Source organism: Carettochelys insculpta, chromosome 4 (genome assembly GCF_033958435.1).
Source record: "Carettochelys insculpta isolate YL-2023 chromosome 4, ASM3395843v1, whole genome shotgun sequence".
Lineage (NCBI taxonomy): Eukaryota > Metazoa > Chordata > Testudines > Carettochelyidae > Carettochelys > Carettochelys insculpta.
The window spans coordinates 4,996,830-5,067,381 of NC_134140.1; the positions used below are offsets into that span (position 1 = coordinate 4,996,830).

Below are 70,552 nucleotides of genomic sequence, written 5' to 3' on the forward strand. Positions count from 1 at the left end.
CACTATAGTGAATTAGCTATGCTCAACTGGCCAGACAGCCACATGCAGCTAGCATGTTGGACACCATGGGGCTAATGTGTTCTTCCCTTCAATTACAGCCAGGATAATGAGAGGAATGGCTTCTTTCTCTCTTCTCTGTTATCTGCAGTAGTGGGGGAAAGCTGCTCTGGACTGGTCTCTGAGCCTAAGGCAATTCACCACCATGGGCTCTCCCTGACTCTCCACTGGGGATCTGTAGGCCCCTTGGGACTCCATCATGCCATACAATTTAGCCTGAGATCATTTTGGAGTATCTAACTAAATGAATATCCTGTCTGAGGCAATGGAGCAGAACTTATATCCTGCCCATGGCCTTCTCTCCTCTCTCTTCTGATCACTGGTAGGCTGGACTGGAGAAGACACACCATGGAGCACTGGGCCCTTGACGTTCCTGATTAGAGCCATCTTCTCACTTTGTATGGCAATTTTGAATTCCCTTCTCAAAGGCATGGGCTTCTAAGAGGCCTGTCTGGAAGAGGGAAGGGAGACAGCTCACCACCGGTGTTGAAATGGTGCCTGAAGTTTGAGTGAAGTGAAGCCAGAAGAATTCCCCTTGGACCACAATCATCCAAGCCTTTATCTCTCTACATTTTCCCCTCCCTCTCTCTGGGCAGCTGCTCTGCAGCATCATTTTTTTTCTAGTGCAGGGGGAAGGTTTAAGTGGGGAGGACAGGTGGGGCTTGTTTACTTACAGTGTATTATTCAGCCTGTAGGTGTTGCTCTGTACCATATAGCAGTCCAGTGAGGGTGTTAGACTGGAGAACAGTAGAGACAAAATTGGAACTCAAACTGTGTGTATCTGAACCTTGTTTGTCTCTAATTTGTGATTGTTTACCTGTTTAAGGTCAGTTGATTCCCTGTAGCATGAAAGCACTGACCAGCCCTTTCACACAAACAGAGGTATTGCCAAACTAGTCCATTTAGAGCGTGTTTCGTAAACTTTCTGAGACCATGGAACACCAAACAATATCTTTTTATGTGGAGCCCCTATGAAAATTTTCTTAAGAGTTAAAAAAAAACAAAACAATCAGACCAAAAAATCCCAGAGACATATGCAGCAAAAACACAATGAAGTAATTTAATCAGGTGTCCTAGTAATGAAGAAGTAACATTGTATGTGGTTTAATAACAGAAAACATAGACCATCAGTGTATTTTTCTAGATGCTGTCCCCTTCCCTTGTTGCTCTCCACGTTCTCTTTGCTGTTGTTCCTGGGTGCATCTCACTGGAGTGCAAGGGAGAAGGTCCATCACAACTAGAGAGAGGGACATGAGTTTGAAATGTGAGTCCGTCCATCTCTGATCACAAGAAGGTACTGTCCTCATGAACCTTAATCCCTGGCCACCTCCCACAAGAGCCCCAGGTATTTCTCACGCTCTCTCTTGGGGCCCAGGATGTGGTGTCTGCCTCAGACTTTTCCAGCTCACCTCTCTTTGACTTCAGCTTGAGGACTCTGGTCAATTGCCTGTCACGACAATTGAAATTGACTGCAGCACTGCTCCTGATGGTGGGCAGAGTTCAGGATCAGACCATGAGATGGAACCCTTCCCAAAAGACACTGCAGAGGAATACAGGGTGGGGGGCAGGGAATATATTTTAATCACCATTGCTGAGGCAAACGTGATCCTGTTTATGTTCCCTGTGAGCTATGTGTTTGGGCGGCCACCAGGGTTCCCTCTAACTCTTTCCATCCGTGGGTGGAATAAATTTTGTCATGTGCACTAAGTTATGTGGATGTGCACCACCAAGGGAAACACATTCTGCCCAATGTGGGTGGCTGCACACTCAGCTCATCAGCACCTGAATTGCTCCGGGCTGGCCACCCCAAGCACTTAGCTTACAGGGAACACTGGCAGCCAGGAAAGATTCAAATATGGCCCAGCAGATTAGCAGAGTGCCCTCAGCTGGCAGCATGTTTCTACTGGTGGTTCACATCTGCGTGTGCCTTAGTTCATTTAACAAATCTTTTTCTGCTCACGGATGGGAAGTTGAGAGGGAACAGTGATCCTGTCTTCCTTAGTCCTCAAAGAAATCCCATGGAAGTCAGAAGGGAGCTCAGCGCTCCTGAAAACGTTTGCCTGCACACCCTGCCCAGAGTCACCCATAGCACCCAGGTTCCCGTGACCTCCTGTAGAATACACTGCCCTTCTTTTATGCTAACTATCCGGTCATGTGTCCTGCATGCTGGCAAGTGGAGCCCGGTAGCCTGAGGTGCACAGAGAAGGGTTGTTTTTAAAGGCATCAGAAGTCACTTTCTGAACCTGAACCCCAGCTAGCGGCTGGGCTGGTGTCTCTGTCAAAAATCCCCACTAAATCCCTCTGCCCACAAAGCAAACCCCTCCAAATGAAAAAGGGAGCATGTGATGTGACCTTGCAAAGCTCGGCGGCTGACCCCATGCTGCCCTGGGGTCAGTCCCTCACCGGGCTCTAAACCGCTCAGCGTGTTAGATGATTCCTAGCAAAGCACAAAGAACAAGCAGAGGGATTTGCTCTGTGCTTTGTGCGAAGTACTTGAGTATGCCAACTGGGTCCTAGGAGCATCTTTGTGGCAAGTGGTGAGAGCCCCAGGGGAAGGCCTGATTTCCAGAGGCGGGGGTCCCATTCCTTTCAGTGGGACTTCGGGGTGCTTAGCTGAAGTCAAAGGAGGCACTACCCAGTTCATGGGGCACCGAGAAGTGGAAAGTCCAGGCTACGTTCTTGGCTGTTGTAGGCTGGTGTCATCTCTTGATGTGGTAGAACGCCAGGTGTGGGGAGAGAGGGGGTTGATGACAGCTGAGAAACTTGCCTCATGTTTATGAGAGCTCTGCAAGGTAGGCCAATAATGCCGCAGATGCATGAAACTGGCAGAGGATGGGTGGCCGGTGGGCTAAATTGCTGGCCTGGGATTGAGAAAGGTCAGGTCACTGCTTTGCTGCTGACTTGTTCTGTGATCTTAATTGAGTCTCTTAGGCCATCTCCACACAAGTATGTGGGCTCCTAGCCTCATGGTTTTCAAATTGAACTTGTAAGCTCTGGTCCTTTTTCTCTACTCAGTGAGGCCTACCAACAAGTTCTAGCCCTTGGGTCCTCATGATAATCCTGCAAAGTGAGTGTTTAATCCCATGTCCCTTCTCCCAACACCAGTGTCCCAATTTTGACATCAGTATAGCCCCTCTGCTGAGCAGTAGCAAGCATCAAGACCTTGAACATTGGCTTCCCAGTGGATGAGGAATCAGTGATAGGAAGGCTGGGCATATTTTAAAAGCAACTTGTTTTATTTGCATGGGTGCAGCAGCCTTGGAGCAGAGGCGATCACATTGCATGCAGGGCAATCCCTTCCTGCAGGAATTGCTGCCAATCACTAATACCTAGTTCCCAAAAACAACTGTAACTTAAGAATTCAACTCCAATTGAAGACCAAGGCAGAAATCAAATCCCTGCAGCTCTTACTGCTCCTTCATTAGATGCTATCTCTAGAGAGAATCTTGCATGACCCAGAGCTAGTGGCACAACATGTCTCTCCAAGACTGAGCACTGACTCGCGCACCAGGAACTTGGAAGACTCTCTGTGGTAATATCTGCCATGACCATTCTGAATCAACACCATTTGTGGTCTGCACTAGTGTAAATATCTTCACGAGGGGTTGGGCAGCCAAGAATCAGATTTCCGCCTCCCCCCCACCACCCCCAGCCAAATGTAGACATGCTACATCAGGATAAGAAATGGTTTGAAATGGGGTGAGTCACACCAGTGCAAGCATTTTTACATGAGTGCAATGCATCCGCACTGGGAGTTGGCACTGATGCAGCTACTCACCCAGCAACAAAGACCAGAAAGAAAGGCCTGTCTGGGTCTGAGCCTGGGTGGCTCTCCTGAGCCTGCTCTGGTGCTGCAGAATTCACATAGCTATTGTTTGTGTGCTAGTACAAGCCACCTAGCACAAGTCTGCCTACACAGACTGCAAAAGTGCTCCCAGCTTCTGCGTAAACACCCTCTGATCATTGGTGCTTAGCACCCACTGCTCAGGGCCTTTTGCCTGCTGGTGGCCCTGCTGACCAGCATCTCTTCTCCACCCCAGTGTCTCCCTCCCTCCCATGGGCAAACAGCCGTTTTCAGGACACCCTGGAGGAAGGGGCTGGGGAGGGGAAGGAGCAGCGATGCACCATGCCTGGTGTAGGAGGCAGGGTGAGGCTTGGGAAGGAGTGGAATGGGGGTAGGGTGAAGGCAGAATGGAGCAGAGCTTTGGAAGAAGGGATGGAATAGGGGCAGGGCTGGAAGCAGCAGGGAAGCCAGGGTCTATGACTCTGGTCTTTTCTTTGGCCCTGATCCTGAACTTTATTTTACCCCCACTTTGGTCCATTTGTCAGTGTCTCACCAGTAAATAACCTCATCCCCAACAGCTGTCCGTCAGCTTCCCCTCCGGGAGATTCTGCCCTGTAACACATAACATTTAGTTGGTTAGAAAAGCAAAGAAAGATAACAGATAACAGATTAACCCAGTTTAGAGCCGTGGAGCAATCAGTTAGCTGGTAAACTGTGCTGTTCCCCAGGGCTTCAAGTGCCTTTAATGAGTTATTATTTAGTAAGCTATATTGTGGTTAATGGAGGGACCTTGCAGAAATGATTTGTTATTAATTAAACCATTCCAGGGCAAAGCTCCCAAGTGCTTCTTCAGGCCTCGTTGGGTTGATTCACACGGAAAGTTATTGGAGCGCGGACTTCAGTCAGGAAGGAATTATGAGGTTGTCATTTTACAATCTGTGTTTGGTTTTGGATGGTATTTTTGATTTTTCTGCCCATCTTGAATACCTTTTGCTCAATGAGGGTTTATGGGTCTCGGTGCAGGAATCACAGGGGAGGTTCTATGGCCTGTGCCAGGCTGGCATTCAGACAAGATGATCACAGTTATCTCTTCTGGCCTTAAAAATCTATCAACCAGCCCAAAGTCTTTTTTTTAATTAATATTGCAGTGTCATAGCTCCCCCAGGGCTTTGGGCACCCTTAAACCTCGGACAGCCAGAAGCTGGGACGAGGCGACAGAGGAATGATCACTTGATAATTGCCCGGTTCTGTTCTGTGAAACATCTGCCACTGGCCACTGTCAAAAGCAGACTACTGAGCTTGCTGGCCTGTTGGTCTGACCCAGTCTGGCTGTTCTTGAGTAGGAGCCCCCACCATGTTCCTCTTGGCTGTCTCCAAACACGCAACAAAGAGATGATCCCAAAGACTCAGGATGAAAAGTAAAAGCTGTCCCCAGCCGGTGGCTGCCCGATGGCCCTTGTGAAGTTTTTCAGTGTCAGGCTAGCTCCCATTTTCCACCCGTCAGTCTTCCCCGTAAGCTGAGCGCTTGGGCAGCCACCCAGCAGAGATTCAGGTGTTGCTGGGCAGATGAGCAGAGCACACACAGCCGACAGTCTGTGTTTCTCCTGGTGGTGCGCATCTGCACATGCCTCAGGGCACCCAACAGCATTTATTCCACACGTGGGTGGAAAACATTACAGGGAACACTGCCACCTGTCCACTGAGCACCACACAAAACACCCCACAGCTCCCACTGCTGGCAGACTCAGCCCAGACAGAGGCCAGGGCTGGATGCGTGAGGTCTGGTTGCCCCTAAGCCAGGATGAAGCAAAACGGCTCGGGACTGGGCAGATGAAGATCGCCCAGTTGTTTGTGCTGTGGATGGACAGATGCCATCAGTTTCCAGGGCAGTCAAGCCAGCGCCTTTTGTAAGAGCCCATCATTGGCAGTGCTTGAACCAGGGCATTAAGCACCAAAGCACAGGACTTATTGCCCCTGGAGAAAAGGAGTAAGGATACACATAGACTATACAGAAGATCGACCCGGTTAGGGTTGGTCTTCCCAAGTTTGATTTCATGTGCCAGATACAGATGTGCAAAATCGAACTATCTGGGGTCAGTAATTGGCCCCTGTGCTCCTCTATATCACAAGAAGTAAGGGAGGTTGACAGGAGACTTTGTCCCCTTGACTTTCCTCCGCTAAGACAGCCAGCTCAGGCAAGTGCAGATAAGTCGATTCTAGCTACTCAGTTGCCGTAGCGAGAATTGCTTATCTACAATCAACTTCCGTGCTTAGGCCTCCATCCACTCGGTGCTAGCAGGAGTAGGCTGTCTTCTTCCACCTGCCTCTGGAGTGGGGTGTGAGGTGCCTTTTACACCTTTTGCCATCACTACACTCACCCAAAGAGTGGGTGAGCCACTAAAGAAGTGCCCTGAACCTGAACTTCACCATGTCACCAACACTTGGGGCCACATCCCGCCATGAACTCGTTGGAGCGATGCTGGTTTATACCCTCTGAGGATCTAGCATCTGGTAAGTTCTAATATGTGCAGTGTATTTTATTCAGTACCCCGCACCTCCACCCCCAGCCATGAATGGCGCAGGCTGCGGCTGGCCTCAGGGTGACACGCCACCACTAACAAAGTCTGTTCTCCTGTTCTCCCCAGCCCCCTCTTGCAGAGCCAGCGGATCAAGTGAAGATCTGAACTTTCCGCACCAGCTCTCTGATATTTGCCCGTCGCTGCGTAACCAGCCAAACAATAAATAAACGAGATGGATAGCTGCAAAAACAGAGCCAAAGGGAAAAAACTCGTTATGGGGGTGGAGGGAAGGAGTCACTATCGAGCCAGTCTTTGCATGTGGATCATTTGCTGGGCTTCACTGCTTTGGACTTTCCACCCTCACCTGCTTCCTGTTAATCAGAACCCACATTACAAAACATTCCAGTTAATAGCTGGCAGTAATATCTGTCTCTCTCTGTCTTGGTTCCTTGCCCCCTTGCTGCCCGGGGCCCTGTTTTGTGGGGAAGAAGAATTCCACAGTGGAGGTTTCAGACAGGAAATGGGCTAAACCGGGTAAGTGCTTTGGGGGAAATGGACCAAATTCACTTAGTTAGGTGACAAACTCAGAGCTTGGGTGCTGTTCACTACAATGCCCCTTACTAATGCATAGTGCCTGCAAGGAACATGTTAGTGAATTGCATCCCACTTTCCCCACACCCCCCCACCCACCCACACACTTGGGGCTAATCCAGAAAGTGGATAACAACCTACTCCTGCTGCCACCTAACAGAGTTAATCCCTTAGCTCACATTGCCTGCACTTGGGTGATGAGTATCTTGAGTTGATCTCCATTTGGTGACCTTTGCTGGGAACTCTTACATGGGCTCAGCCTTTTGGAGGCTGGAGGGAAAAGCGTGTACAGAAATAGACTGCTCTGTGCCGTCAGCTCATTTTGAGTCCTTACAGTCACAGAAACTTGTGATAGAAAATTATAATTGTGCCACTTTGTGTGTCCCTCACAGGCTGAAGTCCTGCAGTGCATCCACACACCCCAAGCCAGTTGGGAGTGTGGGGTTTTTCATGCCACTCTAGAGTCCCTTGCTACCCAGTGCCAACCAGCCACCTCTGTAGGCCAGGGGTGATGAGGCAAAAAGGGCAGGGCAATATTCTGCCCCCTTCAAACAGCTGGTGCAACAAGCAGGCCAATGGGGCTGCAAATGCAGTAAACTCTTTCATATCTGGCAGCCCTGGGACTGCGAGGTTGCTGGATGTGAAAATATTACAGAAAATAGAGAGGGATCCCTTGTCCCCAGAGAGCCACCTTCACCCACACACCCACTCTGCACTCTCTGCTGGGGCTCAGCAGCTCAGGCCCTGGCTTGTGCTGTCATGCAAGGAGACGGGGAGGGCTGGCTCCCCATGTTCCAGCCACATGTCCCACCGCACTCCCTGCCAGGGCTCAGCAGCCCCCAGCAGCTCAAGCCCCGGCCCGTGTTGTGCGCAGACGGTGGGGAGGGAAAGTTGGCATGCAGCAGGACACTCTCCCCTTCCCAACCCCCCACCTCCACTCCACTGGCAGCAGTGGTTGCTGAGCAGCCCTGGAGCCTCTACAGCCCTGAATCAGGGAGTGATGGGGCGAGGAGGATGCAGCAGCCTCCTCTTGGCTCCCCACAGCACCAGTCCCTTCTTAAGAAAGGGAAATGACATCAATGGCTCAGGGTGGGAAGAGACCCCTTCTCTGCCTGCGATAGCACAGCCACCCGGAAGAGAAAACCCAGGTGCCAGAATAGTGCCTCATGGCAGTGCTGGTTATCTGAGAGTACCGGTTGGTTGAGTACCAGTTAAAAGAGAGTTTCCCGTCTCAGCAGTAACAGAGCCACTCAAGTCATTTCTGCCACCAGCAGATGAAGTGTCATCTGCCAAAATGGGAACCGAGTGCAGAAAGCGAGTTCTGAGCCCAGAGCGAGTGAGAGCAGCGACACCTTCCTCTCCCTCCCACCCCCAATTCACAGCAATAATATTTTAAATACCAACCACGGTGCCTGAGACGAGGACAATTTACAGCTGCTGGGCTCTCAGGGTGCTTTCCAGCCTCGGCTGGTTGGCAGCTGAGAGAGGGACATTGCACTGCTTTGTTAATTGCAGGTAACGAAGGTGTTTTCTAAGAACTACATTGGCCATCGTGACATCCTTGCCAAAAGGATATGTCACTTCCTCTGGGTGAACCCGGGCAAACGAACCCATGTGAGTCTGTCCCTGCAGCCTTCTCATCTGGTTTGTGATGATTTATTAGCACCTAGATGCAGCAGCTGAGAGCAGGACACCCTTCTGCTGAGTGTGTTCGTAAATATAATAAAAGACAGGTGAAAGAGTAGGAGGGGAAGTCACTTGCTTAAATTTACACAGCAGATCGGGGCTGAACTGGGAAGAGACCAGAGGCCTCCTGATTACTGGCCTGGAGCTCTCCCCACTCCACCACACTGCCTCTTAGCGGTGGGATTGGTAGCACATTCTAGCATTAAGGTTGCCCTATGTGTCCCATTATCAGAGCATACTTTCAGATATTGACAACTTAGCCAAATTTTAATCATTTGAGCTAAAACATTCCACATCAGGCAACAGCCTCAGGTGGAAATTCTCTAGAAGATTTCAGCTGATATGGCTCAGCTGCTTCCAAGAACAAGGCTATGAGAGCAACTTGCAGCCCAAGGGTGCCACATGCAGCCCGCAGACCCCCAGCTGCCTCCCCTCCCCCAGGCACCTCTTGCACACTGTGCTCCTGGACTGCTGCATTTCTTATGCCTCTCCTGCCCTCCCAGGACTTCCAGAGCACTAGGAATCACCTGATTCACATTCCATCCCTGCTCCTGCGCTTCCCAACCAAAGTGCGAATGCCGGGAATCAGCTGGGAGGGTGGGGGGAGGAACAGGTAAGCATGGGGCTCAGGTGTGTGAGAGGCATGGAGGGGAGGGGGACAAGTGCGGGCTGTGGAGCTGCAGATGCACCTCCACTGTGTGGCGGGCTGCTGCTGGAACCCCCTGAGATGAAGGAGAGCCACTCGTGGCTCACCCACTAATCCTGGTTGCCCATCCCTGCCCATGTCCAAAGTCTGACAACCTTCTGAGACGTTCTAGCCCTTCCGTGCTTTGGAGCTGGGTTGTGGAACCTGGCAGGGGAGAGGGAGTTGCCTTTGAGTCAGGGATGTGCTCTTCGCTCTCCCCCTTGAGCTCTGCCCCAAAGTGGTCAATTTATAAGCCTTTTCAGAAGGGCACTTTGCACGTGCTCCATGGTGTCTTGCTAGAGCTTCACAGCTAAATGTCCCAAAGCTTGCTCCTGCACTGGGCATGCTCCAGCCTGGGCCTGAGCAGAACTTCTGCTGCAATTGTGACGCAGAGCCAGAGCCAGACACCACAATGGAGAGATGGAGCCCGCCTCTCCTGTACGCTCAGTGGCCCACTGCTGGGCACAGGCAATGTGGAGGAGGAAGCTGCCTGATTTGAATGCCAGGGTGGCAAACACCAGATCTGGGGCTGGTGGGGGATGTAGGCTGGAATGGTCCGGTGGGGTGGAGAGAAAACAGACTGGGAAGTTGGGGTTGCCTGTCAGAACCTGAAGAGGGGCTCTAAAGAGGATGGAGAGCAGCTGTTCTCAGTAGCGACAGATGGCAGAACAAGGAGCAATGGTCTCAAGTCACAAAGTGGGAGGTGTAGGTTGGATATTAGGAAAAACTATTTCACCAGGAGGGTGGCGAATCACTGGAATGTGTTACCTAGAGAGGTGGTGAAATCTCCATCCCTGGTGGGTTTTAAGTCCCAGCTTGACAAAGTCCTGGCTGGGATGATATAGTTAGGGTTGATCCTGCTCCTGAGGTCTCTTCCAACCGTAGGAGTCTATGATCACTTCCCACTAAAGATATGTATCTAAGCTCCTTGCAGTTGTGCCATCTGCCTTGAGTTCACCCATCATTTGGTCTTCACAAAGCAAATGTTAATTCACTGAGCCTCTATTCTCCCCCTTCAACAAGGCTACTGTGATCTGGGCCGGTGTGGGTGGGCCACACTGATGTCTGGTGGGTGGAATCAGAACTGCCCCGCAGGGCTTGGTGTGGTAGTAGGGCAGTGCTCACGGCCCTCTTGGTTCTTTCCCTATTGCTACCACGGAGATGCAAGCCGGGACGGGGCAGCAGAGTGGCTGCTGGGACAGGCTAGACACAGAGCTTTGTGACAGCATTGTGTAGGAATGGTGTGCCGTCTGTCCCAAAGGAACCCAAAGTGCTTGGCTGAGGAGGCGGCTCTGGTCCAGCCTGGAGATGAGCAGCTCCTGACAGGTGCGGAGTTCCTGCATCTCCCAGTGAAATCAATGGATATTACACATGCTCAGCCCCTGGCAGGGCCACCAGGTTGGACCATCTGTAGAATGAGAGAAGAATTCGGTCTCTTTGGCCCTTGGCCACACTGTGGAGGCTGCCAGCAAAGGGGCACTCAGCGGTGTTCCCTGTAAGCCCAGCGCTGGAGCAGCCCCCCCAAGAGAGATTCAGGTGCTGTCCAACTGATTAGCAGAATGCTGGCAACCTGCGTTTCTATTGGTGGTGCACATCCACACATGTCTCGGTGCACAAAACAAAATTTATTCTGCATATGCATGGGAAAATTAGCAGGAACACAGGCACTGACCAGCATTAATTGTCAGAGGCGCAGCTGCTGTAAGCCACCTGCATCTCTCTTCTGAAGAGCAACTTCTGGAGTCTCTCCGGCCAATGAACACTGCATGGACAGGGCAGCTGGGAGCCATCCAGCAGAACTACAAATAAGTGGGGAAAGTCTTCCTCCCTTAAGACACCTCCTTGGGTTTGCCATATTCAAGGATGATGGTTCTTATTCACAGACCTCAAAGCCCTTCAGAAATGTAGGCAAATCTCACCATCTAAGGCTAGGTCTACATTAGACCTTAAAGCTAATTGTAGATAGGCGATTCCAATTACAGCAATTGCATAGCTGGAGCTAATGTAACTGTGACTGACTCATCTGGCCATCCTCACTGAGGGAAGTCAACAGGAGAAACTCTCTTGTCAACTTCCCTTATTCCTCATGAGATTGAAGCATACGGGTGTCGATTATCGAGCCCTGATACTTCCACTTTGCATGTCCCCACTAGGTGAGTGAAATTGAACACCAGAAGATCGACCCTGAACAGACTGATCTATACTGGGGCGTGTAGATGTATCCTAAGAGACACGCTAAGGGCCAGAAGGGATCTCATGATGCCATCTAGTCTACACCCCAGGCCTGAGGCAGTACCACGTAAACCTACAATGTCCCTGACAGCTTAATGCCCAAAGAAATTTATCATAGAATCATAGAATAGTAGGACTGGAAGGGACCTCGAGAGGCCATCGAGTCCAGCCCCCTGCCCCAATGGCAGGACCAAGTACTATCTAAACCATCCCTGACAGACATTTATCTAACATGTTCTTAAATATCTCCAGTGATGGAGATTCCACAACCTCCCTTGGCAATTTATTCCACTGTTTGACCACCCTGACAGTTAGGAACTTTTTCCTAATGTCCAGCCTAAACCTCCCTTGCTGCAGTTTAAGTCCATTGCCCCTTGTTCTATCCTCAGAGGCCAAGAAGAACAAGTTTTCTCCCTCCTCCTTATGACACCCTTTTAGATACCTGAAAACCGCTATCATGTCTCCCCTCAATTTTCTCTCTTCCAAACTAAACAAGCCCAATTCTTTCAGCCTTTCTTCATAGGTCACATAGCTCTAGACCTTTAATCATTCTTCTCGCTCTTTTCTGGATCCTCTCTAATTTCTCAACATCTTTCTTGAACTGCAGTGCCCAGAACTGGACACAATACTCCAGCTGAGGCCTAATCAGCGCAGAGTAGAACGGAAGAATGATTTCTCGTGTCTTGTTCACAACACACCTGTTAATGCCTCCCAGAATCATGTTTGCTTTTTTTGCAACAGCATCACACTGTTGACTCATATTTAGCTTGTGGTCCACTGTAACCCCTAGATCCCTTTCTGCTGTCGTCATTCCTAGACAGTCTCTCCCAATTCTGTATGTGTGAAACTGATTGTTCCTTCCCAAGTGGAGCACTTTTCATTTGTCCTTATTAAACTTCATCCTGTTTACCTCAGACCAATTAACAAGCAGGAGGTTTAAAACAAACAGAAGGAAGCACATCCTCACACACTGCAGTCAACCTGTGGAACTCCTTGCCAGGGGATGGTGCGAGGAAGCCAAAAGTATAACTGAGTCCAACAAAGAATTAGATAAGCTCCTGGTGGGTGGATCATTTAGTATTTTCCCAGCTCTGGTCATTCTCTCTGAAACATCTGGCACTGGTCACTTTTGGAAGACAGGATGCTGGATCATGGTTTAGATTCAGCACATCCAGTCTTATGCTTTTAACCTGTCCTTAAAAATGCCCATGACAAGGATTATCCCATCCCCTACTTATCAAAGCACAATGGAAGAAGCACACAATGAGTCAGTAGCAGAGCCAGGGATAGAAGAGAGGTCTGCTGGTTCCTAGGCAGGTCTCCAATTGTGGGTTGGGACCCCAAAGTGGGCCACAGCCAGTGTTGCCTGAACACTTGGGTGCCCCACCCCCAGGAGAGGTTGGAACGCCACCGAGCTGATTAGCAGAGCATCCACAGCCAGCAGGATGTGTTCCTATTGGAGGTGCACACCTGCACATGCCTTGCTGCGCATAACAAAATTTATTCTGTACATGGATAGAAAAAATTATAAATAACATTGGTCGTGGGGTCTCTTGGGCTGACACAGTTAAGACTTGTTTGGGCTCAAGGTCAAAGATGAATCACGAGTCCCACTGCCCGAGGCCAAAGTCTTCTGCCCTGGGCAGCAGGGCTCTGGTTACAGGCCCCCTGCCTGGATCATTATATTTGCCCCTTCCCCCCATCCCGGGTGTGGGGGCTTATTCTTGGCCCTCCCACCAGGAGGGGTGGCTGGGCTTGGGGGGAGTCAGGTTCCAGACTCCCCTCCTGAAGTGGGGTCATGTAGTAAGTGTCGGCTCACTGGAGATACTTAAGAGAAGGTTAGACAGACATCTATCGGGGATGGTCTAGAGATGCTGCTTGGTCATGCTGTGAGGGCAGGGGACTGGACTTGATGACCTCTCAAGGTCCTGTCCCATTCTATGATTCTAAGGGGGGGTCACACTGCAATGAAGGTTGAGAACCCCTGTGCTAGATGGCGTGAGAGAAATCAAACTATCCTCTGTCCCCAGTGTCCTCTCAGTCCTATTGCTGGAGAGATATGCGAGACATATTTATCTTCCTTTCTGTGTAGCCATCTAAAGACAGGTCTCTGCTCATCACCATGGTATCTGCCCTCAGCATTGTGCTCAGAGTGGCTGCATGGGTGAGGAGAATTTGGCACATGGAGTGGTGTATGCAATGCCCCACACATTTGGCGAACAGTGATTGTACCCATCTGAAATTCCTCTCCTTCCCCTCCCTCACTTCTCATACATTTGGGCATTCAGAGAAACTTCAAGAGATGATCCAAAGTTGCAGAGATGGAGGATATTAAGAACCCCAGTGGGGACATAATAGCCCCATTTCAGGGATGGGGGGCCGTTAATAATCACCTATTGGGGGGAGTTTTATAAAAGTTTGTTTTCACATAATGCACCTTCTTAGGCACACCGAAGTTGACAGTGGCCCCTTAGTTTACATGGATTTTTGTGTTGTTGAAGGGGAAGGAAGGATTTAAGTATCATATTTGCATCAGCAAATTACCAAGTTAGTCTTGTAAAGAAACAATGTGTGAACATGAGCTTTTCCAACCTACTCCAAATCAAAGTCCACAGGCTGTGTCCCCTGCCCGTGGGTTTAGCTATGTTAATAAAGCAATTAACTGGACACTTTAAAATTCACCTTCAAATGTGTTCTCAAGCCCTTGCAGTTCCTGAGTTTCCTCCTTTAGAACAATTCTGCCCTTACCCGAGAGCAGTGGTTTTCAACCGGCGTGCCACAGCAAGAACTGCCCGAGTGTGCTGTGAAATTTTGTCACTTTCCCCTCCACCTCATGGTGCCTCTTTGCAGAGCCACTGTGAGGGGGAAATGCCGATCCTGCACGATCCCGTTTGTACCAGGAGGCAGCTGAAATGCTGCTTCCAGGCCTGAAAGAATGGGCGAGGAGCCCACCCCCACTCCCTGCTGTGGCAAGGGAGAGGGAGTGAGAGTGGGGGTTTGTTGGAGCTGGGATGTGGTTTAAATGCCCGTGTCCTGGTTCCAACAGGCTGGTGGGGAGGGAAGCCTGCTTCCAGCGGTTACTCAACATCCCTAGGATGACATTGAGCAGATTTGGAAAGTGTCTGTGCTTTCTGTCTAAGACAGTGTATTCTGCGCTGGATTTGAAACATTAATGCGTTTGATCCTTGTTTAGGTTGTTATGTGCACAGCTATGCTGCAAATCTCTCTAGTAAGACTGTAACCATAGTAAATGTGACGTTTATGAGCAATCGATTCAGCTGAAAAAAAAAGGGTGTGCCATGCAATTGTTTCTCTCATTGATGTGTGTCGTGTTACTGAAAAGTTTGGGAACCGCTGCCTTAAATCTTCTTTCCACACACAGCCACTCCCCCTTCCTTTAACTCTAGATGTAGTAATGACTTATCTGCCTCGGTAAGACACCAGCCCCGCAAAGGACTGTACCTGTGATCTATGCCTAAGTCCAGCAGATCCCCCTTAACACTTTCTGAACAGGATCAATGCCTGCTAAGACGTAGGAGAAGTTTCAGGCAAACATTATTAGCCTGTAACATGCTGCAAAGAATAAAGCCTCCATCTGGGGCTTTGCTGCAGATTTAAGAACATCAGCTCCCAAGAGAAAACAGAAACAGCTGAGTGAGACTAAATTCCTTCTCATTAGTATTATTTTAACTATTACTTATGACTCTTAACAGCCTGAGTCTCATGTATAACAAAGAGACAGCTCCTATCACGACCACAGCCATCTTAAGGGTATGTCTATACTGACTGGGGGCGTCGGCGCACCATAATGATCTTCTGGGGATGGATTTTTGCCACGTGGGTGAAGACACGGCAAAATCCATCTCCCTGTGCTCAGCTGTCAACCCTGGTACTCCAGGCTGCCGCGCGGAGTAAGGGACGTCAGCATGAGCCCAAAGACGCCTGATCTACACCAGGGAGGAAAGTTGATCCTCATCCATCCATTCTAGCTATGCAAATGATGTGGCTAGAATTGCTTATCTGGGATTGACTTGGATCCCTAGTGTAGACCAGGCCTAAGACAAGAGGCAAAGGGTGACTATCAACAGCACGGGGAACTGGTAAATTGATTGTGGGTGATGATCAGCAGCAGGCCTCCGCAGTTTCTATAAAAAATTGCAATAATGTTACACGTGGGATTTGCTTTTTTTCAACCGATGCTTTGTTCAGAGCATAAACTGGTCTCTGACTGTCAGGATCAAAAGAACTGGGGACACAGTAGTGCATAACTGTCCATGATGGGGCTCCCAGCACTTTCCTCTGAAGCACTTGGCAGGGTCAGAGACAGGATATAGAGTTAGCTGGACCTCAGGTCTGATCCATCCTGGCAGGTCAATGCTTCTATTTTGTATTCTATTCAATGCCTGATCCAAAGCCCATTGAAGTCAATGGGTGTCTTTCCATTACTGTAAATGGAGTTTTAGATCAGGTCCTTAATCAGAAGGGTGATATTTGACAGGTTATTTTTACTTTGACATGTTAGTCAGTTTCACTCGCCGGTGCTCAAATGCAACCTTATTGCTTTTGGGTTCTCAGTCACACAGGGGTTTGTTCAGCTCCATCCTCTGCGCCTCTCACCCCTCCCATCCTCACTGAGCCCTGCAAGGAATGATGTCCGTGAAACATTTTCTCTTCTTTTCTGAGGTCTTTGTGGTGATGCCTATTCTTTGATTTTAATCAAAACAAAAACTGAAATGTTAGGGCCTAAAGTAAGTCGTGCCTCCTTTGAAATCTCTTGTGGGTTTTACTTCCATTAAACAAATACTCCTGCATTGGCTCAGAATGGAGAAGTTTCTTTCTTTCCTCCCTTTTTTTTTAATAAAGCATCTCAGATCTCTAAGTTGCAGCTCATCTCACACCTAAGCGAAATTGTGTTTTGCACAAGCCTTTCAGCTGTTTTCTCAATCTCTCCTCTGTCTCATTCTCAATTCAGTCAGTTGCTATAGGTATGTTTTAATCCCCAGCATGGTAGATTTTAATTAGTCTTTGTACAGATGGCCAATTAACATTCATTACTTTTGCCTTGAGCGATTAATTATGAGTTTGGATAGAAGGGAGACAGAGGAAAGATGGGCAGGTGAATTTAGAAAAAAAAAAGGATTTTAATCGGAATTTGGGTTTTTATTTTTCTACGGCGAAAGAAAAGGAAAGCAGCCACAAGGAGTGAGTTCCCCTCCTGACTACATCACTTCCCATCTTGGAATGAAGGAGATGGTCTTGAACCACAGACCCAAACCCACTTCTTCTCACTGTTGCTACCATTGGACTGTAAAGCCAATTGCTGGTGCACCAATTAAATGCTAATTGAGCTACTTAAACTAGAGCTGGTGAGATTGCAGCTGAAGCGCAGGAGGGGTACAGGAAGAGTAAAATCTGATTGACAGCTGATTCCTGAGGGGGTTTGGGGACATCCGTTACCTCTCTGGAAGCCTAGTTTGAAAGGCACATAGTGGAAGGGAAGTTCGTGGCAGATGTCTATCGAACTGCTGAGTAACATGGATTTTTGGAAAATTGATCCTGTTGAACAAATCACTTGATATATATGTTTTTATGAGATTACAAGTTCGGTAGATAAAGGCAATAATGTTGATGTAATAGACTTAGGTAAGGCACTTCACTTCATACCACACATCAGTTTGATTAAAACCTAGAAAGATATAGAATTAACGTGGCCCACATTAAATGAATTCAAGATTGCCCAACTTACAGCTCCCAAAAGGTAATTGTATGTAGGAAATCCTCATGGATTGGGTTAAGTTCCAGTGGGGTCCTATAAGGATCAGGTCTTGGATCTAAACAGTTTAACATTTTTATTAATGACCTGGAAGCAAACATAAAATTGTCATCGATAAAGTTTTCAAACGACACAAAAATGGTAAATAATAAGATCAGCTCGCTGCTGCAGAGTGAGCAGGATCACCTGCTCAGCTTGACACAAGCAAGCAAGATGATTTTTAATAGGGCTAAATGTAACATATGCACCTAAGAACAGCTCTGATGCCCACAGTTTAGGAAGGATGTTGGTAAACTGAAGAAGGTTCAATGAAGAGCCATAAGTACCTATTCACGGAGCAACTATTTAATAATGAGCTCATTGATGTAACAGAGAGAGTTCTAACAGGGTCCAATGGCTGGAAGCAGGCCCTACAATGTGGGGAGCTGGAGATCACACAGGGAAATTTCCCCAGGCCTGGTGATTCTAAAGTGCCCAAAACTCCAGGCTACAGCTCTTGCTGCTGCTGCAGTAGCAGTGGCATCCAGCACCCTGGAGCACCCCACACCATGCTCTGGGCTGCTCTAAGGGTGGGGAGGGGGCGACTTGGTGTGCTCCAGACAGTGTTGAGGGCTGGCTGTCCCACCCCCGCAACTGTTCCACCAGAGGCCTCACCCCATCGGAAAATGCGGAGCTAGACCCCCCGCCACACCTTGAGCAGGAACCCGGCCTGGCTGTCAGCTCCCCTGGCTGGGAGTTGAAGCGAGACAAATTCAGACCAGAGATAAGACGTAACTTTGTCACACTGTGGGAAATTATCCGCTGGAACAGTTTACCGAGAGTCATGGTGGTTTCTCCATCATGGCCAGTTTGCAAATCAAGATTCAAGGTGTTTGAACGCTCGTGTCTAGAAATTATTGTGGGGCAGGTATCTGGCCTGTGACATTCTGGGAGTCAAACAACATGATCACAGTGATCCCTCTGGCCTTGCGATCTGAGAGCAGACAAGTCCTCCCAAAGAGGTGATCAACCCACCTGGACTGGCTTGGACATAGATCATCTCTCTCTGCTTCTAATTTCCTTGGTTCTACCATAGGCTGGGTTTGAGCTTAACAGCCCACTGGCATGGTACGTGTGTGATAACTACCCAGGGCCTTGGTTGCCTGGAGATGTACCTATGCAAACAGATATGCCACATGTATCACACATGCATATACAGAAATGTGAGCACTGACGGTAGGATCTAGAAATAAAGGGTGTAGACCTAGTTCTCCTAGCATCCCGAGGAGCTGGCTTAGACACGAAGTGGCAAAATTCTGACGCAAAAGCCAATGCAGCATTGTTTCCTAGAGTACATTCTCAACCCCCCAAGTCCCACTGAAGTTAAAGGGCCCAACAAACATCCTTAAATATTGTGCAGAATAGAAATGGATTTAAACATAGGCTTCAGAGTTTCCCACATCAAGGCCTGCTTGCTTTGTCCACTCTAGCTTTAAATGTTCTAAGCTCCCACTGGTTCAAATAGGAAAGGATTTTGCAGTCTAATAGGAAGTTTACCCTGACATCCAATCTAAACTTTCCTTTTTCTCAGTACGTTAGAGAAACACAACCCACTGACCGCACAGCTGCATGCCAACACACCAATACACAATAACACACCTTACAAACTTTATTTTCTACCTGGGAGAAAAACAGGACATTGTCAGCTAGTGAGAAAGAGTTGGTAATCCCTTATCGCCTAGATTTAGTCCAGAGTCGCCGCTTCATCTGCAGTGTAGTCCATTAGTCGAAAAGTGCTTTGGGAAGTAGAAGGTAGGATGCAGTCAGAGTTGTCAGAAGCAGCTCTCAAGGGCACTTAGACAATTCAATCCTTTTAAGAGCTGGGACTTAGTTATCACAAAGAAACAAACCTGATGCAAAACTGTTAATAAACAATCATTTGTCTTTTGTATCTGAGCAATGATTTATTAATGGATATCCAAATTGGCAAGGAGCTGCCAATAACTGTACGCAAGTGATGTTGCTTGTGGGTTTTCCCTCTTTGAAGTTTGCTGGTGTAAATCAGGAGTAACTGCATTGAAGTCTATGGGTTAGAGGGGAGTGCAATGGGCCACAGGGAAAGCACGTTCAGTCCCCAACCACAGCTAAAGAAAGGAAAGGGATACATCCCTTGCTGGCTAAAGTGCATTTGAAGTGGAGTTACAAATTCTTTAAGATGGTGATGACAGCTAGAAGGGCCCCCTCCTGAGACCCAGTGCAGGAGCTGCAGAGCAAGCTGCAGGATTACTCGCCTGAGTCAGGGCTGCTTACGTAAGCCTGTAATTCTCCCTACACAATACCCACTTCCAGCTTCTGCACATCACTAATTCTTTCTCATTGATTTTTTGCACTCTCCTGACAGGGATTATGACATTCAATAACAGAGCCCTGATGCTCTGGCTTTCTCCCATGCTGAAAGGAGCCTGATAGGGTGGGTCCCACCCCCAGAGCTGGCATACTTTTCTCAGCCCTGGGTAGTCATGGTGAGACAGTTCCCAAACTCCTTCCCCTCTGCGGTGTGGCTCGGAGGTTGGCTCAGCCTAAAACTCCCTCTCATGCATGTTACAAATGGGCCCACTGTGGTCATTTTGGTGCCTTTCCCATCCTCTGAATGCTCTTGTTCCAGCTGTCTGCTTACACGGGCAGGCATAAAATGCAAATAACTCACGGAAGGCCTGATCCTGCCACCCCCACCCACACTGTAGAGCATTTCCTCACTCCTGGCGATTTCACCCTGCATGAGCTTTGCAAAATCTGGGTTCATGACAAATTATAATTGTTGGACCATTTTCATTTCCAAAGGGGCCCTTTATCCTTCAGCAGAGAAAAATTTTGAGCTGCCAAGCGTACAGCTGCAGGGGGCTGTTCCTGCTTACTCGAGGGAGTAAGCCCATTGATTTCAAATGGGCTGGTTGCAAGAGGAAAGGGGTAAGGATGGCAGGCTGGGACCCCCTAGCAATTTCAGGGCCTGAATCTTGCTTCAGCTGCACCAGTTCCACCCTAGTATAACTGGACTGACTGCTGTTATATTAACATTTGGGGGGCAAAATTAACAGATTTAAACTTGGGATCTAAATTGCACTTTTACGTAGCTTTTCATTAGATCAACTTGTCTTGAAAACTCTAAGCCAGGCCCTCCCTGGTGTAAATTGGGGTTGTACCATTGGCTTCAGCGGAGCTGTACTGACTCAGACCAGTTGGGGATCTGGCTCATCAACTGGAGCATGAGCTGTGTGTTGTAAATGAGGGCCTGATTCTGCCCACAGTCATTCCATGGTTAAAGATTTCTGGAAAGCTGACACTGGTGCAGAACTGATAATATCAACAAACAGCTAGAAACATTATAGGGAATGAAAGGGCACCCTCAGCTAGAAATCTGGGCCCCGAGCCTCAGCTAGTGTGACCCAGAATAGCTTCAGAGACGTCTGGGATGGTTCTCCCATTTACACTGATTGAAGATCTGAAAATATAGCAACTCTATAGAAAATTTCACACAATCAATGTCAGGGTCTCCGAGTCCCCTTGCCAATGTTTATCACTGTATAAACACATTTGCCCATTACCGTTTTTATTTTCCCCTGGTTGCTGTGTGAAGGACAAACCCTAACTAAGACCTGACTGAGGACCCCAATCTTGCAATTTACTCTGCTCAGATAAACCCCCCCTGCAGAGCCATGGTGACGTTACTGAGACTCTACACAGTTACAGGAGGGCATTCAGGAAGGACTGATTGCTGCGTCAGGGGCCGGACAGAGGAGAGCAGACACTGACCATGCGTAAAGTGCCGTCAAAGGCTCAGAGCAAACAAAATCAAATGAATTTCCTCTCTCTTCTCTTCCAGGTCTCATAGTCGCAACTCAGAGCAGGAGTAGGCACAACTGTGGAGCTTTTTAAATTGATGGTGTCCCTTTGTATTCCATTGATCTGCATTGAGCTAGGAGAACTTTGAAAAGGGAGCTGAATTTTGCTGGAAACGTCAAGTCCCTTTTAAATAAGGACAGTTATCACATGAGTTAAAAGGAAAGTTTCATAGGGGAGCTACAAGTAAAAGAGTCTTTTCAACAAGGGGCTGCCGGCTAAGGTTGCCCACAGTCCCTTATTACAAGGGCAACAATAAGTCCTGTGACACTTCATAGACCAACGGATATTTTGGAGCATAAGCTTTCGTGGGCAAAGACCAGCTTTGTCAGATGCATGAGTGGATCTGATGAAGCAGGTCTTTGCCCATGAAAGCTGATGCTCCAAAATATCTGTTAGTCTATAAGGTGCCATAGGACTTGTTGGTTTTGAAGATACAGACTAACTCGGCTACCTCTCTGATACTTATTACAATGGTATTTCTTATGTTTTCCTCTCTGTACAAGATCACAAATTCCTGAGTGCTGCAAAAAGGAGCAAGAAATGTCCCTTGTGAATGTAGGTGAGTACTGCTTTGACATTATTATTATTATTATTATTATTAATGATAATGATAATAATATCAGGAGATGAGGTGGGGGCTGTGTACTAAGAAAACCATCCCATAATTTTAAACACATTGTTGGCGACCTGACTACCAGCAAATACACCTGCAAAACTGAGCCACAAACGGAAACCTACACAAATTGAAAGAAAAGGTTGGACTGGAGCCTTCTGCAGGTAAATGTTGCCTTCACGCCAGTGGGACATTCCTTTGCATAAGGCCTTTGGTGTCCAGCCCAAGATCAAAGCTATTTTGAAGAACTGCATCAAGCCTCAGTACAAAATGCTGACCACTCCCCCAACACTGGCGCATTTGTAATAAGTGAACTCCAGCACGGTGATATACCCTGCTTTGTAGTTCCCGAGAACATGTACACCAATGATTGTACCTGTCTGGCTCAGGCCAGGGACCAAAATCTTGGACATTCACATCTTCAGTGCGTCTGCATCACATCAGATTGGAAGAGAACCCACGCAGTTTCTTTCCATGTGGCATCTCTAAGCTATGGTCTTTCCATCCCCACAACTAAAACACTCAGGGGCTTGTCATCTGGGGTCTCAATGAAAGCATCATCCTTCTCTCTGGCCTTGCCCAGAGCACCCTGAGCCTGCTCCAATCCATTCAGAATGCAGCTGCAAAGAGGGCTTTCCTTCCTCGTTGCATTGTCTATGTGATCCCTTCAGCCATTCCCCTCTCCTGGCCCCCAGGAGATACTTCATGGCCTATTCCTTCATGGCCTACTTCAGGATACTTCATGGCCTATTCCTGCCCTGTTTCTCATTCACCAGTGAGCTGTCCACACTCACCTCTGATCAGCTCCCTGGTTATATTTCCATGCCAGCACCTCCCTGCTTTCTCCCACGCTGGCCTCCACGCTTGGGATGAGCTCTCCAGAATCACCTGCAAAGCTCTGGGGGCATCACCATCCCCTTTCAAATCCCTCCTTAAATCTCTCCTCTGCAGCCACGCCTACAAAAAATTGACAGGGGGTAGGCAGCTACTCTGCAGACACCCCTGCAGACCCTACTACCCAATATGGCCTTGCTGTTCTCTTCTGCTCCCTCTTTGATCTGAATACATTGGGTATCTCTTGTCCCTTCATTCTGTAGGGCAGGGACCAACATTTTTTGCTCTGTGACCTCTGGAGCTTAGTGCAGGCACCTCTACAGCTTGAGCTAAAGGCCAGAGGCCTCTCAGCTTAGCCTGTAGAGGACACTCATTCTTTCACTGTGAAGTGGTCTAGGTACCACCACCTGGGACAGTTAACCACATGTAGGTGTGTGGGTTACATTAATACTAAATGCAGTAGGGTCTCAAGATTCGCAAACTTAATATTCACAAATTCAATTATTCGCAAGCAGCCAAGCGGCCACTTCCCCTGGGGCTCTGGGCAGGAGCGCCAGCAGCCGCCTCTTCCCCCAGGGCCCCAGGCAGGAGCACCAGCAGGCGGGCTGTGGGTGGGAGCCACACTGGCGAAATTCAACATTCGCAAGGATCCTCACCATGGAACCCTCATGAATGTTGAGAGCCTCCTGTACTACTAAATAAAAGTAATGTTTCGTAATAACAGAGTTTTCCTTTGAACAGCATGAAATGTCAATTGCATCTCAAGATATCCCTATGTATGGAACTAAATAAGGTGGTTTATTTTCCACCTGATTCTACATGACCTGTCCAAGGAATAGAACCAGCTAGCCTGACACCCACTCTCCTGCTCTAACATACTGTGACTCCCGTCTCAGATCTATAAGATGCACTGCACAGGCAGTCACTCTACATGATCTGCTGGCTCCTTCTGGCCTTAAATGCTGTGATTCTCTGATATAGGCCTGGTCTGTCCTAGGCCTTGTCTATACTACAAAATTAAAGTCATGCTAAGTTAGGTCACCATACAGTCACTGCAGTTATAACTGAAGTGCTTCATGTCCACACTGCAGTCCCCACCAGGGGTTGTTCTACCAACTTAACTCTATGGGACGTTGTGGGGCAATGGGAGCCCTCAATCCCCTGGCCTGGGGCAAACAGCCCAAGCTGTCAGCCCCAGGCAGCAGGACTTTGGCCCTGACAGCCAGCAAGCAATGCAGCGTCTACATGGACACCGTGTTGCTCTAAAGACTTTGACCTATGCTCTACACCTCTCATGGAGGTGGAGTAGTTAGGTCAGTGCCATGGGCAGGAGCAAGGCTATAGTGTGGACACTTACAAAATTAATTTGGCATAAGCTACCTGTGGAGTGTAGATCAACTCTCCCTCTCTCTGCCTCTCTAATTCTGTTGGTCTCTGTCTAACTCTAACACTCAGCTGTGTAGGCCAAGTCCCAGAAAACTAAGTCAGCAGAATTACATCACTCAGGGGTGTGAAAAATCCACATCCCGAGCTGCGTGGTTAAGCTGTACTAAGTCCCCAACTAGACAGCGCTTGGGGGACAGAAGATTTCATCCAGCCATCTAACTATATTAAAACCCGCAAGTTAATGGACTAATGGGGGAGGGAGCAATATCCATTAATCCCGAAAGTCGGTTAAATCTGCGGGTTTACTGTACAGTCAGTTTCACTGAACAATAACAATTAGTGTGATGAGACTTGTTTACATATAGATCTTCTGAAAGATTAATATACCAGCAACATACCCAAAGTAGAAACCATCCTTCCCAGCTCTTCTCCGCTCCAATGCTGAAGGCAGAGCGCTGTGGTTCCCAGGTTCCAGCCCCCTAGACTCTGCCCTGAGTGAGGGGGCTCCTCCGGCTCTGAGCTGCCAGCGCTCAGGGCACAGAGCAGGGGATCCTCAGCCATGGGGAGAGGGCGGGACCCAGCAGTCTCAGCCATGGCAGGGACTTGGCAGCCACTGGCAGGGACTCCATGGCTGCGGCAGTCTCAGCCACGGGCGGGGGGACCCCGCAGCGTCACCATTTACAGTACCTAGCTGGGCATATACACGGAGAAGGGAATGATAAAAACAAAGCCAACTTTTGGAGAATCCATAGCCCAAGCCTCTATATCCACTGTTCCACTAATTCTCACCTTCAACAATCTATTCCCCTCCCTTTGCCTATTTTTCCCCATTTGTAAAAGGAGGCTAGTGATATTCACATGTGCTTGCCAGTGTTCATGGCAAGCTGTGTGCTGTTATGGCTGCCCAGGAGAGATTCAAATGCTGTCCAGTTGATAAGCAGCGCACCCGTACAAGGGTTTTTTTTTAATGCTGGTGGTGCACATTTGCATGCGCCTTGGTGCACACAACAAAAATTATTCCACACATGGAGGGAAAAGACTAGCAAGAACATTGATCATGGCCAATCAGTGCAAGAGCTGCAGGTGAATCAATCTGGAGTATTAATGCCTGACTGTCCCCGCCTTTGAAAAACAGCAATACTAATTTCCCAGATGCTCTGCTCAAGGCCGCCTCCGTGACCCCGCACGAGCCTTTGAACCAGAGCACACCACCCAATGTTTGTTTATGCACGAGTCCCATTTGGCGCCTTCCTACGGCGCAACGGCAGGGTATGGCCCTCTAAGTATATGCCATTAAAATGTGCATGCTTCCTGAAAGCAATATGGAACGGCTAAATATACTGTGCACAAATCTGTTTACGCTAATAATGGCTGGGAGTCTGCCATCCATATGACTGCAAGAAACCATCACTGCAACATAAATTAACTGAAAATTGCAAAAGACAGAAACTAACTGTCTTTTTTCCCTTCTCTCCCCTTCCCGCCCCTCAGCCTGGGAAGGGGGAAGCACAGACATTAGCATCTTTGCTGCTGACAAGGATGGCTCTGCTTGCCAAGCTGACAGAGTTTTCTCTGGGCATTCTACTCCATCTCACCAGCACAATCAGTGTCTCGAGCATCTGCAGAGAGAAGATGAGAAATGATCTCCGCTGAGGGCCGGCAGAGCTCCTCTTCCCTTGCTCTTTTTCGAGAAACAGTTGAGGGTTTGCTGAAAACCACTCCATAGATTAATCCCTAACATGGAAACCCTGCAGCAGTCAGTGCAAGAAATGAGCCTTTCAGCCCCCAGCCCTGAAATCAGTAGCCAAACTGCAGTGGTAACAGGCATGGTCCAGAAAATATATCAAGGATGAACATGCTTTGTTTGCCGTATAGGGCCTGATTTAGCTCCTCTTACTCCCTGCTGAGCAAATTCTTTGCTCTGAGGGGAAGGAATGTTTCCCTAAGCGACTGATTTGTACCCAAAGGGATGGTGGAGAAATCAATCGACTGAAAAAACCGCCTCTAGTTCTCAGAAATACTGCTTTGGGCACTTCAGCTGAAATGAGGAATAAACACACACAATATTTATCCACATTCCTGGGAAATCTCAGAGGAGACGTAAGGGCCCGAGTCATTGTTTTGGCACGGGCAGATTGCTAACTTATTTAAATTAAAAAAAAAAGCAACTTAAAAAAATTGGCAGCTCCCGGCGTATTAGTCGAAAAGCTGCAGACTTGGCTCCCAGTCACCTCAGCAACATAATGTTAAATGGCATCAAGACAGTATATCAGCCATTTACATATGTTGCTTATAGACGCCAAACTTATTAACACAATAAAACTGCTGCTAAGTTGCCTCCCTGCCTATTTGTCTTGTTGAGAATGTCAATGTTGTAAGCACCTAGCAGGCTCGGAGGGAAACACACTCGGTTTGCCTTTCATACGGCAATGGGGAAAATAAATATATGAATCATCTAAGGTCCCATAAACCATTTCCAAACAAATCTTTCCAGCAGAAAAATTCATAGATGAGAAAGCCTGAAGGGTCCATTGTCATCACAGTCGGATTTGCAGAGAATCTCACCTAACAATTTCTTTATCAAGCCCAAAACGACAGCATATCTTATAGGAAACCAGCCAACGGGAAAGACTCAGGTGACTGAGAACTCAACATGCCCCTACAGGATTTATTCCCATGGCTAATCTCCCTCCCTGCTCAAAATGTGTATCTTTCTGGACAGCGAGATGTTCAGCAAAAGTTCCTCTAAGTAATAATCCCCAGCAATTTACCGTACCCAACACTATTAACTGATGAGTCCTGGAAAGAAAGTCATCTTCTTCCTGGCTACCATTTGATAACAAGCAGGATGTCTTCATGTCATCCTGCTATTTGAAATCTGTTGATGGCTGACCAGCCCAATTCTGAAGCCGCAGGTCTCATCATAGGTGATGGAGGGGCTCAAAGCAGCTTTGATGCTCTTTTCTTCTTCTCTGCCTCTCCTCATCTGCACTGCGATGGGACCTCCCAAATTGCACCACCCCCTCATGGATTACAGCTCTCCACTGGGGACCGTCCTGGGCAAGGTTCTCCCAAGTGTCGACACTGATGAGGCATATTTTATGTGTGCCTTCAACACATCCTTATATTGCTTCCGCGGGCCCTCAGCGCTCCTCTGTCCTTCCTTCAACTTGGAAAACAGAATCTGTTCTGGGAGGCCCTGATCAGACATCTGAACTACATGACCAGTCTAACGAAGTTGTTGATTAATGATAATGGCATCAATGCTGGTCATGTTGGACTCTTCCCAGATACTAGTGTTTGTGTGCCTATCCCCCCAACAGAGATTTAGGAGTCTCCTGAGGCAGCATTGATGATATTGTTCAGGTGCCTTCAAATGACACTTGTATGTTGTCCAGGTTTCATGTGTACAGTAGCGTTGGAACAACCACTGCACGGTATACAAGGAGCTTTGTCTTGGGATAGGTGTCCCAGTTCTTCAAGACCCTTTGTCTCAGGTGGATGAGTGCAGAATCTGCACAGCTCAGATGATGATGGATTTCTGCATCAACGTCGACTTTAGCAGAAAGATGACTTCCAAGTTAGGGGAAATGCTCCACATTTTCCAGCAGTTCTCCGTTGACTTCAGTAGAAGGTGCATGAGATTGTCCCATTGGTGATAGTTGGTGGAGTATTTTGGTCTTTTTGATGTTCAGTGTGAAACCAAAATCTCAAGGAAGTAGCCAGTCAGTATTTAATGTGCCCATTTTACAGAAGCATCACTGAGGCATAAAGCACAGTGAAGTGAGTGTTAACAGGTCCTATAAGACAGCAATAGGACTTGGAGAGTTCAGTGCTTTACCCACTCTTCCATCCTCTGTGGAGATAAGACTAACCAATTGGTGTGATAAGAAAAGTTTAGGGGTTGTTAGTAGTAACCACACATGGGTCGCCAAGCAGGACTTTCCATTGATCTCAAGCAGCTGGAAGATTGCATAAAAACCAGTGGCATGACAGAGTCCCTTACACACCTTTATGGCCCCACCAGGCAACAAGGGCATTTCCCGGGCAATTGCCTTTCAGGCGCACCAACAACATTTCCAGGGATTAGAACAAAGATGTCTGTGATTCCCAACTGTCCTGCTGGTCTGAAGCAGGAATCAGACGAGGGTTCCCTCTAACTTTTCCATCCATGGGCAGAATAAATTTTGTTACGTGCACTGAGGCATGTGCCACAGTTCACCAATAATAGAAACACACGCCACTGGCTGTGGGGGCTCTGCTCATCAGCTGGGCGACACCTGTATCTCTCCTGGGCGGCCGCCCAAGTGCTCAGCTACAGGGATCATTCAATCAGACTGCTCTTCGGTTTGATTAAAGCACCTTCACCTGTGGTTTCCAGGCCCCCATGGATGGCTCAGGCTTCCTCATGATCTGGGCTCCTCCCATGGACCTGAGCCCCTGAATCCAGGTAAAGGGGGTGTGACTGGTTATGGCTAGACACCCACAGGAGACTTCAGGGCTCCTGGCTCTAAGGAAAGTGGGAGATTTTCCTGCATTCGGGAGTTCTGTACTCGGCATTTCGAAGGGCCAGATCCTGCAGCCTGTGCTCATGCAGGTCCCTATAGGCTGCGGCTGGAGTAAGACTCTGCCCCGCCTTGCAGCCAGAGTGGGTGAGCTGGCTGCAGAACGAAGGCTCTGACTCTGTACTGCGCTGAGTCCTTCCCAACGCCCTATCACAGGAGCCCCTGCGCATATTTCCAGTGAAACCAAAGCACCGAGCTGGGAAGACCTGCCCTCCCTTCTGCAAGGCTCTCCCAGCTAAGGGCAGTGGAGGAGAGCCCCGACAGGACTACGCATGGAAAGACAAGAGGCAGGAAATGAGAAAAAATCCATCTTACCTCTGCTTCTGCCTCCAAATTCAGTGCAGAGCAGGATCCAACAGCTGTGGAGACATGCTGGGTGCAGCAAGTCTGACTGGGTACCAAACCCAGGAGACGCTCCTTATCCACTCCAGCACTTCTTGTGTGCTCCTTGGGGATGGACCATGCCAGGAGCATCGCAGATCTGGCCAGTTAGCAGAGCTGTTGATGAGCGGACACCATATGGGCGTGCTGGTGAGTGGCTGTGATTGTGAGAGGCGCAGGTGCTAATGTTATCAGAGTGTTTTCTTTAAAGGAGCTGCCCTGGGTAGATTGCCGCTAGACCCAGAATACATTTGACTAACAAAGGCCAAGGTCCTGCGTTCTTCCTGCACCCAGCCCTCATGGTTAGAAAGAGATTGGATTGCACATTGGATGCAGAACATAAGAACGGTCACACTGGGTCAGACTAAAGGTCCATCCAGCCCAGTCTCCTGTCTTCCGTCAGTGGCCCAGGTGAAGTGCCCAGAGGGAAGGAACAGAGCAAGTGATCCCTCCCCTGTCACCCTTTCCCAGCTTCTGACAGAGGACTAGAAGAACTAGGGGACACCAAATGAAATGAACCGGCAGCAAGTTGAAAACTAATAAAAGAAAGTTCTTTTTCCCACAGCGCACAGTCAACCTGTGGAACTCCTTGCCGGAGGAGGCAGTGAAGGTTAGGACTATAAGAGAGTTCAAAGGCGAGCTACATAAATTCATGGAGGTTAGGTCCATAAAAGGCTATTACCCGGGGGTTAAGAATGGTGTCCCTGGCCTCCGATTGTCAGAGGCTGGAGATGGATGGCAAGGAGTTAAGTTGCTAGATCATTGTCTTGAGTCCACCCCCTCTGGGGCACCTGGCACTGGCCACTGTCAACAGACGGGATGCTGGGCTAGATGGACCTTTGGTCTGACTCAGTAATGGCCATACTTATGCTCTTATAGAGGCCTGGGACACCATTCCTACCCATCCTGGCTAATAGCCATTGATGGACCTAACCTCTGTGAACTCATCTAGTTCTATTTGGACCCCCGGTAATGTCCTGATGTTCACAACATCTGTCAAGAAATTCCTCTGGTTGGCTGTGTGCCGCATGAAGAAATATTTCCTTTTGTTGGTTTTAAACCTGCTGCGCATTATTTTCATTGGGTGACCCCTGGTGCTTGCATTATGGGAACAAGTAAATAACTTTTCCTTGTTTACTTTCTTAACGCCAGCCATGATTTCACAGACCTCTGTCACATCCCCCCTTAGTCCCCTCTTTTCTAAGGTGAAAAGTCCCAATCTTTTATGGGGAGCTAAAAGCAGTGGGGATTTCCCCCTTTCCTGCCTGGCTTCAGAGAGCAGCATCTCCCAGCCCCCCTCGTCTGGTGCAATGAGAGCTCCCCCGCCCGTCTGTCTGTTGAACCACAGTCTCTGCAGGCCCCTACACACTCCCTCCCGCCCGTCACCCCATAGTCCTGTGAGATGGTCTGGCCCTTTTTGCCAGCTCTCCACATTCCAACAGCAGGCTCATTGGAAGCCTTGGAGTGAAACGTGTGGCTGCTGGGCCCCATTTGCAGCTTGCACTTGAAGTACTCGGCGCACACTAGGACCATGTGGGATTGAGCCCCCCCAGCCAGTGGAAATCAGGTCAGTCCTGCCATGCTCCCTTTTACAGAGGGGGAAACTGAGGCACCGCAGGTGACTTGGCCAAGGTTGCACAACAGGTTAGTGAGTGAGCTAAGGTTAGACCCTGAGCTGTATTAGAGCCACCCATTAGAAGACACTGCCTATCACTTCCAAGAGCACAACATCATGGGGCAGCACCTGCTGCCCTCACAACACATCTGGACACCAACCCTTAACCACTTCCATGGATTAGGTTTGCGGAGTGGCCAAGCCTAACTTCAGGGGAGTCCAGCCCTTCTCCTCCATACCAGCAGGGGTGTCTTATAAGCTCTGCTCTAGGTCGAACCAGGGCCCTGGGTTTGGTGCAGGAATCACCAGGTGATGTTCAATGGCTGGTGTAAGGCAGGAGGTTCTGACTGGTCCCAGCTGGCCTTAGAGTCTAGGGCTAGCTTTCCTGAGACTGGAGGATGCTCGGAGTTCACAGCTGGCCCACCACGTGCCTGCCTGAGCTGTAGAGAGAGAAAGACCATTCAAACCTGCACTGCTACCCCCCAGGTAACTTGACAGGCTTCTACTTCCTGGGTTGCTATGGAGACAGACACCCGGATGACATCCAGAAAACGGGGTGCAGAGAGGAGGGGGTTTGGGCACTAGATGAGAGCCCTGGAGTGCCACAGTTTGGGATGGAGACTGTCTCTCTGCTCCTTCCTGGCTGGATCCCTCGCCTAGAGTTCCCTAGAAGCACCTTTAGCTACCTAATGAACATAAGCTAACCAGGGAACCCAGTTACACTCTGAGTTTCCCCTTCTTCACTCACACATATGGTTCCACCTTGCAGCTGAGTGTCAGCCATGGGTCAGAGCGAAGCTAAAACATTGATCAGAGCCGGATCCTGTCTACCCAGCAAGGGTAACAAGGCTGTAACTAAAGCACCTCATTGCATTGTCCTTTCCAGCATGGACAGACACTTCCATGTAATAGATAAGGCCTTTGGTGCGATGACAGGAAATGAGAACCTCTCACCACTGCAGTTCCATCAAGAGTAGGGGCCCTAGAGCAGACAAGGCTCAGGCGCAGCCTGGCATTTTTACCGCTGTGCCATCTAGAACTGTCCTGCTCAGGGTTGGGTGGTGATGAAATTGCAGTTACGAGGCCCACCCTGGCATCAGTTCAGTAGGAATCACAGACAGGCAGTGTGGCAAAGAGCCAGTGGGGGCTGGCAACCAAGCCCCTACAGAGGGCAACAGGAACTCTTGTATCAGCTCCACGCGCTTTCACTGACTTGGTGGTGACAACGGCCAAGTCCCTGCCCTGCTTTGTGCCTCAGTTTCCCCTCCCACTCATCATCTGTCCAAATTGTAAGCACTACAGGTACGGACTGTTTTTATACCCAGCACAATGGGCCCCTGATTTCAGCCTTGACCTCCAGATGCTAATGAAACGCATTTCAGTGCAGAGCCTGTACACATCAGAGAACAAACAGGGAGCTAAGGCGGGAGTTGTGTGCCACCGGCTTTTGAGCAGAGCTCAGTGGGAAGCCCTGTTCTAACACAGGTGCACCGGTCTGGTCTGGGTTTCCTTTTAGTAGGGATATATGGGTGGTTACATGGGACCAGCCCCATGAAGCCAATGGTCCCAGGACAAGGTGTCAAATGCTTTTTTGCTTCTGTAGCTCTTTCCACGCCTGGTTCCCCCAGTGCTTTACAGGTACTGTTCTCCACAGCCCCTTGTAGGCATATCAGCTCTGGGTTATTATCCCTGTGCCCAGATGGGAAAACTGGGGTCCTTTTCTACTCAGCAGAAGGACGCCTCCTTCTGTTCTGGCAGAGCGCTCCAGCCTTTTCCCTGGAATCCAAAACCACAGCTCAGCTCCAGACTGGTCACCTGGGTATCTCCCCTGGCCTTTCACTACACTCCACCTGACCTGAGCAGTGTACTTAATAATCAACCAAATTTAAGAACAGCTGCCCCTTCCAGCCTAGGTCTACACACTGCCCGGTTGGTTTACTAATTGCAGGACCCAATCCCTGACCGGACGATACACTACAAGGCACAGCAGTGAGCAAACCGGCAAAATTAACAGCGGTTACTCTTGTCCTTGCTGCTTCCTTATTTCTGAGCCAGGTGGTATCTTACATGGCCACTTGTGAATTCATGCTTTGGCCACAGCTAACCGCTGGTCTCCTTCCTTGTTCCTGCAAGGCACACGGTGGGAAGCCAAGTGACTTGTCCAACACAGAAGTAGGACAGCGGGGAAGAGAACACAGGCGTCCTGTCTAAAACAACGAGAAGTCCTGTGGCACCTGATAGATTCACAAATAGTTCTCAGTTCACTCCCCCCGGTGCACCTGCTATTGGCCACTGTCGGAGGACAGGACACTGGGTTGGATCGGTCTGAGCCAGTGAGGCCGTTATTATGTTCCTAGGACTTCTTGTGTTTGTGGATACAGACTAACCCAGCTACCCCACTGATACTGGTTTCCTGACTCTGAATGATCATCAGAGAGCTCTCCATGTTAGTCTGTATCTTCGAGAACAACAAGAAGTCCTGTGGCACCTTATAAACTAACCGATATTTTGAAGCATAAGCTTTCGTGGGCAAAGACCTGCTTCATCAGACCCCCACTCATGCATCTGACGAAGTGGGTCTTTGCCCACGAAAGCTTATGCTTCAAAATATCGGTTAGTCTATAAGGTGCCACAGGACTTCTTGTTGTCCTTAATGAGCATGTTTTCCCTCTCCATCTATGATCTGTCTCTCTGTCTAAATTCCTGAGCAGGGGAGGGATGGGTCTGTCCTTAACCTGGGAAACCAGGCAAAAGGGAAAGCTTGGGAGACACAACCCACTAATTGGGGTTATGGGTTAGGTGTACAGGACACCCTGATTTGAAATATTTCTGCATTACCTGAGCTGAAGGAAATCTGTGAGGAGTGAAAAGCCGCACAGAACAGCCTCAGTCTGTGGGGTAACTCCTGGCTGGCCTGGCGGGGAGGCGTTTGCTTGGTTCTGGGGTGCAGGTTTCCTCCCCCAGAGGTGTGCCCCAGCAGCAACATACCCTGTGGTTAAGTCATGCCCTCCACGTGACTTCTCGGAGTTCCCAAACTTCTTGTGGCCAGGAGCAGAGCAGGCCTGGTGGGAAAGAGATCAGCGTTGCAGATAAAATTCCTGCCGCAGCCCGGGAACAGCCTCACCAAACTAACAATTCGGCGCGTTCACAAGGAAACGCTGCAGCGCTTTGAAGTCCGCTTAACGGGGAATGTCCCGTCAGGCCGCCAGCCCACCCTGCCCTTTGATGCTGGGGCTGATGCGTTACCGATTAACCCGGCCAAAGCGCCTCCAGCGCGGGGAAGCTGCAACCACGGAGCTCGTCTCCCCGGGGAAGGGCTGAGCGAGGCGGCGGGGAAGCACGAGCGAGAAGGAAGGAAGGGGGCCGGGGGGAGGATAACAGCCCCCGTGCAAACTGCATGAACTCGCAGCCCCGGGGCCGGGGCCTCTCCCCTCCGGGGCGCGCCTCTGCGCGGTTCCTTTCCCCTTGGCTCGCCGGCTGCAGAGCAGACCCCTTCCTCCGTTACCCCAGCGCGCACGAAATGCCCTACGCCGCCCAACCCTAACCCCGTGCGCGCTCAGGATCTGGCCCCCTCCAGCCGCTCGGCCCGGCTAGTTACCAGCACGGAGCCCGCTTCAGTTCACACCGTCTCCGGAGCTGGGTTGCGGGTAACACCGACTCGACCCCGAATTGTCTCCAGCGCCGATTGCCATCACTTTCCCCTCCGAGAGCTGCTTCTCGCCTCTTCCCCCGAGGAGCCCCTCGGCTGCCTCTCGGTCGACACAGATCAAAACTGCTTCCAGCTTCGCCCTGGAGAAATCCCGGGCCGCCCTTTGTGGCTGGAACGATCCAGCCCCTAAACTTTCCGAGCCGCGCCTGCGATTTCCCGGCGAGCCTTCCCCCGGGCGGGTTTCCGCGAGAAATTCCTGTTTCCCGGCCCCGGCGGCGGAGCCGACTCCTGGGACCGGGATCCCGCCGGAAACCAAAGGCAGGGGAGAGGCTCAAGGTGCCTTGAGATTTCTGGTGGTTTTCGGGCGACGGGCAACCTCCTGCGGGGAGTCCCCGGGCGGGTCGGGGTCGGATCGCGCCGTGTAATTACCCCCTGTTCGCCAAGGGGAAGGGGCGCGAGTTAGCGCCGGGTTTCGGAGCCAGATCTGCGCCTCTTCGGCCGCCGCAGCCAGGCAGGGCGCGAAGTGAAATTGACCAGCTCTGCGTTCTCCCCCGGGAGAGCCGAAGTAACAACGCCGCTCTACGAGCCAGCGGCTCGGAGCGTGGGGCGATCGGAGCCCGAGGGGGTCTGCGGGCCCGCAGCCCCTTCCCCGCCGCGCAATGCGCAGGGCGCAAAATGCAGCCGCGCCCGTTCGCCCGGTTCCTTATTTGTTTTACGGCCCCTGCAACAACGACTCCCCGGGTTCTGCGCCCGCCGCGCGGCCGCGAGCCCGAGGAACCGGCGTCTCTCTCTTTGCAAAAGGAGCCGGGGCCCTGCCGAACCGGCCCCGGCGAAGCGGGGTTCCACGGGGTACTTAAGCCGCATTTTTTCCGGCACGGGGGCGAAAGCCGGCGGGGCAGAAACGGAAGAGCGGGGGCCGGGGAACGGGAAGTCATTTGGTTGCTCCCCAGCCCAAGGGGTGGCTTAAAGAAGCTCCGGGAAACAGGCAGCCGCTGAGCGGGGCCGGTTTCGACGCGTGCCGGGACGCTGGTGGGGTTACCCCGGACGCATCAAACCCGCGCAGGCTTCGCTCCTTCGCTTTTCTTGCTAACCCCAGCGCCTGCCTGCGAAACCCCCCAGCTCCCCCGTTAAACCCCGGAGCCCGCCGTTCGGAGGCGAGTTGCCAGCCCGGGGGGTGGATTTTTTTTTTAAACAAAGGAAAGACAAGTCTTTGGTTTTCCCTTCCCGGCGGCTCCTCCTGCACTCGGTGGAAGGAGAACAGAGCCCGAAACGGGGTTCCCCCAAGGAACAGCTTCCTCCCGCTGCTGGGGAGGGGGCGATCCGCAACCAGAAAAACTCCGGTGCGATCCCGAGAGCCCAACTCCCCGCGAGCTCTCACCCAGGGGGCCTTAAAAACCCCGGCAATACTGGGATGAGCTCGGGGTTGGAGCCGGGCCGTGAGTGGAGCGGTTTGATTTGAATCAAGCCTCTTTTCCCGCCCTCCTGGGGCAGAGCCGGGGTCCCTCTCCTTCGCATGCGGTGCCAAGCCTTTTTCTCGTGTCTGAAAATCCCACGCAGCCTTTCCCCCGGCGCCCCCAGCCCGCCGAGGCAGCGGGAGAAAGGGCTGCCTGGATCCGGCAGCGCGGCCGCTTCGGCAGCCGGCGGGTTGCCGTGTAAACGGGGCTGGCGTCTCTCGGGGGCCGCAGCCAGCGCCTCCGGAAAGAACCCCCCGAGTTGTCCCAGCCCGGGCGCTGTTCAACCCCCTTGCGCCGAGCGGGCGCAACTGTCTCCCCAGAGGAGCGCCTGGTCTAGGTCCCTTTCTTTGGCCCTTCCCGATGCCCCTCTGGGGGGGTCCCCCCTCGCCCACCTGCATCCAGGCCGGGGGCGCTCCCCTCCCCCACTTCGGCCGGAGATGTCCTCCCAGGCTTGATTTAAAGCGACTTGCTCGGGAGGCAAACTACGCGTGCCCGGGCAGAGATCCTGCTGGAGGAGGCGCGGCGGGGGGTTGCCTCGATCGCCCTGCCTAAGGGCTCGGGGACTCCCCTCCGGCCAGAAAGCGAGGCCAGAACAGGAGAGGGGGTGTCCCCCTTCTTTGGGAGCCTCCCCCTTTAAACAGGCGAAGCAGGAGCGAGCGGCCCGCCCGGCGCATTACAGCCCACTGGAGTGGAAAACAAGCCTTTAAACCCTCTTTGTGGCGGGCTCTGCGGAGCAGCCCCCTGCGCAGGGTTAACAAAGCGCCGGCCCTGTGTGCGCAGCGGGCTCCGGAGCAGCCATCGCCAAAACCCGGGGTGAACTCGGCCCGAGAAGGGGCGGGGGCGAGCGGCTCGGGGCGTCTGCACCAGCCGCTGGGAATTCTGCTTGAATTTTTCCCACCTCCCGCCCCAGTCTGCCCTCGCTCCTGGCGGAGGGGCTCTGGAGCGGGCTGGCTGGAGGCCCCAAGGCAGAGCCTCCCTCATTTGACTCGATTAGCTCCAAAGTTTCACATCACTTTCCCAGAGTGCCCCGAGAGTTTAGGGGCCCGGTGTCCTCTGAGCCCAGCGATTCAAGTTTTCAGCCGCAAAGAGCCCGGCTGAAATGGTCCGCTACCGAGACGCCTTGTGAGAAAGTCGGGCAGAGTTTAGCTTCCTGCACAGTGTCGGAGCAATGGGCACGCAGGTGTGCTGTTGTGTTTCTGTGTGCGCAATAGACGCGCAGGTGCGCGGTCATGTGCCTGTGTGTGGAATAGGCCGCGGGTGCGCGGTTATGTGTCTGTGTCTGCGCTAGGCGCGCAGGTGCCCGGTTATGCGTCTATATGTGAAATAGACGCGCAGGTGTACCGTTATGTATCTCTGTGTGTGCGCTAGGCGCGCAGGTGCCCGGTTATGTGTCTATATGTGCTTTAGACGCGCAGGTGTGTGATTATGGATCTCCGTGTGTGTGGGAAAGGCGAGCGGGTGCGCACTTATATGCGGGAGGTGGCTTTTAAATATTTCTATGGCCAACGAACAGCGCAGTCCTCGGCGAGGACAACTCACGCAAGTCTTTTGAACGCAAGCCCTAAAACGGTCTTTTCAAAAGCCACCCAAAAAGACCCAGGAAAGACCCATCACCGCTTCGAACACAGTGTCCTTTGCGCGTCCATGCCTGAGACGCAACCAGTCACATTTACACGGGGAGAAGGCGCCCGGGTTCGTGGCCGCTGGCTGGGAAGAAGCGCAGTCTCTTCAGGACATTGGAGAGACCCTCAGAGCTGGGTTGTTTTTAGGGACTAATTCGGTTTAAAATGAGGAGCGAAGGCGCCTTCCTGGCTCGCTGCTTGGGGCTGCTCTAGGATTTTGAACCACAACCGGTTCCAAGTGGCTCCAGCAGTTTCTCTCCCAGGAGTTACACAACAAACACGCGGATGAAGGGGAGTTAAAGTAGACCCCCCCCCCCTCCCTTTCAGCAGCGGAGCGGCTTCGGAACCGCAAGGCAGGGGCCAAGAACCCAGCGCTGGTTGCGCGCTCAGTTCCCTGCGCGCTCAGTGGGCTGCAGCTGGAGCTCTGCAAAGAGCCGCTCGACCGAGCCCCCCGCCCCCCCCCCCCCCGCTGCCGAGGTGCGCGCTGCTGGGGGCGGGGGGGAGGTTAGCCAATGGAGGCGCTGGGAGCGCCGGTGGCTGCAGCCCTGCCAAGTTTGCGCGGCTTCTCCTGCAGAGGCTCCAGTCCAGTTTTTTCAGGAGATCTCCCTCCCCGCGCGCCCTCCCCAACCTCAGGGCAGGTGAGTTGTCCAATCAGACGGGCCTGGCCAGGTACCCGTCTTATTTGTACTGCTCGCCGCCGGGCCGGCCCGGATTTGTGGATGGTCGGCGCGCCTGAGACCGCCGGAGCTGCCTCTCCAAGCCCGCCGCCGGCGCGCCCTGCTCCGCGCTCCCCTGCGCCAGGGGCGAGCCGGCCGGGAGCTCAGCGGGCTGGCGGCGGCTCTCCCCTGCCCGGGGAGCCGCGCTCACCTGCTGGCCCCTCTTCGGGGGGCGCAGAAGAGCGGGTGCGCGGGGGGCCCCTTTGGCACTCCCCCGCGCGCGCCCTGGGCGCAGCCCCCCGCGCGGCGCTCGCTGCAGCCCGAGCCATGTTCCAGCCCGCGGCCAAGCGGTGCTTCACCATCGAGTCGCTGGTGGCCAAGGACAATCCCCTGGCGGCCGAGGAGCCCCTGCGGCCCGCCGGCCTCAACTACCCCAACCCCGCCGCGGCCGAGGCCTTCGTCAACGGCTTTCACAGCGCGGCGGCCGGCCGCTCCTTCTACGGCAGCCCGGAGCTGGTCTTCCCCGAGGCGGTGAGCCACCCCTCGCTGGGCGTCCACCCGCACCCGCTGGGCGCCGCCCAGCTGCAGCACCCGCACTCCTTCTTCGGGCCGCAGCACAGGGACCCCCTCAACTTCTACCCCTGGGTGCTGCGGAACAGGTTCTTCGGGCACCGCTTCCAAGGTGAGACGCCGGCGCGGCCGAGGCTCGGGAAGGGGCGGGGGGGGGGGCCCTGCCTCTGCCCCCGGGCTCCCGAAGGCAGAGCCAGAGCCGCAGGCCAGGCCATGGCTCGCCCTCGGCTCTGGGGCTGCGCAGGTGCATATCCCGGCCTGGCTCCCGCGGAATGCGAAGCGTAGTCCGGGAGAGCGGGATTGCAGCGCGCTCCCCGGCGCTGGCGGGGTCGTCTGGCATTCGGCAGCCGGCCCCCAGCTACCCCCTCCGGACTGGCGAGCGAGCGAGCGATCTATTTATCTCTCGATTGAACGCACAAATCAAATATCTATCTATCGACATAGCTATCAATCTAACTATCCGGCGGTCCATCTATCTAGCCCCATACAACCTACCTACCTACGCCTACCTACCTACCTATCTATCTATCTAATAACTGCAGGGACAAATTCGCTATCTAGCTAGCTATTCCGATACAATGTATCGATCTAGCTATCAGCTGCATGGACAAATTATCTATCTATCTATCTATCTAATAACTGCAGGGACAAATTATCTATCTATCTATCTATCTATCTAATAACTGCAGGGACAAATTAGCTATCTAGCTAGCTATTCCGATACAATGTATCCATCTATCTATCTATCAGCTGCATGGACAAATTATCTATCTATCCATCTGCTAGCTAGCTAGCTATCTAAGAACTGCAGGGACAAATTATCTATCTATCTGCAAAGTTGTAGCTCTCTTGGTCTCTGGATATAACAGAGCTAAAAGGGGTGAGGTAATATCTTGTAAAGGGCCAATTTCTGTTGGTGGCAGAGACAACCGGCTCCGCACAGATTGCTGGTGTAATGCATCTATTCTGAAGAAGCTCTCTGTGTAACTTCGAAGCTGATTTAATCTAACAGAAATTGAACCATTACAAAGATGTTCCTTCCCCTGCTCTCTAGCCCACGAAAGCGCATCCCCTAATATTTTGTTAGTCTTTAAAGTGCTGCAGGGCTGTTTCTATCTGTCTCTAACTGCACTGACAATTAACTATCTACCTACCTACCGCCTGCTCCGAGATCTGTGCCTCCAGCTGTCTATATTCCTTCTCTCTCCCTCCGGCTTTCTGACACGTTAAGACACAAATATATTTTCCTTGCACAATCTCCCAGGCCGCGCGTGCGAGCCTACAACCCCGCTCCCGCCCGTGTGCCGGCCCGTGTCGGTGCATCAGCCAAAACCCGAGACTCGCAAACAATGTGCCGCTGTTTCTGGGCGGAAAAAACCCCCTAAATGGCGGGTGAGGAAGGCCTGGCTTCTATCGCGATTTATACCAGAGGCAGGCGGCCGCGGAGTTGTCGGCATGGTCGGAACTATTCATATTCAGGGCACAATGATGAGTCGTTCAGCGAGTGGCGCCGGGGAACCGGCCTGCGGGGTACCAGAGGGCTCCCCTTGGCGCAGGCTGCTGGTTCCCAGGCCCCCGCTTGGGTCTGGTTTTCTTCCTGTGCTTTTTTTGCGGGCGGCTTTGGCTTTTCCCGGCCGCGGGAGCCGTTCTGCGCCGGGCTCCGGGCCGGAGAGAAACCCCGGGAAAGGCTGCGGCGCGTGCGGAGCTTGGGCGCAAAGAGCGCGCAAGTTGGTCGCAAAGGCCGAGCGCAGGTTGGGGCGCGGCTGGCGGAGGGGGCCCGTGACTCCCGCTCCTCGCAGGACGGGAAGGGGACCGAGGGGGGCACCGGCCGGCGGGCGGGCGGCTTTCCCCTGCCGCCGCAGCTGCAGCTGCAGCCCGGCCGCTCGCGACGCAGCAGCGGCTGTCGGGGGCCCCGGGGCGGGCGGGGAGCAGCCTGGCCCCGCGGCCGGGGGGCGCCTTGGAAGCAGCCGCCGGGCAGAGGAAAGCGGCGCCCGGGAAAGGCCCCCGAGCCGGGCGCCGCCACTCAACGAGTCTGGCCTGGGATCGGGCCGGCCGGTGGGAAAGGGCCAGGCCCGGGGCGCAGCGGTGGGTGAATGCGGCTCCCGGTTGTGTCCGCGGCCGGGGGCCCGAGTCTCTCACCCGGGTGGCGGCGCAGGGCCCGGGGCGCGTCTGGCCGGTGGGTCCGACGGGGATCGCAGCCCCCGCGGCTTGTCTCCGCCCGGGGGCTCCGCCCGGCCGCGCCCGCAGCCCCCCGCGCCGGCCCGAGCTGCGGATGCGGAGCGGGAACCCGAGCGCAGCGCCGAAGGCGCCTTTGTGCCGGCCGGGGTCGTCGCCCGCCGCTCGCCGCCCGGCTGGAATTGCTCCCGGGCAGCCGCCGCTGGGCCCGCGCGATAAGAGCCCCCGGGGGTCAGAGCGAGGGGCACCTCCGGGCCCTGCCCGCCCCCGGCCGGCCTCTGGGGCTGGCACCTACCGGGCGGGCAGCGCTGCCTTTCGCCTGGGGCAGCCGGTCCCCGTCCCCCGCCCTCCAGTGTACCAACGGGCCCCCCAACCCCAAGGCAAACCCCCTCCCCTAAACCAACCCCCTCCCCTAAACCAAACCCCAGTCTCCCCAAAGAAAACCCCTTCACCTAAACCAACCCCCCCAACCAAACCCCAGTGCCCCCAAACCAACACCCCTCCCCTAAACCAACCCCCCCAAACCAAACCCCTAAACCAACCCCCTCCCCTAAACCAACCCCCTCCCCTAAACCAAACCCCAGTCTCCCCAAAGAAAACCCCTTCACCTAAACCAACCCCCCCAACCAAACCCCAGTACCCCCAAACCAACACCCCTCCCCTAAACCAACCCCCCCAAACCAAACCCCTAAACCAACCCCTCTCCCCCAAACCAAACCCCTAAACCAAACCCCCTCCCTTAAACTCAGCTCCCCACCCCCAAACCAAACCCTGCTCCCCCAAACCCAAACCATTTCTGCCCTCCCTAGGCACGGCGCTGCTGCTGTTTCTCTGGGGTGGGGCTCGGGGAAAGGGGTGAGGAGGTTCAGTCCAGGCAGGCCACTGTGTGCTGGGAGATGCCCCCTGAATGGCTGGTGCTGGGGGTGTCCTGTCTCCTCCCGGCCCAGGGCACATCAGGGGAGCCAGGCGGAACCAGAGTGGGTGCGGAGGGGAGGAGGTGTTCAGCCACAGACCGGTTTGTCTGAGCCCACCACGCCTGCCCCAGCTCTTCCATGTGTCAGTGCACGGCCCTGTACGCGCCGGCGTGAGGGTCGGGGCCTAAGGGATGGACAAGCCCTCCCACGTGCGCCCGAGAAGGGCAGGTAGACTTCGGGGCCTGGGGAGAGAAACGCCCCCCACCTGTACAGCCAGAGGGCAGGGGGCTCCCAAGCAGCTCTGCGTGTGGGGACACACCAGCTGGGCAGAGCCCCTCTACCCGGTTCGGAAATAGCCTCAGCGCGTGACAGGCAAAGGCTGCCTGGCTGTGCCTGCCCCCAGCCCTGGCTAGCCCAGCTCCCGGCAGCCCGGCCAGCAACAAGGGCGGGAGGCACCCGCGGCCTGGCTTCGCCTCCTGGAAGGGGCTGGGGTCTCCCTCTGGATTCTCAGCCCACTTGCCGTGCACCAGTGAGACGAGTCCGTGGGCATGGAGGGGCCGGGGCGGCTCAGACAAAGGCAAGGGGAGAGCCCTCCTTCCACCCCTCTCCTGCAGCCAGGCCCAGGCCTCCTCCTGCAGCCCGGCCTGCACCTTCCTTCCCTCCTTCCCGGCCGCCCAGGCCCAGCTCTACCCACCTGTGGGGCTTTGCACTTCTGCTGCTCCAGCCAACATCCCCTTCCACCCATCCACCCTTCCTCCTAGCCACCCACCAACCCTCCTTCCATCCTCCTCTGTATCCATTGCTCTCTCTATTTCCCTGCTTCTCTTCCACACTTGTCCATTTCCAGTTCTTTCTTCTCTGCGCCTTCTTATTCCTACCAGCTTCTGTCTTGGTCCCACTTTCTACTCCCTGCGGGCCTTTTCCCCCCTTGCCCATCAGTTTGTTTCGCGCTGTCTCTCCCCCTCCCCACCTATCCATGTCCACGTCCTTCCTTCTGCGTATGGATCGGCCTCCACCCACCCCGGCCCCAGCTACTTGCCTGGTGGATGTAGTCTGACACCCCCAGGCCTGGCCACCATCTCGCCCCACCACACCCTGCTGCCGGGCGCTAACCCCAGCGTTGGATGTAGTGGCAGGTCCCACCTGTGCAGGGCTGTCCCCAGCCTGGCTGGACCCAGGCGGCCGCCCAGGGCTGTGGCTGTTCCTGCGGAGCTGCCAGGCTGCTGTTCCCCCCAGGACTGGGCATTAAGCGCTCAGCGCCTTGTGAGGGCGCAGGACCTGGCTAGGTCCCTGCAGCACCCCAGGCTGGGCACAGAGATCTGGCTGCTTTCCAAGCTGCCCCAGCCTGCTGGCAGTGTATAGGTTCCTATAGGGTGGCCCAGGTCTTCAGTCAGCCTGTGATTAGGGGGTAGGTCAGTTGCGGGGGGCCAGGCTGGGGCTGGGATCTCGGGGCTGAGACAGAGGCTGGGGCTTGGAGCAGGGGGCTGGGAGAGGGGTCCTGGGGCTGGCACTGGGGTCTGGGGCTGTGACAAGGCCTGGGGCTGGGACAGGGGTCCTGGGGGCTTCCCCTTTAGAAAGGGGGAAATGGGAGGCTGCATCGGTCCCCCCCAGCTCCCAGAAATCACCCACCACCACTTTGCAGTGGATGAAGGCTGGGGTGGAGGCAGGGGGAGACTGGTCCTTTGGGCAGGGTGGGGGCTGCTCCCACCCATCTGAGCAGACTAAGAAGTGGGGATCCCCCCCGCCTCAGCCTGAACCCTGGCCTGGCCTGGCTCTGACTCACCGGTTCTGTCTGCAGGGAGCGAGGTGTCCCAGGAGGGGCTGCTGCTGCATGGGCCTTTTGCCAGGAAGCCCAAGCGGATTCGCACAGCCTTCTCCCCCTCACAGCTGCTGCGGCTGGAGCGGGCCTTCGAGAAGAACCACTACGTGGTCGGGGCCGAGCGCAAGCAGCTGGCCAGCAGCCTCAGCCTCTCCGAAACCCAGGTAGGTGCCATGTGGGGGGATGGGGAGGTCCGTCCATCTTCCCTTCCCCCATCCCTCCCTCCCCTCCTTGGGGGGGTCACGTGCCATGGGCAGGTGCTTGGTTGTGGGGTGCACTGGGGAGCTCAAAGGGGGGGCACTGGGAGGGAGTCAGGCCACAGCCAGCGTGGGGCGGCAGCGTCCGGGGTGTTTTCCCTCAGGATGGGCAGCGGGAGGCGGTGCTGCCTGTTCTGCATTTTGGCCGCTGGTCTCTGGCCACACAGCCCAAGGAATTGGGGTGTGAGGGAAGAGGGGTGACTCAGGCAAGGCACTGCTACGAATGAGGCATCCTGGGGCCTGGGAGAAAGAGTGGGGCGGAAGGGGCCTCCCAGACTGCCCCCGACGCGATTTGGAACCCACTGCTGTGGGCTCAGCAGAGCGAGTAGCAGTCGGGGTCTGATAGGCACTTTGTGTGGGTGTGGAGCCCAGAAGTGGTTATTTCTTTAGCAAAGCACATTGCTTGTACCGTTATCCCACTGGCCAGCCAGCCCGGTGACTGAAACCCCTGTCGCCTTAAACTAGCCGCCAGATATCGTTCAGGGAATTCCACAGGCTTCAAAGTTCATTACATTAGACACGAGAAAAGCAAGGAATTTAACTAGCTTAACTCCCTGCAATTTGGGGATGGTAAAACGCTTGCTCTTTCTTTGCTTAATTAGTTTCTTTCTTTCTTTCTTTCTTTCTTTCTTTCTTTCTTCTTCATATCAGGGGTTTCAGACTCAGTAGTAGGAAAGTTTGTAAAAAACAAGCAGTCCTCTGGCACCTTGAAGACTAACACATTTATTTATTAAGTCATGAGCCTTTGTGGGCCAGACCCACTTCTTCAGATTTTCAGATACATAAGAAGTCGGTCTCACCCACAAAAGCTCATTAGCGAGTAAATAAATTTGTCATTTGTGTGGTGCTGCAGAACTGCTTGTTTTTTTGTGAAGCTACAGACGAACAGCCTAAGCCTCTGAAAATATGTGTAAAATAATTTCACTCGAAAGACCGGGGCCAATTGAAAAAGATGCGTGGATTAATTTTTAACTTCAAATAATTACAGGGTACCTATTATTGCTAATAACAATAATTACCACATGCCTTGCTGTTAAGGCCCAGGACTAGGATAGCTGCAGCAGCCTCCTCTTGCAGGTAACAATAACAAAAAGAAACATTATTGCAGTTATTTGGGTCTATGCACAAACTTTACAATTTTTAGAAGTCAAGCCAGATAAGAAACAGAACCAAGAGTGGTTGTAGAAGAAAAAGGAGTGGAAAGTTGTTAAATTTTCCCCTCTCTTGGATGAGACTAAGGCATTTTTCTTTACTGTGTTAAGAAAAACTGAAATCAAGAATCATTACAGCTATGATGAGCTGTGCATTGGACAAAGTGGGTTTTGTTCAGGAAAGCTTATGCCCAAATAAATCTGTTAGGCTTCAAGGACTCCTCTTTGGTTTTGCAGATACAGATTAACTAATCTAACTATCATCCACTAATGAACACGGATGTAAAAATATACCATGGAGAGAAAAAATAGCAAGGCAAAGGCAACTGAGGAATATACCCAGACCAGAGGTCTGTCTAGTTCCTTATGCTGTGTCCACCCACACCAGCTTCTTCAGGAGAGGGTGCCTAATTCCCTACAGTGGAGAAGTAGCAGCTAAGCTGCCCATTGGGAAACTCTCTCAGGAGGTGGCTGGGTATTCCTTGAATTATGAGGGTTTATTGCCCTCTGATGTTTTCCGGTCTCACGGAGGAGTGGGCACTTTCATGATCCACATCCGGATCCAATCCAGTTTTGAATCTTGCAACATACTGTGTCAGAATATAGTTTATTATACAATATGACTATATAATTACATTCACATGTACACGCTGGGAAGAAATCAGCAAAAAGTTGCCCTGGGATTACAAGAATTTCTGAGATTGGGTTTTCAGGCATAATTTCAAGAACATCTTTAAACTCTTGGAAAAGCTGGTTGAAGTGCTAGACGTACAGCGATGTAGCTAGATATATATAGATAGATGAGGTTGAACCATGCCATTCAGACCTAGATCTGGTTTCCCCTGTGGGTTTTGGTTCTGTTTGGAATGTTTTGAACCCCGGGGAGCATTTTAAAAAGCTGTGCCTCCCAAATCCAATGAGACAGACGAAGAGCTGTCTCAAAGAAGGCCAGGGTGTGCCACACACGGTTGTCAGGCAGTGCTCTGCGGTCCTGTGGTCTTCTTTGCTTCTTCCGTCATTCCAGAATTAGGAAGCCGGGGCTCAGAAACCCCTAAAAGGTTAATGAAACAAATGCCAATTAGTTCTGAAGGCTGCATCAGCTGAATATTGCCCAGGGGGTTCGTGGAGGCCTTGGGATTGTGCTATGTTGCCCCAAGCCTAATTGTGGTTTCTTTAGAAAATGGAAAGCTGCATATCTCTGAATCTGGACACACATGCAGCTGGAGAGAGAAAGAAAGAGGGATTTCACGTGTCGGTCTCTGTTAAGCATTATTATATATTTATAGTTCGAGACATTTTGTAAACACATATTTGTAGCTCTCTAGTACAGGGCTGTTTGTGGTCTGCATTCGTTCAATGAACACAGGTGGGAGGGTTGAACTGAGAGATTTCCCGTGGTGATTATTGATCCTCTAGGGCCGAATTCTGAGCCTGTAATAGCAGTTGAGTATCAGCTCACTCCGTCAGCCGTCCCACAGAAGTCAAGGGAAGGAAGATGCTATATTAGAGGAGGTGGATCAAACCCAGCCCTCAGTGATCACCGAAGTAAGGCAGCTCCCCAATGCGGCAGCAGAGATGTTTCCAAAGGGAATTTTTTTATTTTAATCCAGAGGTGTATTTTCATTTCTTAATTTCTTTAGATTTGTGGCTTTTTAAAACATACGTGTGATCATGTAAAGCACATGTCTGTGCGTGTGTGTGTGTGTGTGTGTGTCGGGGGTGGGGAGAATGACCCAAACTGCATGAGTCATACACAAACACTGTACCTGATAGGTACATGTTGCTGTATGAACGTGTATCAAAGCACTGACAGGCAGGCAGAGACCCTGACCAGCCGGTGAAATCAAACTATCACATCCGCTGTCGGACGATAGGAAAGCAAAGGTATAAATTGTCACACACATTCCCAGCCAGCACATCTATGACTGCAGCGTGAGTATGTGATGTGTAAAACAGACCTGCACCCTGCACACATCTCGGGGCACACACACTGCTAGTGCAGGGCAAACGCTTCCTCTTATCGCCACACACCTGGCTTGTCACACGTGATGCACACACACGGTCTCATATGTAAGATTCACACACAAATACCCTTTTGACAAGGGACAGCCACCTTATGCCCCCCTCCCACACGCAGAGCTTCATGTATAAACACACCGGTGTAGTTTTGATTTCAGGCGAGAGCTGTGCAAATTTCTCAGATGACTCTTACCTTCAGTAGCCCGCTCCCTGGGCCTGTGCTTTCCTGCAGAGCTGCGGCACTCCAGCCAGGACCTTGTCCCATCTCTGAGCAGTCCCTCTGCCAGCACTCAGTTTCCAACCCTCGTCCCAGTCTCAGCTAAGACTTTATGGGAGCTTGGTAAGCCCCCATCTCCCCTCCTGAGAAGAGGCAGCTGGAGTGAGGCACACCTGGAACCAGAGGGTAATAGCTGAAATGCTTTGCCTAGAGAGGTGGTGGAGTCGCCATCCCTCGAGGTTTTTAAGTCCCGGCTTGACAAGGTCCTGGCTGGGATGACTTAGTGGGGGTTGATCCTGCTTGAAGCACGGGGCTGGCCTAGATGACCTCCTGAGGTCCCTTCCAGCCCTATTGATTCTATGATCTGGAGCAGGCTAGAAATAAGGTACAGAAGGTCCGAAGGGACCTGCCCAGCCCTTTGGGTCCCAGCCCAGGCAAGAGTTCCTTTGGACAGAGGTATGGGGTGCACAGAAGGGAGACCGCCATACCTGGAGTCAGGGGCACAGGCACCGAAGGGGGTCAGTGGAATAGAGTCAACAGGCCTTCTCCAGACTATGACACCTCCACGGGGATCCAGGCCAGCCATGCCCACTGACAGTAGGTGGGTTTGTGGGTGCTGTGCTGCTGTTGGGTGTGTTTCTGTGTTGATTTGGTGAGGAAATGGGGAGGGCTTGTGGGGGCTGTGCTGATCATGCTGGTGTGTCTGTGTGGTTTGCGGAATCTGAATGTGTGGATCTGAGCAGCGGGGGGCAGTGGGGTTGGTGTGATGTGCTGATGTGTGTGTGTGTGTGTGTGTGTGTGTGTGTCTAGCCTATGGAGAATAGCTCCAATAATACACAGGGCAGAGAGGACAATACATTGGTCCTGTGTCTGTGATAGCATCCATCTTGTACAATACTTGCACTTTCTCTGACCACATTCACACACACACACGGATATTTTTTATTTCAGATGAGAGAAGTGTTAATTGCCTAACTGGCCCCGAAAGACACACACACAAACACAACTCCAGTGCTGATGCTGGGGAAAGGTGGTCGTGTTTGTGTACTGGGAGGTGTATGTGGTCCTACCTTAGCCCTACAAGTCTACATGTTGATTTGCGTCAGAAGAGTTGTGGGTTTGTGTGTGAAGTGCTGGTATTGGGATGCACGTGTAGTTTGTGTGTTGCGCCTCAATTTGTGACGGAAGGGGTTGTGGGTTTGGTGTGATGTGCTGATGTTGAGATGCACGTGTTCGTGTGCTGTGTATGTTGGAGGGGTTGTGGGTTTGATGCGATGTGCTGATGTGGGGATGTGTGTGTGGGGGGGGTGTCCGTGTCTAGGCTGTGGAGAATAGATCCGATAAAACCCAGGGCAGAGAGGACAATACATTGGTGCCGTGTTTGTTATCTGTGATAGCATCCATCTTGTACAATACCTGCACTTTCTCTGACCACATTTAGATACACACACACACACACACACACACACACACACACACAGATTTTTTTATTTCAGATGAGAGAAGTGTTAATTGCCTAACTGGCCCTGAAAGACATACACACAAACACAACTCCAGTGCTGATGCTGGGGAAAGGTGGTCATGTTTGTGTACTGGGAGGTGTATGTGGTCCTACCTTAGCCCTACAATTCTACATGTTGATTTGTGTCAGAAGAGTTGTGGTTTTGTGTGTGAAGTGCTGCTATTGGGATGCATGGGTAGTGTGTGTGTTGTGCCTCAATTTGTGACAGAAGGGGTTGTGGGTTTGGTGTGATGCACTGATGTTGGGATGCATGTGTCATTTATGCGCTGTGTGTGTGAGTTTGTATCAGAGGGGTTGTGGGTTTGGTGTGATGTGCTGCTGTTGGGATGCACGTGTAGTTTGTATGCTGTGTGCACGTTGATTTGTGTTGGAGGAGTTGGTGTGATGCTGGGACGCGTGCCTCGCTTGTGTGCTATGTAGGTGTCAATTTGTGTCGTAAGTCTTGGTGCGAGGCGCTGAGCTGGGATGAGTGCGTCATTTGTGCTCTGTGTGTATGTGTCGCTTTGTGTTGGAGGGTTGTGTGTTCAAAGTGCTGCGCAGTCTGCATGCTGTGCTTGTGTTGGTTTGTTTAGGAGGAGTTGCGACTCTGTGCTAGAGGTGAGGATGGCAGGATTATGTTGGCTGTCGAGTGTGTGTGTGTGTGTCAGGTGCTGAAACAGTTTTGCCAACTGAAATTGACAAAAATGCTGCCTGACTTGCTGTCAGTGCCAGTGGAAACCTCTGTGTGCGCCAGAGGCAGGTCTCAGAAGTGACTCCTGTAAACTCCAGCTGCACAAGAGGAGGAAGTCCATGGGCTGGGATGGCCAAGTCAGGGGGAAAGTGACTACTCACCCAGGCAGGGCTGGGCCTGCCATTTATTGCCCCATACTCCAGAACCCTCTGTCAAAGGCCCCAGTTACCCAGAAAAAACTTGGCTCCTTCAGGTTGCTTTATTGGGTCAGTGACGATTACTGCATTCACCCTCAATGGAACAGGCCACCCCAGCCCAGTCTGTGATGAAGGGACCACACACCCCTGCCTTAGTTTCCCTGTCTGTGGTACGATGTGGATTACATTCACCACTCCCGGACAAGGACACTGTGTGTCTTCCTAAGGAACATTTGGACTCGGAAGGCACAAAGTGCTGCGTAATATCGGGGGAAGGGCCTCCAGTGTTATTTCTTTTTGCGCTGCTTCTGGCTGTGCCTGGGGCGGGTGGGGGGGGTTGCAGAGAAGGGAATGAGTGAGTCTGTGTCTGGGCAGCTCCACTTTCCCAGGTGGCAGCTCCCTCATGGCTACTGATTTTATGTGAAACCGGGTCAAAGCCAGCCGGTGCGGAGTCTGCTTGCACAGGGCAGAAAGGATGCTCCATCTTTTCAGCATCTAGCACCCCTAAGACCCGCGCCTCATGTTAATATACAAAAATGCTGTTAATGACAGGCTTCGGTTTACGGTAGCCAAGCTCTCTGGGTTACTCTGGGATCACATTGCCTCTCAAAGAAGCTGTGGGATGCTGTGCAGTGAGGGTTACGGTAGCTGAAATAAAGGAATCCCTGGGTTCAGAAAGACCACCAAGTGCATCTTGTCTAGTCTTCATCTGCAAGTAAATGCACAGAAGTTACAGAAGGGAAGAGATCAGCTCCTCAAATGAATGTTCCTTTGCTGAGCCTGTATCGCCGCCGCCTGACTTTATCCAAGTCCCTGTCTGAACCAAGTAACGGGGATGTAAACGTATTCCTTGGGACTGAGACAATTTCTGAGGATACGTATGGGACTGGATTCTGCTCTTAGCTGTGGGGAGTTAATCTGGAGGATCTCTCCTGGTTCGGGTGGATCTACATGGGTACAACAGAGACCAGAATTTCCCTCTGAAAACAAAAAATGAGACTCTGACAGTGACTGTGGCAAAGGCACCGGGTGACTTAATTTATTCAATCTCCTTGTGTGTCCTGATCCTGCTTGTGGAGACTATAATCTAAAAGATGTTTTCTTCTATCTGCCAGTCCAGCAAACTCCGCCTGGGCCTCAGAAAGACAGGCTGGGTTCTTTCCAAATTCTGCCTTGACACAGACAGTCCAGCTCTGTGACTGGAATCTGGTTAACAGTTGGGTTAACTTGACGTGAGCCAGAGCAGATTTCAGCTTCCTTTCCTGTCACCGTCTCAGTCCCTGCCAGGCACAAAGGAGCAAAAACATCTTTTCATTCCTGGACTTTGCCACATTTAGAGTTGGGACCTTCCTGTTCTGTCTAATGTGCATTTGTGTCATTGAATTTCTCTGGGGTTCTGAAAAGGCAAAATCCAAAGCTACTTTGGGTGAGAAGTTTATGTCGATTTCATGAGCTCAGCTGCATCATGAGGGCCGGGGACTGGTCCTGATGTCCTCTCGAGGTCCCTTCCAGTTCTAGTGCTCTGTGATTCTATGGCAAGCTCTCCCTGGTGTAGTATATTCTGAAAGCAGCTGGACTCTAGTCTATCCATGTCGACTTAGTCCCCACCAGGAACTAAAAGGGACCCTTTGTGGTGTCAATAGAGAGCACAAGATGGATTAGCCAGCACGGCAGCTAGAGAGAACCACTACATCCAGCAACCACTGTAATGGATCCCCTTCATTCTGATTACTCTTATCCCTTCCCTGAAGGACACAGCAGGCTCTGAACGGATACAGTGCAGAAGGGGACAGTGTGAGTTTGCAATGCAAAGCACCAGAAGGACCCACCGCGATCAAGCTCCTGGAAAGAACCAAGAAAAGAGTCAAGTTTCCATCTGCTATTTCTGCCTTGCTCAGCTAGGCCTGCAGGGTTCACAAAGGCACCTCCAAGCACAAAGGCTTCAACCATCCACCCCCTCCCAAAAGAGCACACAGGGGATTGAGACAGGCTGAGAGCAACTAGCAAGGTATCTTATTCCTAGGCTTGCAATGGACTAGAGAGAACTAAGGGTTGATTCATGAACTTCTGCGGACAGGGTTTGGTTGGCAAAAGGAAACGCTGAATTGCTCTGAGATTTGGCTCCTGTAGAGCCTGTAAGAAGAATAAAATGCATACATAGCAATGGAGAGAGTGGATTAATGCCCACTCCCTACTGGACTTTATTCAGCAGGCCTTGAGTCCTCCATAGCAACTGATTACCGTTGTATGACACCTCCTCCTCCTGGGACATCAGCAGAGTTTGAAGCCAGAAGCACAGGTCCTTCACGTGCACAAATGCAGTAACTCTGCTAACTCCACAGCAGGCTTTTATTCTGCATACCAACCAGCCACCAGAGGGGGACAGAGTAACTTGTCCGGCGTCTGGTTCAGGTTTAAGCATCCAGAAGTTTGGATTCCTCTGTTTCTTTGGCCTGTTGATTTCAGCAAACCCAAGGAAGAGTTTCACCTGGAGAAATTCCCCAAGCAGAGGGGAATGTCCAAAACAAAGGCAGCAGAGGAAATGTTTATAAAACAACACAGGGGACAGAGAAGGTGGCTTGGAAGGAACATCTGTTCTCCCAGCTTCATAACACAAGAGGGAAGTGCCTTGAAACTGAAAGGTGGCAAAATGCAATCTGGTCAAAAGAAATACTTTTTTAACTCAGCGGGTGATTGATTACACTGTGGAACTCACTGCCACAGGATGGCACCGACGCCAAGAATTGAGCAAGGTTCTGAGGGACTGGTCAGATGTTTATATGGATGAGAATGTTCAGCGTTATTGTAGCTAATGATATCAGAGTTTTGGAAGGGATAACAACTTCATGTAAGCCAATTTCTATTAGGCATCAGGAAGAAAACTTTAGAGAGGGCAGAGTCTTCTGTTTCTGCTAGAAGTGGGATTCTTGCACTCTTTTGGAAGAGTGTCTGGCTGTGGGCACTAGCTGCCAGGATCTGGGCTAGATGGAGCACAGATCTAATCTGGCCTGGGAATTCCTGTGGTGTGAGGGAAGGTGGTTTACCTTTACAGCCTAGTTTTCAGGTCTTAGGTACCTGAAAGTGCATAATGGATTCCTCCAAGCAGAATATTGTTGAGAAATAAGTGTTCTCTAGTGCTTAGATAACTCCAGCTTTCAGGGTGGGGGTCTGTACCTAGCTCTGATTTGTGCATGACCTTAACCCAGTGAATTAATGGCTTGATGCCTCAGTTTCCCTTTCTATAAATTGGGGAAATGACACTTCCCAAGATCCTTGGTGTTTGTGAGGTTGAACTGAAGTTTGTAAAGTACTTTGGAGTTGTTGCATGAAGGGCAGCTACAGGCTGAACCTCTGTCGTGTGGCACCCCCAGGACCTGACCAGTACCAAACAAGAGAATTTGTCGGGCCACAGGAGGTCAATATTGTCTAGCAGCATTACCAACACTTGCACTGCTTACTGGGCTCTTGGAAGACATTTAGGAATAAATTACAGCTACATAACAGCACAGACCACTGAGAGCCAGGACTGGTATCTGGAAACAAACTTTACAGGACCACAGGAAACTTGGACAAACCCACGATAAGTGGCCATCTAGCTAATTAAAATTGCACCAGATTATGGATGTTGCTGGACCAGAGAGTGCTGGATTAGAGAGGCTCAATCTGTATAAGTATTGCTTCAAAAATACCCTAAAGCTAAAAAAAGCAAGGGAGCTGATTCTATGTGCTCTGATTTCTATCAGTATTGCCTAACAGCTGTATTAAGAAAATAACCAGCTTTTATATTTCAAGGTAAAGGATTCTAAGTCACTGCATAAACAGGGGTTATTTTGCCAGCTGTGATGTGGACAGTGGACTCTGCCTGACCACAGTGCACAGTGCTTCAAGACAGAAAGTAAACGTCCAATCAGTGCAGCATTGGAGAGAAAGGAGAAAGTAACTACCCGATCTGGAATCCAGACCCAGCCACTGCTCCTGTGGCAATGTGCCAATAGGCGCCTTAAGGACCATAGCGGGTTTTTGCCCACAAAAGCTTATGCTCCAAAATATCTGTTAGTCTATAAGGTGCCCCAGGACTTCTGGGGCCCATGAATGGTCAGGACAGCAAAGCAGCACAGTGCCCCCTGGTGTCCAGCTTGGGGCATATCATCAGTAATACTGGAAGGGAATAAGGCCATCTCCTGAGTCACCGTCCCAGCAGATCTCTGGCTGTTGTCGATTTCCCAGAGGTCCCTCAGCCAGGTGTTGGCTCAGCCTGGGCACACACGCTCACAGTACGAAAGCAATCCAGGTGCGAGTTTTGCACTGCCAGAGGTTCTGTTTTGAGCATGTTTACTCACCTGTTGCTTTTGCAACTTCTCAGACCTCTCCCTGGAAGGTAGGCGAATGCTGGGAAATCCCAACTCTGGCAAGTTTGTTCCTTGACCATTTTTCCATCTCTTTGTACTGTTTATATAACAGTAAATAAATTCATGCAAGACTCTCCAGAGAACCAGGGATGACATGCAAACACCCTCTGCCGGTTGGTTGGTTGGAGGAGAAGTAGTCTACTGGACAAGGTGTTACCCTTGGCCTCATCAGAGCTGCGAGCATGTAGCCCTGCCGCCACTGACTTCCTATGTGATCTTGGGCAAGTCACTTAGTCTTGCTGTGATTTGGTTCCCCATGTGTAAAATAAGATTTCCCTACCCCTTGTAAGGATAAATCCAGGCAGACGTGTGGGGTGCTCAGACACTCCAGTAATGGGGCCATAAATAAGATGAAGATTAAGTAACACCTGACAAGGAAGCAAACCTCCAAAAAAGGCAAGTGGGTCATTCCTGAATTTTGGATTCCTGCACACCCTGCCCCTCCCGGCAGCAGGAGCCCAAGCATCTCTCAGGTAGGTAGATTTCATCTGAAGACCTAGGTGCTGAGGGTGGGGGACAATGGGCTGCTGCACCCCCAGCTGGGAGTGGTTTCCATCAGGTGCAGGGTTTACCATTTGGGTCAATGATCTCTGTACCTTTGCTACATAATAGTCCCCGCCCCCTTGTCCGAGGCTGGCCGAACGTTCCTCAGACCCTGAGGGATTCCGTCTCAGAGGGGTGGGCTTTAACCTCCTTCCATAGAAGGGGGCATTGCCTAGGCTGGGCCAGCGACTTGGCAGGGCATCAGCAGCCCCCAGAATTCAACCGCTGAGGCCTGGCTTCCAGGAGCCTGCTCTGATCCCTGAACTATGCTTCTTCCTCCCTTCTCAGGGGCTGGAGCTACCTCCTTGCCCATTCTGAGGGTCACCTCACTGCGTGAGCCCCTCCTGGGCTGCCCTTTCTTCCAGCAGCACCCCAGTCCTTCCACAGCATAGTTCTCAAACCACTGCCCTCGGCGGGATGCCAGGAAAGAGGGCTCTGTCGTTGTCCTTGTACGGGACGTTGTCCAAGGGCCCCGACCTGTCTAGCTCCAGCACTGCCTGGGAGGTGACTCCCATGGCAAAGGCTTTGCAAAATCATACCCCTGCCAGGAGGGCATTTGCTCTCTCAGGAGAATGGTCCTTAGGGGCCAGGCCTTTAGGAGTGTGTTGGCACCTAACTTCCAATGAAAGCAAAGAGAGTTAGGCACCTGTCACCCTCCAAGGAGCTGGGCTTAGCTTCCCAGGCTCGGTTACCCGAGGCACCCCCCATCCCTGAGCCTCCTTATGGTTCTGGCCTCCTGACTCGGGGTTGCCACACACTTTGCAAACTTTGATTAACCCCTCCCAGCCCGCCTGTGCAGCAAGCAGTGCTATTCAGTCCAAGGTGACTTGCCCAAGGCCAGGCAGTTAAGTAGCAATGGAGCTGGAACTCAGAGTCCTGGCATGCAGGTCCCGCTTTAACCACTGGCCAGTGATGAGTCCCAAGGAGATTCAGCGGAGAGTAAAGGCTGTTGGGGGAAGAGGATCAGAGTTCTCTGTAAGCTGAGCTCTTGGGCAGCCGCACAGAAGACAGTCAAATGCTGCCCAGCTGATTAGCAGAGTGCCCACAGCTGGCAGTTTGTGTTTCTATTGGAGGTGCACATCCCCGCATGCCTCGGTGCATGTAATACAATTTATTCTGCACAAGGATGGAAATAAACAGAGAGACAATTGAAGGGCACCCAAGTGGCCCATGGCGCCTTCACTCAAACAAGACGGGGATGTGCTGTCTACCCTCACTTCCGGGGTTCTTCTTCCTGCCCTGGCCTGTTCAGGAACACTGTTCTCTGGAGCTAACACAGGTTCCTCCCAAGGCACTGGGGAAGCACATCTCTGAGCTTCACAGACCGCTGCCTGGTTTCTGATGGCATTCCCCCCACAGAGGGCTGCCTCCAGACTGACTTTATCCTGTGTCTGCGGATTCCTCCGAGCCCTGAGCAAAGCCATCAGTATTAATTGTAACTGGCCCTCTCAGAAACAGGGGGGTCCTTAAGCAGCAAACAGTGAGGCGGGGCCTTCCCCTGGCTTTCAAAAAGGGCTGGAGCCACAGAGGGCTTGGTGTGAAAGCTACACACATACATCAGATGGTTTCATCCAGGTTTTAATAGGCAGCAGGTTTAAAAACCAAGAAAAGAAAATATTTCTTCACTCAGCACACGGTCACCCTGTGGAACTCCTCGCCAGGGTTCAAACAAGAGCTAGGTAAATGCATGGAGATTGGGTCCAACAAGGCTCTTAGCCAGGATGGGTAGGAATAGTGTCCCTAATCTCTGTGTGTCAGATGCTAGAATGGGTGGCAAGGGAGGGATGATTATCTGTTCTGTTCATTCCCTCTGGGACACCTGGCATCGGTCACTGCCGGCAGATTGGGGCTAGCTGGCCCTTTGGTGTGACCCAGTGTGGCCGTTCTTATCCTAACCGAAGGAGGAATCATAGTATCACAGAACACTCGAAGTGGAAGTGACCTCACATAGTCATCAAGTTCAGTCCCCTGCACTCATGCAGGACCAAACCTCAGCTAGATCACAAGGCCTGGAGCGCAGTGGGATTTTAAGCCCTTGCTAAGACGGGACCAAATTCCCAGACCTGCTGCACAGCTGAGGCACTCCAGCGACTGCAGCAGGAGTTGCAGCCTTCAGCGCTACAGGCTGTGGCCCAGTGGCGTTACAATTTTGGCTGCCCTTCTGACGAGCCAGTTCCCAACGTGACTTGAGGGCCAGGGTAGCCAGGACCAAGCAACTTCTCTCTGTTTCATTCAGCTCAGGCTCAGGGCTAGTGTCTGCGCTCATTTTTATCATCCATGTGTGGAAGAAATTTTGTTACCTGCACCAAGGCATGCGCAATGTGCACCACCGTTAGACATACAGGCTACCAGCTGTGGGTGCTCCTCTAATCAGCTAGGCGGCATTTGAATCACTCCGGGGCAGATGCCCAAGTGCTCAGCTTAGAGGTAACACTGCTCAGGGCCCCTCTGTGCTTGGTGCTGTACAAACATAGGCGACACACTTCCTGCTCCCCCCGCAGAACCTGTGACAGTGTTACAGAGATGTCTGTCTACCACTCAAACGGCCATCGGTCCAGGGCCGGGCGGGCCTGGCTGCCTATGCCCCGGGATGGAATGCAGAGCCTGTGCATACCAGACCATGGATGGTGTAAAGATGAGGGGCCAAATCCCTCCCCATGCCGTCCCCACTGAGGGATTCAGCCCCGGTAAGATTCCCGACCCCGATTCTCACAATGTCATTTGACCTGTGTGTTGTGGGAGCAGCGACGTAACACCCATTCCCTGCATGCCTCCAGTCTCTGATCTGTCCACAGTGGTGACAGGCCAGTCCAGCCTACTTCTGGCCCCCATTAGCCCTGCAGGGCCAGTCCAGCTCAGGCCAAGGGCCCAGAGGTGCATCCTCCTGACAAACAGGAGCTGCTGTTTGCTGCTACCTCTTTTCATGCTTGTGGCTTCAGCTGCCCTGCAGGAAGCAGGTCTTGGCTGAACCCTGCGCTGAGCACTGCTGAAGGCCTGCATCTGGGGGATGTATCTCCTGCATGGCTGGAGCCCTGAGACCAGGGGATGTATCTCCTGCATGGCTGGAGCCCTGAGCCCAGGGGATGTATCTCCTGCACAGCTGGAGCCCTGAGCCCAGGGGATGTATCTCCTGCAAGGCTGGAGCCCTGAGACCAGGGGATGTATCTCCTGCACGGCTGGAGCCCTGAGCCCAGGGGATGTATCTCCTGCACAGCTGGAGCCCTGAGCCCAGGGGATGTATCTCCTGCATGGCTGGAGCCCTGAGCCCAGGGGATGTATCTCCTGCACGGCTGGAGCCCTGAGCCCAGGGGATGTATCTCCTGCATGGCTGGAGCCCTGAGCCTTGGCACAGCTATGAGGGAAATGCATTTCTGGGCGCAGGGCTCCAGCCATGTGAGAGGTGCATCCCCCAGATGCAGGGCTCCAGCTATGTGGGAGAGCTGGGCTCTGTCACTTCCAGCCCTTTGTCTCCTCTGTTTAGACAGCAAATGTGTCAGGGCCGTGACTGTCTCTTGCTACGTCTGTGCAGGTCCTGGCACGATGAGGCTCTGACCTTGATTGGTGCCTGTTGACCTGCCCTGGTACAGTATTCTCCGGAGCATCTGAATAGCAGGGTGACTTGAATTTTATGTGGCTAATCAGGAGCTCAGCTAATGAGAGGCCAGGAGCGGTTCTGTCCATTCAGCAGTGAGGCAGCCTTCCTTGTGGCTGGGTGCTCCATCTCCCCCCCGCCTCCTTGCAGCCCTAGATGGGGGTCTCTGCTCTGATATCCCAACTGCCACATCGTCGGAGCGTCCCAGCTCAAGACGCAGGGAACAAAGGAAGGATTTGGCTGATGCACAGATTCGGGTAATGGGAGTTGGGCGCACCTGGTACTCCCAAGATAATTGCTGGCTGCGTGTAGGAATCTCAAGTTAAATGCATGACAGTGGCTGTTAAAACGTGTATTCAGCAGCACGTTGTACGGAGGTGAGACATGGGTGATAACGAAAGATTCGAAGAGAAGAATATTGGCATTCACGAGGAGCTGTTATAGAAAGATCCTGAGAATAGGCTGGATGCAGAAGGTCACCAATGAAGAATTATATAGGCAGATGCAGCTGAAAGAGAGCCTATTGCAGAAGGTTATACCATGCAAGCTACAGCTCTTTGGGCATAGGTGCAGAACGACCGACAAACGAAAAATCAAGACCCTGGTATTCGGCATAATGGGTGGTTGGCATAGGAGAGGCAGACCCCACAGAGAATAGATAGACAATATAGTAGATTGGTGCAGAGCTAGTCTACAGAAACTAAGCCGCTCTGCACTGGACAGGGAAAGACGGAAGGAAATAGCGAGAGAGGCACCGGACGCCAACGGGTGCTGAGCCCAGGGTTGTTGGTGATGCTGTTGACTGGCTGTTATACAAGCTCCCCTCGGCACTTACAGATGGCGCAAATTCGATCTAGACCCAATCTGTGCAGTGCCCCCTTTCGCAGTGGGAGCACACGCGCAGCAGGGTGTTAAAGGTGGCCGCTTGCCCTGAGCTAACAGGGCCTTGATTCCTCCAGCTTCTCTCTTCTGAGCTGTCTTTGTGCCCCCTTCTGCCTGTCCCATGTCCTTCTCTGCCTCTGCCTGTCTTGACGCCTGACAAGCTGCATTACTACATGGTTCTCTCCCACCCCGCCACCCCGCCCCCCCGCCCAAGAAAGGCAGGGAGGCCCCCCACAAAAAACCTTCCACTGGCAATGACAGTTGCTAAATTAATACAGTTAAGGCAACATTCCCACCCGCTTGGCTGTACCACGGGGAAGATCAACCTGAGCAGGGTCGATGTTTCACAGCCCAGTTTTGGGCACCTGGTAAAGGGGCGTGAAATTGGACTATCTGGGGTCGGCAGTTGACCCCTGCACTCTTCACTACCGCGAGGAGTAAGAGATGTCGACGGGGAAACTCGCCCGTTGACCTACCTCTGTGCGGACGGCCAGGTAAGTCAATTACAGATAAGTCAATTCTAGCTATGCAATTGCTGTAGCTAAAATTTTGTATCTGCGATCGACTTAACCTGCCCAGCATAGACCAAGCCTGAAACTTGATCCTCACCCTCCCCAAGCAACAGGCCACCCAAATACGCTCCCACACGTCTCGTCACTGGCTCTCAGCTCCTCAGTGAACCCCTGGTCCAGTCCCCGTTTCCAGCCACCCCCACTGCACACCCCGCTTTAGTCCGGTCACATCCATGCACGTGGTCACCTCAGATGAATTCACCTCTATTACGCATTGACCCTGAAGCTATGGCCTGTCACCATCGTATCTGAGTGCCTCAGTCTTTCACATGCTTTTCTTCACAGGGCTCCTATGAGGTAGACCAAAACATTGCTATTATCCCCATTGCACAGATAGGGAAACTGAGGAGTGTTGTGAGCAAGATGCGGGAAGTCATTCTTCTGCTTTCCTCTGTGCTCGTTAGGCCTCAGTTGGAGTATTGTGTCCAGTTCTGGACACGACATTTCAAGCAAGATGTGGAGAAATTGGAGACGGTCCAGAGAAAAGCAGCACGAATGACGAAAGGTCTAGAGAACATGAGCTAGGAGGGAAGACTGAAAGAACTGGGCTTGAGAGGGGACATGATAGCGATTTTCAAGGACGCTCATCCCTCATTAAACGAGAACTTTACTTACGAGTACTCACTTAAACGAGAGACACATATACCTACCTTTGTTCACTAGACGAGTGAATTCCCCCTGCTAATACGAGCCTAACCCGCTCCCCACGGCTCCAACCTGCCACAGCCTGACTGCCCCCTGCCCAGCCGGTTCCCCCCTGCCCACCAGCTGCTGCCTGAACCACCTGCCGGCCCGCAGCCCCCACCCCACAACCTGGCCCTATCCCAACACCCACCCGGCCCGGTCCCCTAACTCCCCACCCCCAGGTAAGTCAAGGACTTACTTACGGCTGATGCAGCCCCGAGGAGCTGCCGGTACCTCCAGCTGCGCCCGTCAGAGCAGCTCCCGCTGCGTGGTGGGGCAGCCGTGGCCACGTGCTGTGAAGCGGCTCTGGCCACGCGGCAGGGCGCCCACAGCCATGCGGTCAGGCACCTCCAGCCACTCTCCACAGCTCTTCCCCCACCCTCCGGCCCAGCTTGGCTTGCTCCCAACACTCCCCCACCCCCCCGGCTCAGCTCAGCCCACTCTCAGCACTCTCCCCCCTGGTTTGCAGCTCCCCATGCACCCCCTGGCCCTGCCGGCTCCCAACACCCACCCCAGCCAAGTCCCCGAACTCCCCAGGCCGCCCCACTCCCCCGCCCCAGGTAACGCCCAGAGGACCGTCCCACCACCTTCTCCACTGAAACCACCACCAGGTTCTAACCTTCCCTCCCACTCATGGCCCCAAACTGCCCCCAGCCTTTAACCCTCCCCACACCCCCCCGCCCCCGCAACCCAAGGTTCCCTGCCGCTTCTTCGCTGAGTTACGAGCACTTGGAACCAATCAGAGACTTCTACCTGTATTTTAATGGGAATGCAGTGTCCCTCTTACGAGTTTTCGCCTCCGAGCAGAAAGTGGGGACCCACTTGTGCTCCTGTCGTGAGGGATGATTGTGGGGTTAGAAGAAGGAGGGAGAAAAATTGTTCTCCTTGGCCTCTGAGGATGGACAAGAAGCAACGGGCTTGAACTGCAGCAAGGGAGGTTTAGGTTGGACATTAGGAAAAACTTCCTAACTCTCAGGGTGATCAAGCACAGGAATAAATTGCCCAGGGAGGTTGTGGAATCTCCAGCACTGGAGATATTTAAGAGCAGGTTAGAGAGACACCTATCAGGGATGGTCCAGTCGGTGTTTGGTCCTGTTCTATGATTCTATTCTATGATTCTATGTGTGCTTACGCTGACAAGGGGATTTAGGTGCTGCAAAGCTGAGCAGTGTAATAACAGCCCTGTTGGAACGTAGATTTTTACAACGATCGCTTAATCAGCAAAATGAAATGTGAAAGTAGGTTGCAGGGAGCTTTCTCCAGCAGAGAGCTGGTTCCAGATCTAATTTATCTTGGTAACATGCATGTGAGACAGAGGCTTTCCCTGTTCTAGAGAGCCCCATGCCAGTAACTAGGTTCCTTGATTCAACAGGATTTAGGTTCCTGAATACCTTTGAGAATCTGGGCCAGAGAGACTAAGTGATCCAGCCCTGCACGAAGTCTGTGGCCAAGCAGGAAACTGAAGTCAGGTTTCCCATTTCCCAGGCAGAGCCATAGGGACATCCCTCCTCTCCTCTACGAGCCTTGTAGTTTTGCCATTAACTTCCCTGGGACCATGGTTTAGTCCAAGACATTTGGCACGAATTGAGCAAGTATTGATGGATTGTCTGTAATGCCCAGCGGATGCTTATTCCAAGTACCTACATGCAGCATGCTCTGGACCAGCTGCCCTGCTGGATGCTGGGCAAAACCCTTTGCGCCTCCAGGACACAATGAACTTTATTGTCCCCAACCTCTGCTGCACAAAGCCTGTCCAGAGATTGCTTGATGCGGTTTGAAGGCTGCTGCGGAGACACCCTAGAGACCCATAGAGCTACAGCCGTGGGAGAGAGCCACAGAAAGGCATAGAAGAGGGAGAAACTGACCAAAGCTGTTCTGTCGCACTGTTGCAATGAGTTGACCTGTTCCCAGTACAGTCATAGCTCTGTCACAGGCCTGCCCAGCCCCTTTCACCTTGAAGTCGCTGGCTAGAATCCTGCCTTAGACTGCTGCTGGCATTTCTCTTTACCGTCCGGTCTACATTGCAAGTGGTGGTAGTTAGGTTCAGCACAAGAGAACCCCAGTGCCTTGCCAAGACTAGCAGGGCTGGGAGTTGCCTGCTGTTCAGCCCTTGCAAAAACATCCTCCCCATTATGCACACGAGGGAACTGAGGCAGAGATGTGACTTTGCTGAAGCCCCCTAGGAAGCCGCCGGCAGGTTTAGGGCTGGACTCCAGGCTTGCTGAGGCACAGGAGAAAGGTTTTAGGTAGTGGAACATTCTGCCCCAGCAGAGAAGCGAGTAGTTAAAGGGACAAGTGGCTGGCACATTCTCTTAGTCTCCTGCAGACGGTTTCTCCAGCACAGAGCAGGAGGGGAAGGCTTATTCTACCACCGTGCATGTTGGATGGGCTACACAAGGGCTTTGCCATCTCTGGCTTTCATTTTAGCACCTCTCACAGATGCTGCTTTCCCTGCAAAAAAAAAAATCCTTTTTTTAAAAAAAACATTTTGTTCACAAGAAACACAGTTTGCAGTTTACAGCTGCCGAGCAATGAGCGTCCTTTGTCACCTCCCAGGCTGTTCTGTACTGAGTAAAACTGGGGCACCTTTCTTGTCACTCTGGCGTGCCATTCCAGTGCCTCTGAGATCTTTCTTTGCTGTCCCCATTTGAACTGGGGAAAGTTGAAACTAACAACAAGAGAGCGGCTTGTGGTTCCTGTAAGAATCTACAAGTGTAGCTGCTTCCCGACTCACCCCAGCCCCGGCTGAATGGCAGAGCTGGAGAGCCAGCAGGCTTTGGCTAGAAAACTTTCCATTGTCAGCCAGGCCAGGAATACTCCAGGACCAACCTCTCCCTCCTGGTATGTGATCCCATCTCATACTACTCCCGGTGGCCACTGTAATATCAGTAGTAAGCCTCTTCCACTCCTCCATCTTGTAGCACAGGCCATTGACAACCATTTGCCAGCATCCCCTGTCCTGCGTGATCTTTTCCAGTTCTGACCAGATGTATCCTGTCTTTTTATTGTCTGCCTTCAGGGCTCTATGCCAGGTGTTTCTTGGGCACCCTCTTTTCCTTCTTCCTTGTGGGCTCCAACTTATGGCTTGCCTTGTGATCATAGCATCATAGAATTCTAGGGCTGGAAGGGACCTCAGGAGGTCATCTAGTCCAGCCCCCTGCCTAAAGCAGGATCAGCCCCACCTAAATCATCCCAGCCATGACTATGTCAACCCAGGGCTTAAGAACTTCTCGGGATGGAGATTCCACCAACTCTCTTGGTGACGCATACCAGTCCTTCATCACCCTCCTGGTGAATAGTTTTTCCTATATCCAATCTACATCTCTCCCTCTGTAACTTCAGACCATTGCTCCTTGTTCTGCCGTCTGTCACCAATGAGAACAATTTCTCACCCTCCTCTTTAGAGGCCCCTCTCAGAAAGTTGAAGACTGCTACCAAATCACTCCTCAGTCTTCTCGTCTGCAAACTAAATAAGACCAAATTTCCCATCCTCTCCTCATAGGTCATGTGCTCCAGCCCCCTAATCATTTTCGTTGCTCTCCGCTGAACCATCTCCAATGTGTCCATATCCTTTCTATACTGGGGGGCCCAGGATTGGATGCAGTACTCCAGATGTGGCCTCACCAGTGCCGAATAGAGGGGGATAATAAGTTTTCTAGATCTGCTGGAAATGCTGCTCCTAATGCACCCCAATATGCCATTAACCTTCTTGGCTACAGGGCACAATGCTGACACATATCCAGCCTCTCATCCACGGTATTCCCCAGGTCCTTTTCTGCTGCACTGCTACTTAGCCAGTCAGTCTCCAGCCTGCAGCAATGCTTGGGATTCTTCCATCCCAAATGCAGGACTCTGCACTTGTCCTATTGAACTTCATCAGATTTCTTTTGACCCAGTCCTCCAATTTGTCTAGGTCACTCTGGACCCTATCCCTATCCTCCAGTGTATCTACCTGACCCCCTACCTTAGTGTCATCTGTCTCACTGATGTTGGTGGCTGGTTTTCTGAGAGTATGTCTAATCCACCGCCATCTTCCCTTCCTCTTTGGCAGGAGGTTGGCGAGTCAGTTGCCACAGGCCTTGGTTGTTGATGTTGTCTGGCCAGTGGATCTGGAGGGTTTTGTGGAGGCTGTTATTGACAAATGTCTGGATTTTTTCAAAGTCCTCTTTGTTGTTCTCCAAGTTTCCGCTCCAAACAGTAGGACTGATTTGACAATGGAGCTGAACAACCTGATCTTAGTCTGAGTTCTGATCTGCTTAGAATTCCAGCTGCTTTTTATGAGAAGAAGAGCTGTTCTTGCTTTCCCAATCCAGGGGCCACTGGGCAGTGCATAAATGAAATAAAATGAAAAAAGAAACCAAGTGACTTCTTTGGGCCTTGGAAAAAGATTTTGGGCACAGTGTGGGCTGGAACAATGTGTATAGTGGGGGGGTGGGGGGGGGCGTTGCTGGGAGCCAGTGAACCAAATGGTAAACCCTGGATATAATGGAAACCCCTTCAAGCCAATGGGTGACACCTGTAGTTTCATCACTTATGTCTGGGAGGCGGCTCTGTTGAGACCAGTGACTCCAGTCCATGATCCATCAAAGTTTGCACAGCCCTTCCAAGGAGTCCACAAAGGGTGGGTCTGTCTACATTACAAAGGCTACAGCATTTGCACTGTACTGTTTCAGGGTGGACCTGCATAACGTTGACAGGAGAGGTTTTTCCAGGTGATCTCCCTCACCCAGGTGGTCACTAGACTGGTGGAAAAATACTTCTGTCAACCTTGTGCTGTCTACACTAGGGTTAGATTGGCTAAACTATGCCACGGGGGGTGGGATGTGGATTTCTGCCCCCTTTCCCCATCCCCAGCAATATAGCTATGTGGATGGCAGTTCCTGGTGAAGCCCAGGCCTCAGGCTTTTCGTAACCTCCCATAATTACCTGTTATCTCAAGGTAGTTCACACATTTGCAAAGGCTGTTGTGGACACACTCCAAATATTTGTCAGGTTATAAACGTTTGTAATTTCACCTAGCTCAGCCTTGGATAAACTACAGGCTACGTCTTACAGCAGGAATGGGGTGGTATTTTGCATTAGGGTGTCCATCTCCACGTAAAATCAGAGGGGAGACGAGATGTATTCCAGAGCTTTTATCGAGATGAAGCTAGTTGAGCTAAATTCCTGGTGAGGGGTTGACGTTGAAGTTGCTACATCAGTGTAGAAATACATTGCAGGTGTTACACTCCATCTGTGTTACAATAAACTGCTGCACTACACAGATATTACAAGCATTTTGCTATATAGTGATATTGGTCTGTTACCATCACTACATTGCACTATAGTACAAATATTGCAATCAATACATGTGCCAGAAAATGTGCTGGGGAGCCTTAAGTCCTGGAATAGCTGGCAAGCCCAGTGGAGATGGACTGGGGAGTTGGAAAAGGAAAAGGTTTTGTTCTTAAAAACAGAAAAAGAAAAGTTAGAGGACAAGTCTCAGAAGGGGAGATGAGTTAGTTTGTATCTGGAAAAACAATGACGAGTTCTGTGGTACCTTAAAGGCGAACAGATGTATTGTGCGTAAGCTTTTGTGGGTAAAACCCACTTCGTCAGATGCCTGGAGACTCTACTAAATGCAGCAGATGAAATGGGTTTTACCCACAAAAGCTGAGGCTCAGATAAATCTGTTGGTCTTCAAGGTGCCACAGGACTCCTCATTGTTTGTGTAAAGCCAGAGGGCCACTCAAGCTGCGTGGCTTGGTCCAAGTCCAAACACATGCCCAGAGAGAGCACAGCATCTCCACGATCCTCCCTCCTCCTTCCGTCTCACCCAGGTGAGAATCTGAAGAAGTGGATCTTACCCAGGAAAGCTCATGACCTAAGAAAAAATGGTTAGTCTTTAAGGTGCTACAGGACTGCTTGTTGTTTTTTTTCGCCAGGTGAAAGTGTGGTTTCAGAACAGAAGGACGAAATACAAGAGGCAGAAGCTGGAAGAAGAAGGCCCCGAATCAGACCAGAAGAAGAAAGGTTCCCATCACATCAATAGATGGCGGATTGCCACCAAGCAGTCCAATGGAGAAGACATTGATGTTACTTCTAATGACTAGAGACTGGGCCGGGTGCTGGCACATAAACCAATGAGAGGAACACGGGGGAAGTGGGGGAACTATGGGGCAAACGAAACAAAACAAACACTGTAGAGATTTCACAAAGACTAAGCAACCACCACCAAGCACTGAGCTTCCTCCATGGCATGTGGGCCAGACGAGAGGCCTACAGACCAGTTCCTCCCTCACCACTCAGTTCTGCCCGCCGGGCGGCCTTCAGAAGTGCTTTGGAGTCGAAACCTCCCAGCTAGCAGAGGAAACACAACACCAGCCAGCCGGAGCTCCTGGGACCTGAACTGAGCTGCCGTTCCTCACAGCCCGACGCTGTCGGTCAGCAGCAAGAGCCAATAAAAATGTCCAACCAAGAAACTCCATGTACACAATCCTTTTTTTTTTTACACCGTTTTCTTTTAATTTATTATTTTATTTTGTGCGTGTGCCTGCGTTCCCGGTCGGAGGTAGCTAACGGCTGTAGCGTGCGTTACTGTGTGGTAATAAAAGCAACATGGGCTCAAAGCATATCTGATTACCTCAGCAGGATGACGTGTGTGTGACGGGGGGGAAGGGGGGACGATCTGACAGTGCTGCCGAGAGGACACAGGCGTTCATGGACTCCGGTCAGAACAAGATGTCCACTTTTCCCATCCCACCACGGACCCTTCACCAGAGCATTTTTTAAACCCAGTTGCATTCTTGATAGAATTCACGGAGCTGGGAAATGCCTGATTCACTGTTAGTTGTGACCAGGCTGATTAAACCGTTGTCACAGAGGTAGCCAGGTTAGTCAGTATCTTCGAGAACAACAAGAAGTCCTGTGGCACCTTATGGACTAACTGATATTTTGGAGCATAAGCTTTCATGGGCAAAGACCTGCTTAACCCTATTTTGGAGCTTTGCCCACGAAAGCTTATGCTCCAAAATATCGGTTAGTCTATAAGGTGCCACAGGACTTCTTAAACTGTAGTGACATTAGTAGATTCTTATTTTTCATGACTGGACAAGAGGCTGGCTATGCGGTCTTGCTGAAAGAGAGGCTTCAGCCAAAAGTGTAAGTGCCCCACAGCTGTGGAATATTCAGCTGGTGGGGATATTTTTAATCAGCCCGATAGAGGTTCTCTCCCTGACTGAAGCATGGGGAGGATATATTTTTTTTCTAATATGCTAGGTTAATTTTCATTGTATTGTTGAACCTTTTAGCACAAGGTAAAGCAAAGCTGATTGAAAAATCCAATTTTCCTCTTTTCTTGAAAAATGCCAGGTGAAATACTTTTCTAATGAACATTTTGGGGGCTGATTTCGATTATTTTGGGGGGAGCGGGAGTAGGGTGAAATGAAAAATTTTAGCTCATTTCAAATGGCTTTTTGTTTCCATTTTCATTTCCAAATGCCAAGCCAAAACCCACATGATGGTTGCCTTTCCCTTCCCATTTTTATGGCTGAAACATTGAAAATTTGGTGAAAACCAAGTTGCTGGCAAACAATCTCAATTTGGCAGAAACTGCACTTTTCGATAAACAATTTTTTAATGAACAATGTTGGCTTTGCTGTGGCTTTTTAAAAGTCCCTCTTGCTCAACTTGGCCTCAGCCAGTCATGAAAATATCTGTGGCTCTGGAGGCTTTACGAATGAATGCTTTGCGTGAAGATCACTAGCACAGCCTTGGCATTTGCTAGTTGTTACTCTCCCAGTCTAAAAAGGCTGCACATGCCCAGCAAGCAGATGACATGAACAGCACTGAGTCTGCCATGGCCGGGTGAATCCTTGCAAACTACAGCCACGCTGAAGGCACTGGGCGGTTTGCAGGCAGACAAAGGGGGTGACTCCCTTCTGCGGGGTTGTGGAAGGCAGTTCACTCTGAAAGTTTTGCATGTGACTTCATGGCGATTGTAAGAGGTTCTACCAAGGCATCTGCTGCTGCTGTCAAATCCTTAACCCTCTGGTTTGCTGACCGCTCCAAAGATACCATGCTTTCCAGGCGCCCTGAGTGCTGTAAGCTTGTAGAACATTTAATGTGGCCGGCATCTCCTTCTCTTGGCTTTGCTGCTGTAATGCTGAGAGATGGACCCAAACCTGGGACCTCTGGAGCTTAGTTCATGAACCTCTACAGCAGGTCCTGGCACGAGTGCCAAGCAACACAATTTTCGTCAGCATGTGAGGGGGTAGCTCAGCCCTGCCCTTCCTTCCCCTTGCAGCTGGCTCAAAGCCAGGCCAAAGACCAGCTAATGCTACCAACCAGCACCTCAACAGTAAAGCTCTGCAGCTTGGTTAATTTATTAATGAAGCTGTTGTAAGCACAACGATTGGGCTAAATCTATACTACAGAGTTCTGTCGAAATAAAAGCTGTTATTTCAAAGTAACTTGGTTAGCGTCTACGCTACGCACAAGCGATTTCTAAATGAAGTCAAAATCACGGGTGCGTCATTTTGAAATCAGGAAACTGCATTTCAGGAGGAATAACGCCTGCATTGAAATGGCTAGTAAGACATGGAATAGCGCTATTTCGAAATAAGCCGCAGTGGTGGTCAATGGCCCGGCTGCTCGGTCAGTGGCGCCATTTCGAAATAGCGCTGTGTGGCCCAGAAATGCCAGTTTGAGCTACAAATAACTGTTTCCAAAGGTCTTATTTCAAAATAAATCTCTAGCGTCGATTTAGTGACTTAAAAAGTAGCACCGGCACTCGGCCCGGCCACTGAGGTCAAAATGTCACAATGCGGTCCTCCGCCTGGGAGAGGTTACTGACCCCTGCTCTATGGCTGAAGCTAACGAAAAGCTGTAGAGATGACTCAGTCTTTCTATCTGTAAATGGGCTCATGGCCACCACATTGAACAGTGACCCTCACCCAGGAGGTGTGTGGGTTACACAGGTGCTGGGAACAGCTGCTCCCATTGCTGGTGACACCTGCTCGGCAAATGGCCAGGGAGAGTTCAGGGCCATTCTTGGTGTGGGCAGGACTGCGGCTCACAAATCCCCATGGGGCTGTAGGGCGCGTGCCAGGAGCGGAGAGGGGCTTAGTGAGCGCTGGCTGCTGCGGCCGAAGGAGCAGCGTGGGGCCCTCAGTCTGGGAAAGGCTCACGGTGCGTAACAGGGCTGAGTCCAAACGTCTGCACTGCTGCAGGGGACCGGGATTGAAATGTCAAACGCATCCGCGTGATGCAGCTGCGCTGAGAGGTGACCGCTCCCCCCCGTCCCCCTGACTCTGCATCCTGCTCTTCTAAGGCAGGGTCTTGGTCCTGTCCCTGGAGGGAGGTCAGGCACCCTCCCCCGTCCAGCGGTGACATGGACGAGCAGTGCCCCTGGAGCCGGCGGTGCTGCCGATCAGCGCTTAGCCTGTGTAGCCTGGCGATGGCAGCGTGAATGACAGCACCGGAGTTTGCAGCAACTGTGTGAGACCGGGCAGCTAACAGCTCTGCTGCCTGGCAATAAGTGGGTGGGTGTGTATGTGTGTGTGTGTGTGTGCGTGTGCGCGCACGTGCAGGATTCTCGCCCGGCTGCTTGGAACAAGCTCTGCTATCTCTGGCTAAGCCAATTCCACAGCCCTGGCCTTGGCCCTCCCTCCACTGCAGCCAACCACCTGGCCACTGCCCTGCGGCCCCAGAGAGTGATGGAGCTCCATAGACTCGAGGGATCTGCTGGCATCCAGCTAGCTGAGCTGAGCTGAGCTGCTCCCTCACCAAAGCTGTGTTGACATCACGGCCTCATCACAGGCAGTTCCCCCCTGTTTCACCTGTGCTACGGAGAGGTGAATCCGGAGCCAGGAGCCTGATCTGCACAGCCTTGGTGCCAAGCAGAGGCACTCCGCCAGCTCCTCAACGGGCCGCACGCCTCGGGGGCAGAGCGAGGGGGGCGCCAGGCTGGGCACTAGCCTATTTGCTGGGAAGGTGAAGAACCGAAAGTCACATGGGTGCTCTGGGGGAAGGACGCGGCCGAGGCACAGTGGGGCTCGCTTGCCACTGGGTTGTAACTTAAACTGTCGTTTACACCTGTGCCACGTGGGTGTGAGACACAGCTGCCCGGGCCACGTGTGCAGGCAGCTGGTAGAATAGCGGTTCACACTCGTTTCAGACTCACATCTTGCAGCGGCAGATGCCAGCACTAAGTTCAAGGCAGGGAGCTGTCACGCTGCCCTTGCCAGGCCAAGCGACTGAGGGAACTCCGCCCCATTAGCTGGCTGCTCCACGCTGCCTGACCCTCTGCTACCAGGTCAGGTGAATGGGCCAGCTATGCAAAGGATCGGGCACACGCTTCTCAGGAGCCACGGAGGAGGGACATCCCAAAGCCAAAGTG

At 51.8% G+C, this 70,552-nt stretch overlaps 1 protein-coding gene and 1 long non-coding RNA gene across 3 annotated transcripts; one reads left to right on the plus strand and one right to left on the minus strand.

Annotated features, from left to right (window-relative positions):
• Positions 1-1,098: 1,098 nt before the first annotated feature.
• LOC142012302 (uncharacterized) lies at positions 1,099-34,387 on the minus strand. 2 transcript variants are annotated; one of them, XR_012645301.1, is made up of 6 exons: positions 34,199-34,387; positions 33,589-33,662; positions 28,920-29,102; positions 4,395-4,453; positions 1,467-1,597; positions 1,099-1,294 (listed from the first exon to the last, which is right to left on the minus strand). It is a non-coding gene; the product is annotated as an uncharacterized LOC142012302 (long non-coding RNA). The 2 variants fall into 2 exon arrangements; XR_012645302.1 differs by lacking the exon at positions 34,199-34,387 and having other exon boundaries at positions 28,920-29,143; positions 33,589-33,735.
• A 3,600-nt stretch (positions 34,388-37,987) lies between these two features.
• EMX1 (empty spiracles homeobox 1) lies at positions 37,988-66,635 on the plus strand. The gene is made up of 3 exons (XM_074992203.1): positions 37,988-38,663; positions 43,439-43,623; positions 66,099-66,635. The coding sequence occupies exons 1-3, from the start codon at positions 38,045-38,047 to the stop codon at positions 66,264-66,266; spliced, it is 972 nt and encodes a 323-aa protein (XP_074848304.1). The 5' UTR covers positions 37,988-38,044; the 3' UTR covers positions 66,267-66,635.
• Positions 66,636-70,552: the final 3,917 nt, after the last annotated feature.

What these genes read in the sequence shown, in the direction of transcription:
- EMX1 (XM_074992203.1), top strand. Translation starts at nt 38,045, where the DNA reads ATGGTCGGCGCGCCTGAGACCGCCGGAGCTGCCTCTCCAAGCCCGCCG. An exon ending in CTTCGGGCACCGCTTCCAAG is followed by an intron (nt 38,664 to 43,438) that starts GTGAGACGCCGG and finishes TTCTGTCTGCAG; the next exon opens with GGAGCGAGGTGTCCCAGGAG. An exon ending in TCAGCCTCTCCGAAACCCAG is followed by an intron (nt 43,624 to 66,098) that starts GTAGGTGCCATG and finishes TTTTTTCGCCAG; the next exon opens with GTGAAAGTGTGGTTTCAGAA.